General features: G+C 36.3%; 1 pseudogene; it reads left to right on the top strand.

Moving 5' to 3' along the window:
• The first annotated feature begins 50024 nt into the window (after nucleotides 1-50024).
• On the top strand, nucleotides 50025-50142 carry LOC145018908 (5S ribosomal RNA; annotated as a pseudogene).
• Nucleotides 50143-72089: the final 21947 nt, after the last annotated feature.

The following is a 72089-nucleotide window of genomic DNA, read 5'->3' as shown; positions in this document are numbered from 1 at the left end:
CGTTTACATCCGTTACATTGTCTCAAAATATTACATGCCCAAAAATAAATTGTTCATTGTTACTTAAACAACCGCAAAAAATCATAGAGTACAATCCGTTCCTCACTTTATCTGTTACCTGAGAATACAAGTATTTTGGAAAAACGTCAACATATGAAATGTTGGTGAGTTCATAAGAAACGTTTAAAATCCAATGTTTGTATTGTTTTGAAAACCACCAGAAAATCCGATATTTTCTGAAAATAGTATAGCGTAAAAATATATGAAGATCCGTGAGTATGCTTGTTTGTTTTCTATACATGTAAGCATACGAGTTGTGAAATTCGACATGTAGTTCATAAGTGTACTAGTTGAAAACCCTAGGAAAACCCGACGTTTTCCTATCACTTTGCTTGAATTAGTTTATGTGTTGTTGTTCCGTTACGTTTGAGGTATTCGTGGAGCTCCGGAGGCATTGAGTATACAGTGGGTGGTGAATTGTTGTAACGTACGTTAATGAAAACGTCCAGTTGACAACCGTACTAGCGATCCCTTAGGCGTCACTCGCACTTATTCACACAACTCAATCCTCCCGGACTTGTGTAGTCCCACGACCGAGGAGAAAAGGTGAAGGTACGAAACCCTCGGTATTTCCCTACGTCGTTCAAGAGCATTGCAATTTCGAAGGGCCCGAAGCCCATCCTGCAATCGTGAGTTCCCGAATTTACTAGCAGCACCGAAGGACCCTTGGGGTCCAACAGCACGTTTGCCATTAAAAGTCCTTTTACACGTGGTTAAGTCGTATTAGACCCCACTACATGTAAGCAAGTATCCTTTGGGCCTAAAGATCATGTCATTGGGCTAACTAGACTCAACAAGCATGATTTGCAACTTTTGGGCCTAAGGAGTGTACGTCGACGTATTGAGTAATTTCCGCGAGAGTATAGAGTTGCGAGAGTTCCATATGTGTATTGCACGTTGTAGTGTTAGTAGTTTTGGATTTTTTTTTTATTGATTCGAGACCGAATCAATTTGTTTGATAACGATTTTTGGTATTGTTGTGTATTGTGTCGGTAGTCGCGGTGTCAATATTTGATCAAGTTGCGTGTATTGAATTAGCCTTGAAAGTTTTCTGTTTTCAGCCCCTCATTGTTTGTAAAATTTACCTTTTCAACCCTCTAATTAAATAACTTTCCGGTTTGGTCCTTAAATCATTTTTCTTGACATTTTAACACCAAAAATTATTGAAATTAATATTTTTCAGCATATTTTTCATTGAAAACTGCTTAAGTCCCTGAAATTGCAGTTTTCTCGGTTATGACCCCTCTTTTTCGCAATTTTTACAATTTTGGCCCCAATTGGAAATTTTTTGCAACTTTGGTCCTTTTTAAATTTGAAAAGCATTTTAAACCTTTGAAAAGTACTTGTAACACTAATAGTCCATTGTTTTACAGAAAAATACAGTTTTGGCCCTCCAAAACAGAAAATTTCGCATAATGGGCCCTATTGGGCCGAAATTGTCATATTTAGCCCATTAAGCTTGAAATCTATATTTTTAATCCTCCAAAAGAGTATATTTTCAGAAAATACATTATGGAAACTATTTTGACTCATCTCACCCATCAGATTTCGAAACATTTCATTTTAGGCCCTTCAACTTTGTATTTTTAACATTTTATGTAAAAAAAAATGAGTTTTTAGCCCAAAGTATGTATTGTTAAGCCACCTAGCTATTTTTCTTGGTATACTTTGTATGTAATAGTATATCTTATGCTAGTATCATTTAACATAAAATATATCTCGGTTTTTAGTGATTCATGACTAGATGTAACATCATAATCATACAAAACACACATATAAGCATAGAAATCATACAAAGCATACACATAATGATAGATCTACACCTTTGCTTGTATTCTCCCCCACAAAAACTTATAAAAACCGAAAATAAGGGGTATGAAGCTCACCTTGATTTGTTGTTTCGGTTTTTAAAGAAGAAGTGGAAGAGATCTTTGGTCTTAGCATACCTTTGTTGTGGATCTCGAGTTTATGAAGCTTCAAAAATTGGAATGACTTGATGAAGATCCTTAAAACTCTAGCAAATTTTCGAGATCTTGAAGGAATTAGGAGAATGATACTTGAGAGTGATTGAAGAAGTGTTTGAAAGAGTGTATGTGAGGGTGTTTTTGGGTTCTTGGTCGAAATATGAAGAGGAGATGGGAGAAGGAGATGGTGAGGTGACATGCTTGGAAGTATGGGGGTCCTTGCATGGATGTATGTTGGACATTATGGAGGTGGCACCTCCTAAGTCAACTCTTATTACATTTCCCTTTTTTTTGTATTATTTGATCTTGGGCCGAGATTTTGGGCTAGGACGAAGGAGGGTGAATTAGTTTGGCCCAATTCTTTCTTTGGTTCGAAATTATGAAGCCCATAAAGAAAATTTTCGGCCCATTGGGCCTTTAAGGTAGTTCTCGGCCCAATAGGTCCATGAGAAAGGTGTGGGTGATTCTAGGCCCATTAAAGCCCAAAATACTATATCTTAATGAATGTGAGTTCAAATAAGGCCCAACTTAAGACTCTTAGCTTAAAAGAATTAAGTTAGGGTTTATTGGCCCATTAGGTCTAATAAGAGAATCATAGTCCATAATGAACTTGAGTCGGGATATCTAGGGTTTCCAACCCTTATTTGAACATGTGAGATATATTTGAATAGGAATGGAGCATAGTATTCACTTAGAGTACAAGTTATCACACTAGGTGAATGATTGCATGAGAGTAGAATTTCCTAGCAAAATGCTAGTTGTGACAGGGACATTGTTTCCTATGAGTAGTATGTCGTCGACATACAATACGAGGAAGTTTACTATACTCCCATTGGCTTTGACATACACACAAGATTCATCTTCGCTTCGCAGAAAGCCAAACTCTTTAACCTTCTCTTCAAAACAAAGATTCCATCTGCGCGACGCTTGTTTCAATCCATAAATGGATTTCTCAAGCTTGCATACTCTATTTGGATGCTTCGCATCGACAAAACCCTCTGGCTGATTCATGTAGACATCCTCATCCAACTTTCCATTAAGGAAAGCGGTTTTCACGTCCATTTTCCATATTTCATAATCATGAAATGCAGCTATGGCAAGCATTACCCTAATAGAATTTATCTTCGCAACTAGTGAGAAGGTCTCATCATAGTCAACTCCGGGAGTTTGAGTAAAGCCCTTCGCAACCAATTGTGCTTTATAAGTATGCACTTTCCCATCCATGTCCGTCTTCTTCTTGAAGATCCACTTGCACCCGACTGTCTTACGACCCGGTACATTATCATCCAAATTCCAAACTTGGTTGTCGTACATGGACTGAATCTCGTTGTCCATCGCCTCCTTCCATTTAGCAGACTCCGGGCCTGCCATGGCTTCCTTCTAGCTGTTAGGTTCATCCAAATTCACTAGTGTACTATCACTAATAAATGTATCCCCTTTAGTAGTGATATGAAAACCATACAACTGGGGTGGAACACTAGCCCTAGTGGAACGTCGAAGAGGTAAGGACTCGTCAATAGGTTCAACAGGAGTTTCCTCCTCAAGTTGAGTGCCAGTGTCAGAGGTTCCTTCATCATTTTGATCTTGAGTCTCTTCAAGTTCAATTTGCCTCCCACTGCCTTCTTGGCTTATCAATTCCCTTTCTCGGAAAACTCCTCTTCTAGTAAAGAAGAAAAAATTGTCACTCGGTCTATAGAAAAGGTAGCCAAAAGACTTATGTGGATAGCCGATGAAATAACACTTCTTACTGCGAGGTTCTAGCTTGTTGTGAGTCTCTCGTCTTACGAAAGCCTCGCAACCCCAAACCTTGATATGTGCCAACGAGGGAGCCTTCCTTGTCCATATCTCGTGAGGAGTCTTGGAAACCTTCTTGGTGGGAACTAAGTTAAGTATATGGGCGGCAGTCTCTAAGGCATACCCCCAGAAAGCTATTGGTAATGAAGTCTAACTCATCATAGAACGAACCATGTCCAACAAGGTCCAATTACGTCTCTCAGCTACACCATTCAATTGTGGCATCCTTGGAGGCGTCAATTGCGAAACGATTCCGCATTCTTTTAGATAGTCGTGAAACTCAAGACTTAGGTACTCCCCTCCTCGGTCTGACCGAAGCATCTTGATTTTCCTGCCCAGCTGATTCTCCACTTCATTCTTAAACTCTTTGAACTTTTCAAAGGTTTCCGACTTTTGCTTGATCAACTAGATATATCCATATCTGCTATAATCATCTATATAAGTCACGTAGAAGCGGCAATCATCCCTTGTGGTGGATCTAATAGGCCCGCATACATCGGTGTGTATGAGATCCAATAAACCCTCACCCCTTTCACAAGTGCCAGTAAAGGGTGACTTGGTTATCTTCCCAAGTAAACAAGATTCACACGTGTCATCGTCCTAAGGTCGAATGAATCCAACACTCCATCCTTTTGGAGTTGGGCTAAGCATTTCTTGTTGACATGGCCAAGGCGACAATGCCATAAGCATGCTTTGTCTAGACTAGTACACGAATCAATATTCAAAACATTATTTCCTAAATTATCAACAATCATCACAAATTCATAAATTCCATTACAAGGTAATGCATTGAAATAAAAGACACCATTCAATTAAATGTTAATAGAACCATTACTATTATCAAAAGAATATCTGAAACCTTGTCTAAACAACCCGTGAAAGGAAATAATGTTTCTTGCCATATCTGGCGAATAACAACAATTCTCTAAATCTATCCCTAACCCATTACTTAACACTAAAGAATAAACACCGACTTTGGTCACAGGCGACGATCTTCTGTTTCCCATAATCAGGTTCATCTTCCCATGTTCCATCTCCCTACTTCTTTTTAGGCCCTGCATATCAGAACAAATGTGGTAACCACACCCAGTATCAAGAACCCATGAAGTAGCAAATGATGAGTTTTTAGATTTAATAGAATACATACATGTAAAGGTGGGCTTGATCTTCCCATCTCTTATGTCCTGCAGATATTGTGGGCAGCTTCGCTTCCAGTGGCAATAGAAGCACTCTGCTTCTTTTGGATCGGAAGAGGGTTTAGCCGGGCCTGCTTTGGTCCCACTTGAGGATGAACCATCACGAGGTTTCCCCTTATGGTGGCTCTTACATGGAGCCTTCCTCTTTTTTCCCTTTCTTTGACCTATCGCCATCACAGGAGCGGCCACAGCAGGGGACGGTGCAACGGATTTGTCTTTGAGGTTGCTCTCAGCAGTCCTTAAGAGTCCTTGGAGCTTGCTCAAGGAGACCTCCTCTTTGTTCATATGGTAGGTCATCCTAAATTGATTGTAGCAGGAGGGAAAGGAGTGGAGGATTATGTCGATGGCCAAATCCTCATCAAACTTAACATTAAGTTTGAGAAGACGATCAACATACCTCTGCATTTTCTGCAAATGAGAGGTTGGGGATTCTCCACTCCCCATCTTAGTGGTGATCATGTTAGTAATGATCTCATAGCGCTCTTGCCTCGTGCTCTGGTGATACCTGTCCAGCAAATCCTGATGCATTTCATATGGATACATGTCCTCATAGGACTTTTGAAGTTCGAGGTTCATGGTGGCCAGCATGATGCAGCAAACTTTCGTGGCATCACGCTCATGGGCCTCAAAGGCAGCCAATTCTTCAGGAGTAGCAACATCTGGGATGATCTTCTCAAGCTTTTCATCGAGGACATATTCTTTGTCCTCGTAGCGTGTGATCATGCGAATATACCTCATCCACTCGTTGAAATTTGAACCATCAAATGTCACTTTCTGACACAAGTTAATCAACGAGAATGACCCAGAAGCGTTGTTGTTGTTGTTTGCAGACATCTGAAAAAGAAAGGAACAAAGTTTGATTAGAAATGAATCCCTAATTAAACACCCAAATGAGAAATTAGGGCTAAGATCCAACAACATTATTTACAACTTAGAAAGGGATGTCGTACTATAAAAGTAAATAATTTGAAGGCAAGTGAATGACGATTCACTAATTCTCACCATAAAAAACGAAAAAGCAATTTAGGTTTTAAATGTATTGAAAACTCCTAGATCTTTGAGATTCATTGAACTTTTCAATAGCATGTTTAAATCTCGATATGCATTTCAAATTTGCGATTGGGATGCCGAGGATCACAAACAAATTTGTGAATAACCATGCGAACCAACGTGGTGCACTCAATGTCTTTATCACCTAATCAATGTGCCGGTAAACCATACATGCTCCATTGATCTATGACAAACATCGAGTTACCCTTCGCTACCAATGTCATCCCCAAATTGATGTGCTGGTTAACCACACGCGCTCCATCAACGTTTGACAAGGGTACGAAGTGTAATTCCATGGATTAGCATCATTTTCACATTTTACCCTAAAGTAACTAGGAATGGGAATTTACAAAACATGTAGTTACTTTATATTTAACATTATACTTTTAATGAGGAGAGGGTTGCCCTATCCTACCCGTTCGGCTAACGACCCTCCACCAGTCAAGCAAGCGGTAGGTGTGAGTGTACACCCATTAAGCGCCATTTTATAGGCAGCAACCTTATACCCACCTTATAGACAAGCTTCGTGAATGAGGCCTACTAACGGTAAGACTAGCCTTTTAAGTTATATATATATATATATATATATATATATATATATATATATATATATATATATATATATATATATTAATTAAACTTGTAATAATATATAATAGTATAGGGTTGAATTTTAAACTTGTAAAATTCTAAGGGTTTGAAATTTAAATTACTCAAAATTAAACTTTTAATCATAAATTTAAATTTCAAGACTTGAGGGCAAGAATTGAACTTTTCAAAACACAAGGGATCAAATAACAAATAATTCAAATTAACCAGTTAATTTCATAATTATCTATATTTGACCTAATCTTAATTTTAGTTATTAGATAATTACCAAATAATTTTAAATAATCCATATTTGTCATATAAACAACTAATATTAAAAGATTTGAAATTATCTACTGTTTTGGCAAGGATAATCACTTAATTAAGATAAAATTCGGATTTTAACTTCATAAAACAATTTAAGCATCAAATCCAAGTCAAAACAGCAGCTAAAACCCGAAATACCCTCTACTTGATGCACCGACTCGCCGAGTCAGACCTAGACTCGAGTAGGGGCCAACTCGCCGAGTCCAGATACTGACTCGCCGAGTTGAGTCGGGAAAGGGCCAAAAACTCGAATTTTAGCAAATAAAGCAATTAAGCATCACATACAACTGAAACCAACTAGGCTCTGATACCACTGATGGGTTTTATGCATAAGAAACACTCCTATGTGCTCATACAAACCCTAATGCTTGGATCTAGGTTTCACTATTGAACATGCTTTGATTCTAAGACTTACAAACCCTAATCTAGCATATAAACAACAAAAATTACATATAGAATCAGATCTAGATGTTTACCTCTTCAATTGTTGGCTTAGATCTTCTCTTGAGCTTAGAGTCACAAATGCAACTCCTCTAATGGTTCACAAACCCCACAAGAAAGAAGGCAATATGAGAGATGGAGAGAAAGGCTAGAAATCGGCCTAGGGATCTCTTAGAATTAAGTGGTAGCCAAATTCAATGCCCTAGGGGTCATATTTATACTTACAGGTTACTAGGGTTTCAATCTAAACCCTAATGGACAGATTAGCCACCAAGCAGCCCATGGAACCTTCTGGAATAAGGCCTTGGACGAAAAATATGATGGATACCCATCATAATTTCGTTCCCCCTTAAGCCCATTAGGTTTCCTTAACCCAAAACTCAACTATCATACATTTGATAGTTTATACCCCTTTATTCAATTAATCTCTTTTGATCACCAAATTAATTCCTAATTAATTTATGACCAATACTAATTAAATAAATATGATTTTTCCTTTAATATATTATTCTTATAACATATTAATAAATCATAATACTCTCTCTTTCTCCTTAAATTACCTTGTCAAGTTGCTTTGGAGAAGGCAACCCAAAAGGACCATGCATAACCGGGCCTGTACATATCAAATATAGTTACGGGCTTAGACACTATTCCAACAGCTTGGGCCATCAGCAGTGCTATTCTTCGGCGTTGTGTGCCTGAGCGAGGGTATCCCATTTAACGGTGGTGTTATGAGTGTCATTTGTCGTTGCTTTTTTGTGGTGTGTATGGGTGGTGGTAAGAAGCTGTAACCGATGTTGTTTAATCCGCCAGTGTTGGGAAAAAATAGCGGTATAGGAGGTGAAATGGGACGATTGGGTCCACCATCGTTGGGGAATAACGGTGGGGTTACGCTATTTAGTGTGAGTATTGGTATGTGGGTTGTGACAGAAGGCACAACTGTTGCAACGGAAGGTAGCGAGCCACCGGATGGTGGTGCCTCAGAAGCCGCGCCGGTCGTGTGAGGTGGTGGTGTTATGGGGGTGTTCACCGTCTCTAATGAGACCATTGGGCGTATCGAGCTATGTGGTGTTTTTCGATGGCTTGCCGACGTCCTCGTCCGTCGTTTGTAGCTGGGTTAAAGAGGGAAAAATGGGTTTGCGTATCTGTTGTCACACAAGCCGATGGCACCAAATGATGCGACCCAGGCTCCGACCACCTTGAGGGTGAAAGTTGTGCTCATCGTAGGGAAACATGAAAGGTCACAAAGAGAGTAAGTCATCAGTTGTTCTCTGAGAAAAGGTCCCAACAAAACACTCCGACGGTCAAGTTAGTTGTGTATTGGAGAGAAGAGGCTGAGAATCGGGAGAGATAGCTTACCTCTCAAGGTGGAATGGTGGTCATTTTATACTGAGGATCCTCCGTAGTCCGTACGAGGAACACAGACTATGATCCCGACAAGATTTGCTCTCCTTATTGGTGAGTTGTATTCCTCGGTGTGTTAGGTCCAACGATTGGTCCGGGTGATAATGCTCTGGATTTGCTGCTTGTTGCATGGAGTCGTTATCCTTGGACTGTCGTGGCAGGCGGCCTTTGGTGGGAATGGGTCTTCCACACGGTCGTCTTGCTAGGACGCCTGGCAGCTGGGGGTTCTACTAGGGCGCCTAGCAGCTGGGACGGCCAAGCTAGGCCTGGCCGGGCCTCGCTGGGGATTCTCAGCTGGAGGTTCTTTTTGTGGGTTCTCTTGTTCTCGGCCAACTCTGAGGGGCGTGTCATCAAGTCCCCCAGTCCAGTAGTCATAGCGTTTGCTAGCTAGCTATGATGTTCTGAACTTAACTGTTGGTCTACTTGTCGCGCCCTTGTTTGGTCATCGCTTCATTTTCGGTGATGTGACTGTTCCACGTGTGTTGCGGTACGTCAGTCGTGTCAGGGATTTTCGAAAATCCCGCTCTTTCCCACCTATAACTTGCAGAAAAGGTTTCCCTGATCTTTTATCTCTTTCTTTTGTTTCTTCTTCCTTCTTTTCTTTTCCGATATCTCATTTATGGGTTCCTTAATAGGTTTGGTCCCCAGTTCTTCCGAGTTTTCCACTCTTCAGGAGGTTTACGACCTTACTCCGGTCGGCAAAGTAGAGTTCCCGATAGCTGGGGCTGTGATTACTTTGCTGCCAGAGTCCAGAAATGGGTCTATTAAGTTTTCACACTTTATTTGAATACTTGGATTATACAAAACCTTCTGATTGAGACATGTAAACCTCCACAGTTAGTTTCTAGTTAATGAAAGTGGTCTTTACATCCATTTGAAATATTTCATGGTCATGGTAAGCGGCTATTGCAAGTAGTATCCTAATAGATTTCATCATTGCCACTCGTGAGAAAGTTCTTCATACTCAATTCTTTGAGTCTGAGCAAAACCTTTCACAACCATTTGAGTTTTGAACGTGTGTACATTCCCATCCATGTCGGTCTTTTTCTTGAAGACCCATTTACTCCCAAGGTTTTTAGTTTCAGGAGTAGGATCAACCAAATTCCAAACTTGGTTTTATCATACATGGATTGAATCTCGCTTTTCATCACCTCTTTCCACTTTGTAGTCTCTGCGCTCACCATGGCTTCCTGATAATTGTGCAACTAATCATTACCTAACAAGTTGTCGTCTTCCTTTGTAATATGGAAACCATATAATGCGGGTTGATGATGCTCTTTATAGATCTTTGAGGTTGAGTTGGAATAATATTTTTAGATTCCTCAACAGGTTCTTCAACTTCTTGTTGAGGGCTAGTGCTAACTTCAGGTTCTTCATTGGTTGACTCTTGAATCTCATCAAGATTAATCTCGCTCCCACTAGCTCCTTAAGATATCAACTTACTCTCTCAGAAGACTACCTTACAAGCAATAATGACTTTTTTCTCATTAGGTTTGTGAAACAAGTATGTAAAGGAATCTTTGGGCATATCGATAAAGTAACACCTTTCAGATACGATTTCAAGTTTATAGAGCGCTTCTCGAAGAATGAAAGCATCACAATCGAGGCCTCGATTCGTGCAAGAGAGTGACGAGTACATTTCCACATCTTAAATGGTGTCTTAGGGACCTCTTTAGTTGGTACTAGGTTTAGAATGTAAGCGGCTTTTTCTACGGAATAACCCTAGAAGTATATTGGAAGTGTAGCATGAGTCATCATAGATCGAACCATGCCCAACAAGGGTTGATTTCTCCTTTTAGACACATTATGGTGTTGTGGTGTTCTTGGTGGAGTAAGTTGTGAAACTATTCTACAACTTCTAAGATGATCGTATAGTTTATCACTAAGATACTCTCTGTTTTTATCTGATCGGAGTATCTTGATTTTCTTTCCCATATGGTTTTCTAGTTCTTGTTGGAATGTCTTGAACACCTCGAAGTTTTCAGACTTATGTCTATTTAAATAGACATATCAATGTCTACTGAAATAGTAACTTCAACAAAGTATTTTTCACCTTGTCATGTGGCATATCTAAATGGTCCGCATACGTCTGTGTATGAGGTCCACAAATCTTTTCCTCTTTCATAGTCACCTATGAATGGTGTATTTGTCATCTTGCCAAGTAAGAAATATTTGCGTGCATCATCTAACTCCAAGTTAAATGATTCCAAGATCCCATCCTACTGGAGCTTGGTGATGCGCTTCTTTTTTATATGGCTATCTCAAAAATGTCATAGATACGATTTATCCAAAAAATCCTTGGATAAACCAACCTTTAATATTAAGCTATCATTTTTCTTTATCCATATAACAATTTCATAAATGTCATTGTTCATATTTTCTTTAAAGTAAAGAGCATCATTCTTGTAAACCAAAATGCAACTATTATTATATCAAACCCAAAAGTGAATCTGTCACGATACAATGCATGAAAGCAAATAATATTTCTTTCCATTAAAGGCGAATAACAATAATCTATTAAACTAATTAAAAAACCAGAAGACAAAACAAGCTTGTAATACCGAATCGTATTAATAACTACTTTGCTCTTGTTTCCCATGATCAAGTCGAGTTTGTCACGCCTGAGTTTTTCCTACTTTAATTTAGTCCTTGCACTTCAGAGAAAATCTGAACACCATATTATGTGTCAAGAATCCAAGAATTAGAAGTTGAAACTTGATTGATTTCGATTATATACATACCCGATGGCCCTGTAACGACCACCCGAATTCTCTAACATATAATCTAAGGGAAATATCAAAGTTTTATCTATAAGTGCAGAATTTTAAAATAGTTAAAACCTTTACTTCCCAAGTATAATCACAGGTTCACAATAAAAATCTACATACAAAATGAAACAACAAGGAAAATACATAAATAGCATTGTTGGGTATATATATGCCGCGTCATTGTGATTATTTATTTAGTCCATTTCTTAAATGGGTTGGGACTGTCCACCAGTCTTTTATTATTACGGTTATAGTATTTCAGGTGCATGTATGCACCGTATTTAAAAACTTTGGAAATAGTCTTGTAACCCTACACGCCTCTACAGTAGTAATTCTTCATCAAGTTCTTATGAGGTTGTGGCTTATAATTATTCAACATATTTTGATCTATTTGCCTTGTTCTTATTCTTTAATTGTTTGAATCTATTCGATATAATTAGGATTCAATCCTAACAATTGGTATCAGAGCCATCAGCGAGGGTTCAATTCTCCCTGGGAGCAATTTCTAGGGAGGGGGGAGGGATTGTTGGGGTCAGAAATGGCATTGACCAAGTCTTTTCACGATGGCTTGGAGTGTCACAATCGAATGCCTGATCCTGGAGGGCTGAATGCACTATATGGGTAAGGTTGTGCCCTTTCTAACACCAATTGGTTTTAGATCAACCGGTAGTGCTGATGCTTAACAAGTGGAATCTGAGTATGAGACTGTGTAATTTATACGCATCTCTTCTATTGAAAGAAGCTTTTACAGTTTCTGTTCTTATTGGATCTTGGTTCAGCCGTCATCATCATTTGTAAAACTGTTAACACTGATCTTGATCTTAATATTATCCTAATCTTGTTTACACATCTGGGTCATACAGGTTCTGTTCGATACACAAACATGTATTCAGAATCGATAAATCTCTCAAGCGGCATTAGATCCACAACCAGGATTCCGATCTTATTCCCCAACGAATATAAAAGTGTAGGCATTGCATTTTGAAGACTACGTCCTTGGGCTAGAAGATAATGGCTATCTGATCTGGGATGCCATCACTGTTAGGGAGTTTGTTCATACTGGAACAAGGTGAGTTATTAAAACTCAGGTTGACTATAACAAGCTTCTTCTTGAAGCGAAGGATGTTCCACAAGATGAGAAGGAAAAGTTAATCAACAACGTCAAGGCAATGAGTATTATTAGGTTTGCCCTACCACCAGATACCTTTCGTTTGGTTAGTTCATATGATACAACAAAAGGTATTTGGGATAGGCTTAAGGAAATGTACTCTACTGACGCTGATCTGGAGCATTCGACTCAAAATTTTTTGCTGTCAAAGTTTGGAGCTTTTGTGTAAAACCCTAAAGAAAGTTTAGATTATACCTTCAATCACTATAAACATCTCCTCAGCAGGATGATGAAACATAAGATTCGACGTGAACTTATTGAGAAAATTCATGTTCGTGAATGGTGTAAGGTCTGAATGGAAGGTTGTTGTGTCTACGGTTAAAGCACATGAGCAGTTTAAGAACTACAAGTTGGCTAAGCTTGTTGGTATCCTAAGGTCACATGAAGACGAAGTGATAAAAGAAGGGAAAATTGTTTCCGGAGTAGGCTCGCTGATAGTAGTAGCTAAGGGTAAGAAAGCTGCAGAAGATGATGATTCAGAGTTTGAGCTCTCCGATTGTGAACTTTCTAAATAAGAGTTCACAATGATGGTATCCAACCCAAAGAGGTTCGCAAAGAAGAACTTCAATAGGAACAAGAATTGAAACTGGTAGGGAAGCTACAACTTTGAGAAAGTAAAAGAGGAGAGTGAAAATAGTTCTCAGAAAGAAGAGGAAAAGAAGCGGAAGAAGTGTCACACCCCGCTAAAGCGGAAACGCAAGATATGACAGCGATAATGGTTTCATTGGAAAAGATAAAGATACATCACCATAGCAGTATTTAAAAGTTTACAACCCATAGTTTAAAAAGAAACAATGTACAAGTTTTCCAAAACAACATTGTTGAAAATATAACTTCATAATAGCTTCAACACGATGCAACATGCTCTATGATGATGAATCTTTATATCCACTTACAAGTTATTTCCTGAAAAAGCATGTAAAACGAGCGTCAACTATGAAAATAGTTGGTGAGTTCACAAGTTTATAAATCGAGCTTGAAATAAGGTTTTTCGTGAATACAAGTACATTGCTTTAATGAGAAACAAAGTTGATTGCTATTAATGAATACAAGTTTATTGCTATAACGAGAAACGAGTTTGTATGTGTATGAGCAAACAATGAGTCTCAACCAAACCTATGACTGAAGCCCTATCGAGATCTATGCTTATCATTCCATAGATGAATATGGTATCATGCACTCCAGCAATAGGGCTTGTGAGGAGTTGTCAATTCCTTATAGCGCTATCCATAATGACCATTGGCTCAAAGAGTTAATGGTTAGAGATAAGGGAAGGGCCTTAGTACGATAAGTTCTCATGTTCCGTGTTGCATAGACATACATAAAGAAACATAGCAATACAATAGCAATCATGTTTGATAATAATCAATTTAAATACAACATGCAAACAGTAGTTTCTATGGACATGCTTTTCCACCCCAAAACATAAAAACTGAAAATAGGGGAGTGCGTGAATACTCACAATGTTTCGTGTAGGCACAAGTGGTACTTCGGAATGCACCAACGTCTTACTACCGGGATCCTACGACATCAAACACACACTAGTGAGTTTCCATGTCGAAATCTAATGCTAATATACTAAACTCTACATATAGTGAAATACCAATTTATGTTTTAGTATTGGATTTTATATTAATTGGTTACACTTTTTCTGAAATAATGAAATTCTACAAGTCGTGCGATTAATTACAACTTAGAAATATTAATTTTCCAGATTTAGTAATATAAATTAAAGGTATTTCTACACATTTAAAAGTGTTTTATATTCCTAAAAATGTAAAATATTATCAAACAGTTTCCAAAGTTGTCAAACCTTGTATTTTCATTGTAAATACAATAGAGGTTTTCCAAAAAAATTTCCTTGAATTTTTAATATGGTTAACTATTTTTCAAAATTTGAAGTCTTCTTAACAACATAAATTCACGAAAAATAGCATTCAAAGGATAAAAATTCTCAAACTTTTTATTTAGCTGCTTTTACACAATACTAAGCTGGAAAAAAAATACAAAAATAGATTTCCAAGCTGTTTAATTATATTTTATGATTTTTGAGCATTTATTCCAATAAAAATTCAAATAAATAGAAAACAGTTTTCAAAATTACCCAAACTTTTTAATTAACTGTTATTATACATAGCTAGGCTGGGAAAAATATAAAAGATATTTTTCAGTAGGTATTTCTATTTTTCCTTGTTTTATTCCTTTAAATAATCATTAATTGAAGAATAAATATTAAACAGTTAAAATAAATTACCAAAAAATTTTGTAACATTATTTACAGTGTAATTAATCTGGGAAAAATACCAAAAGTGGTTTTCATATTGTATAATCCGGTTATGGGTATTTATGTGTATTTAAGTGTATTTAACTTTAGAAAATAAGAGAAAAATAGTTTACAGTAGATAAAAATCAACAAAGTTTTTATGTAACCTTCTACTGTAAAACACGATGTTCTAGTAAATACTCATGAATTTTGGATAATCAGAACTATTTTTCCTATTTTTAGGCCATTATAATTACCAAAAATCGGGAAAAATAGTAAGGCATGAAGAAAAATTCTGAAATTATTTTTCTGAGTTACACACGACAGGTAAGGGCTGCGAAAATTGTTAGATGTAACTTTCACACTCTCTAAAGTGGCTTTGTGATTTATTATACCCAAACGAAAAGAAAATCAGAAATCATACCAAACAGCAACAAAAATTGATGAAATTTAGTGAGGGATCATTATTCACCATAAGGGTCATCCATGAATTTATTCCGGATTTATAGACCTCTGGAAGTATTTTATGTGATTTATGCCCTTGGTTTCTAACAATAATTTTAATAAATCAAAGAAATAATAAAAGCTTTTGGTATTTTACAGATTATCACATGCATGTGAGGGCTTTCAAAAGGAAAAATGTTCAAATTTTATTCAGAAGGGAAATAGGGGTATTGAACCCAAACAAGTTAAGAAATGTTGCATGCAATGGTGCATGAGATGTAAATGTAGCTGAAGTTCATGAATTTGTGTAGTCCATTTAGTGGGGTTTTAAGCCACGAAATTTCAGCCATCATTCACTGGATATGTTAAGTTTCTAAAGTATTTTTCCCCAGATTTATGGTTGGGTTTAAGACCATTGATCATGCAAGGAAAAAATGGTGATCACAGAAAAAGAGCTGTTTGCGCAACCGTTTTGTAAAAATTGACAAAAATCGGATATTTAATATTTTACAGTGAGACCAGTTGGGTTTGAAAGTTAACTAGTGGAAATATCCAATACAAAAAGAATATTATGATTTGGTTAAGTAATGACCGAGTTATGGTCGTTCAAAGTTGAACAAAGTAATCTGGCAGATTGCATGTTTGCTTTGAGTGCATTCTTAGGATATTTTGACAAGAACATCATGCATGCCTTTGTTAAGTTCCGATTTCTAGCACATGAATGGAGTGAATGAGCACCGAAGATGTACTAGAAATGGTTTAAATTCTTTTGATCATGCAAGAACACAAAAGAAATGGAGAAGAAGATCTAATACTCGGTTTTGAAGTCACATGAACACATGTGAATCTTTTTCACTCCTTGCATGGGTTTGATCCCGGATTTTCACCATCTCAAACACATGCATTGTGTTATGGTGAGAATCTACTAACCACAAGGGAAAAAGTAAGGATTTCTAGCCATGGAAAGGCATAGAATCCGAAAAGAAGAGAAAACTATGAAGAAGAGGAAGTAAAATCATGAAACTATGATAGAGGATTGTGTTGTTTACCTTGGTTTTGATCTTGAGAGAAGCAAGAACACTTCAAGGTCTCCTAAATCTCGAAATTATGGCAGAGAAAGGGAGGATTTTCGTGGGTTAGAGAGATAGAGGAAGAGAGTTTGTGACTATGGATGGTTTGAATAATAACATGATTATTCTGGAAGTAAAAACATACAAAATTGAAACATAGTAAACAATCAACACTAGATAGTAACACCTTACTCATAAATAAATAACAACTTTTATTTATCATCAAATATCAATTACATTTTACAAGTTTCAGGAATTTAATTATTGAAACTAATATCATCCTTCAGCCCAATGCGCCTTGCATGCTGTAAATGGTTAACCCTGCTCAGTCCCTTTGTGAAGGAATCTGTCGGGTTCTCATCTGATGATACCCTCTTTGCCACGAGGAGTCCTTCTATTCTATGTCTGATGAAATGGTATTTTCTGTCAATGTGCCTAGATCTCCCATGATCTCTTGGTTCTTTAGTCAAAGCAACCGCACTTTCATTGTCACAGAAAATTTCCATTGGCTCCTTGATAGTTGGTACAACTCCAAGGTCTCCGATGAAGTTCTTTAACCATATCGCCTCTTTTGCTGCCTCACTTGCCGCTATGTACTATTATTCACAAGTTGAATCATCTACTGTCTCATGCTTGAAACTTTTCCAAGTAATTGCTCCTCCATTTAGGATAATGACCCAGCCTGACTGAGAGCGGAAATTATCCCTATCAGTTTGAAAGCTAGCATCACTATATCCTTCCACTCTCAAGTCATCACTGCCTCCGAGGGTAAGGACCCAGTCCTTAGTCCTCCGCAAATACCTGAGAATGTTCTATACCACTGTCCAGTGCGCCTTGCCAGGGTTCCCTTGATTTCTACTGACCATGCTCAAAGCAAAGGCCACATCAAGGCGAGTACAAGTCATAGCATACATGATCGAGCCCACAGCGGAAGCATATAGTATCTGACTCATTTAAGCTATCTCAACCTCTGTGCTCGGACTCTAAGTCTTACTTAGCTTGGCATTACTCTGGATTGGTAATTCTCCTTTCTTGGAATCTTGCATACTGAACCTCTTCAGTACCTTATCCACATAAGTACTTTAACTAAGTCCAATTAGTCTCTTACTCCTATCTCTCAATATCCTTATCCCTAGGATATAGGCAGCTTCCCCAAGGTCCTTCATAGCAAAACACTTCCCAAGCCAGGACTTAACCTCCTGCAAAGTTAGGATGCCGTTTCCTATGAGAAGTATGTCATCCACATACAACACCAAGAATCTGACTATGCTCCCACTAGCCCTGACATACACACAAGACTCATCCTCACTCCTAGAAAAGCCAAACTCTTTGACTTTCACATCAAAGCAAAGATTCCATCTGCGAGATGCTTGTTTCAATCCATAAATGGAATTTTCAAGCTTACACACTCTATTAGGGTATTTTGGATCGACAAGACCCTCTGGCTAAGCCATGTAAACATCCTTAGCCAACTTCCCAAAAAGGAAAGCAGTTTTGACATCCATTTGCCATATTTCATAATCATGAAATGCGGCTATGGCTAACAACACTCTAATAAACTTAATCTCAGTTACTGGTGAGAAGGTCTCATCATAGTCAACTCCCGGAGTTTGAGTAAAGCCCTTCACAACCAGTCACACTTTATAAGTGTGTACTTTCCCATCCATGTCGGTCTTCTTCTTGAAGATCCATTTGCACCCAACTGTCTTACAACCTGGTACATTGTCAACCAAGTTCCAAACTTGATTGTCATACATAGATTGAATCTTGCTGTCCATAGCCTCCTTCCATTTCGCAGACTCAGGGCCTACCATGGCTTCCTTATAATTATTAGGTTCATCCAAATCTATCAGTGTACTATCACTTATAAATGTATCACCTTCAGTGGTGATGTGATAACCATAATAAAAATCAGGTGTGTTCCTCACCGTAGTGGAACGTCTTGGAGGTACAGACTCATCTATCGGCTCAACAAGAGTTTCCTCCTCAGGTTGGCTGACAGCATTTTGTTGGGTTATGAGCATTCTAACACTCCTAAGTGTACATGCAACCCTAAATACCTTGGATCTATGTTTTCTCTATTATACATGCAAATATGAACATCCAAGGTATTATCCTAATCTAGCATACAAAACTATAAATATAACAAGATAGAATACATACCTCTTTGATGGTGCTTGTCTTCATGAAGCTTGAGTGCCTAGTGCCCCAAGTGTGACACCTCAAATGGTTCACACAACACCAAATACACTTGGAATAACTTGAGAGAAATTAGAACACTTCATGAAATCGTCTAGCCCTCATACACACACATAGTCACGATTTCTTGAGCCATGGGTTTCTTTTATATGGTGGCTATTAGGGTTACACCATGTAACTCATGACTTTACCCATTCCTTATGCTCCATGGATTTTAACCTCCATGGAGTATCCATGGGTCACCCCATGGACTTAGTCCAACATAAGGAATCTTGGATCACAAGCCCACATATATAAGAATGAGTGATTTACACAATCAACCCATATATTTAATTAGTCTTATTTTGATCACTTAATTAATCCTAGATTAATTCTTGATCAATACTAATTAAATAATCTTATTATTCTTATTATTAATATACTAGAACTTATAATATATTAATAATCATAAGTGTCTTATTTCTCTCATTATAGTCTATCCAAGTGCATGATGCCATGCAACCCAAATGGACCATACCGGGTCGGGTCAAGTCTTACCAATTATAGTTATGGACTTAGACATTAATCCAACAGTCTCCCACTTGGATAAGTCTAAAACTATTATTGCGTATGACTTCAGGAACCAACTGGCAATCGTAGCTCTCAAAAGCTTTTGTCGAACTCTGACCTTGTAGATGAACTCTGATCTTGTCAATGACTTGTCCATTAGATAAGGGATCATATATTCCTCCATTCTAGATATCATATAGACTGAGACATGAATTATAATCATTCTCTCTGTCCATTTGTTGTTTCCCGATTTCCGATTTATGACGACTGACTTATTGAACAAATCAAATCAGTCCTGGCCCGGCCGAGCACTTCCATTTGTCATCAACAAATCATCGAGGGGCCCACAGATATCGCTTTTATCCCGAAGGTAAAAGGAATGGATAAACTTCGACTGATATGGCTTGTTCTACTACTTATTGAATCATACACAAAGACACGTTTTATAACATCGAGTTACCAATGCGTTTCATGTAATCAATGTACTATCAACTCATAGTAACAACTCATATCTCTAGGTTTGAAGAATATAGGATATTATCATCTCATGATCACTCGTGATAAAACCCATGAAGTGATTCCAATGAGCGCGGGTTGAATCCAATACTCAGAACTTATGAGCACTCATGAGTGTTGTAGCCCTTTGTCCAACATCTTAGACCTCTACAAGCCAACCCATGACAATCTTAATTCATATCTACTTCCAACATATGACCGACTGTGGATGGTTTGAATAACGTAGTCATTCCGAAAGAATAACCTAGTTTATTCGGGAAGTCAAAACATGCAAAGTGAAACACAATAATAATTGAATCCAATATGGTCTCAGAACTTATGAATATAAATAAAACACCTTTTATTTATCACCATATGATTACACATTATTCATTGTATGTTGTTTCAGCTATCAACATTATTCTTGAATTATAAACAATAGTTGTCCCATGCTCCAAGCATGTACACTATGTTTTTCTAAACACTAGTCATGCCATACACCAAGTATGCATACTATGTTTGTCTATGATCTTTACTTTGTGAACTAGATCAATTGAACATAACTTCAATGATTCTCTTTTCACACTCCCAAATCCTTACTGCAAATGCAAGAATTCCAAATTCATGCCATTTACTGAAATCTGTTAGATTCTAAACTTATATGCATTGATCCTCTTGTAATGATTATGCACAAAGTCAGAAAGACTTGGAAACAATCATTACAGAGTATTCCAAAGGAGATCAGCTCCTTAGAAACATCCTTCTTGCATTAAGTTTCCTAATCTTACACAGATTGAAAAATTCTAACTTTGAAACATTTCCAGATTCATTTCGACTATCACTTCTGAACAAGAGTTGCCTCCTTACAGATTATGTCAACATGGTCCTTCCAGAATTATCACTATACTTCCAACTGTCCTTGAGCAACCAATCTTTGGTAAACCTTAGATTGTCCTCGACAATTGTTTAATCCTTTTAGTCATATCCAGTTCTAAACCTTTTCCCTTCTTAATGCCCTAGGCATTTGGAAATTTTAGAAAGGATGAATATAGCACATGTAATCGATCCTATATTCGAAGCATATGGGACATGATTCATGATGTCTCGCATAAAGACTGAACCAGTCTTTTGCTATAACATTTCCATTTCAATTTGCCAAGTTCTCATAATTCAGATTATGAAAAGGGATGCCGTAATCATAATCGAATTTTAGAACGCAAATAATGGAACCATATACAGAATTTCCTTATGTTGAGCCATTCCAACATGAAATTCATATATATCCTTGACTAAATGATTAAAACCTCACGATCTAAGCTTATAGATTTGAGATGAAGTATAATTTCCTCTCCCTTAATTATAGCAAAACAACTTTTTCCCAATGAAAACCTTTTGTTTTCTATAATTAACATTGCTAACTTGCAATCTTTATCATAATTATCATGCTCCCACTAACATGATGATTATTAGCATAACACTTATGCTCCCACTAGCTTTGACATGTACTCAGAAAGCTCGACTTCTAGAAATCAATACTTTATTGACTTTCTTACCAAAGTTCAAATTTCTGATACTGGATTGTTTTGATAAGACTTTATCAAAAACATACACCTTCCCTTAGATAGCACACTTGTGTGTCTAAACAATTATGAAGAGGGATGCCGTAATCATAATGGTTAGACCTCGTTTGCTACTTCTCACAAGTCCAGGTTAGTGTGCCGGTAAACCACACACGCTCCACTAACGACTTTGAGAATGCAAAATATCACATTTGCTATCTAGCTAAATTCTACTTAGTGAAAGTGTTTCCTCGCCATCATTTTTCATGAATCGGAGAGAAACTTTATGACACTTAGATTTAAGGGTGTATGTGTTCTTATCCATGTGAATTGTCAAAACCATGGTCACAAGACAAGGATAATGACAAATCCAAACTCATATGGACTGAACTCAATCTTAATTTCTTGCCACCTGGCAGCTCAAGGGCCTACCATTGCTTCCAAGTTGTTGTGCAACCAATTGAGAACTCTAAGAACTCATATGCAAAGCCAACTTTGAGTGGAATGGGCACAGAATATGTCAACACGATAGGTTATAAACCTCGAGTCGTGTGCTAGTGAAGAACTTTAGGTTTTATGCTTGATTAGTTCTTGATACTTTCAAGACCTTTAAGACTCCCACTGTCCTCTTGACCTATAAGACTCTCTTGTCAAATATTCAAGGGATAGTGCAGATTCTTTATCAAGACAAACGCTTCACACAATTGGCCTGAGTTGGTCTTTGTTTTATCCAAAACATCACAACTTACCAATTTCAAATGTACAAGAGTAGAAAACTTTTACTCTTACATTTGACAAGTGTTTTAAACCTTCTTTAAGACATTTCACTCATATTACAATCTTGGAGTATGACTCTAAGACTTGTATTGGAACGAAGTATGACTCATCTTCTTGATTTAACCATTTCAACAATTCAAGATCCCTTCTTCTTAGTCATAAGAATGCACTAAGACTTCCTTAGAGAACTAATTTTGATATGGTTTCTTAATCATTAAGATGATCACAAAACTGATACTAAAGTACTCTCCCATCTTTTCAGATTTGAGAAACTTTTATCCTTCTGCCTAATTTGATTCTTCTTATCCGCTCTGCTATGCATTGGAACCTTTTCCAATGTCTCAGAGTTACACTTAAGCTTGTAAGTATAATCATATTTATTGAACTCTAGTAAAATATGACGAATAGCCTTATATCTTTTGTGGTGGACTTAATCAGTGCACATGACTATGTACTCGATCCCTTAGTCCATTACTTGACTCACACTTCCATGTGAACAAGTAATTAGTCTTAATTTTTCCAATACTTGAAAGTTCTCATTCATCATGCTATACAACTTGCATGATTCCAAGTCCCGGTCCAATTGAGACTTTGGATGATGAGAATCTTTCCTTATTTGATAAATTTAGACATTACCACAAATGACAGAATCAATTTCATATTTCCACTCTTGCTATTAATGGAATCATATAAGCAACAATTTTTCCTCTAATGCCATTGTAAGGATATTTTTAAAATAAATAAAATCAAAATTTTCTTTTATTTTAAAACTATGCGGAAAAACTTATCCTTACAATCCATATGAAAACTTGTTGTTATCTATTCCTAAGCAATATCTCATAACTCCTAAGAAGTAGCTCAAGAATCCGATTTTTTCAAACTACGCGATAGAAATCCATCTATGCGATCAGATTCAGCATATTCTTTCTTTAAGGTCCTTTACTTTTCTTTGATTCTTAAAACATTACCATGTGACCCAGTCACATCATGTATCCAGAATCTCAGAATAGAAACTTAACATAGTTAGATTAGTGGACTTTACCTGAAGTAGAGTCAATCTTATTGACTTTAACATCCTTAGGTAAATTTGGCAGCTTCGCAAATAATGACCCTTACTTTGGCAATATAAACATATGGACCCTTTGATAATGGTACATGGGACTATCACAGACTTAGCTTTTCTCTTTACCATTTGTTCAACCGAGTTGACTATGACCGATCCCTTTCCATTAGGAAGAGAATGCTTTTCTGGATTTCCTGTGTCACCATTGTCAATGCCCATAAAGTTTCAGGAAGTTGATCTTAACAAATAGATAAGATCATTAAGGGTCTTGTCATAGTCTGTTTCATAGGTGTTCCAAAAGAACTCACTATGTGACTTAGAAAGTGATTGAACCACCAACTTTCTCAAAACTTTGACACCCAACTCTCCCGGCTTGTCAATATGTGACTACATCTCCAAGATGTGATCACACCTAGACCTTGCCTTGCCAATAGGGCTGGAGTGACTTTAAACTTTTAAAGAACTTGTGGGGTAGGGAGAATAATTTGGAGGAGGTGACAGAAGTATGATTTCCATGGGACATCATCTTCATTAGGAAAGCTTGTTTCAAGAGATTTGGGAAGATCATAAATGTCTAAACCAGACATGTTTTGGGAGATATTCAAAATAGTTGATTTAAAGTCCTTAATATGACACCCAATATGAAATATTAAGGCTAGGACCCAACAGACTATTTTATAACTTAGAAGAGGTATGCCGTAATCCAAGCTATAAAACAATTTGAAGGTAGGTGAATGACGATTCACCAATTTCCACCAAGATAAACGAAATGTATTATTAGGTTTTAATTGGTTTTGAAACTCCTAGATCTTTTGAGATTCATTGAACTGTTCAATGGCATGTTTCAATCTCCAGTGTGCCCTTCAGGTTTTGTGACTGGGATGCCGAGGATCACAAAACAAGGTGTGAAGTAACCATGCAAATTACTTGGTACCCTTAATAAATTACCCCTCATTCGATGTGCCGGTTAACCACACACGCTCCATCGATACTATGATAAACATTAAGTTACCCTTTGCCTACCTTGTTAAATACGAGTTAGTGTGCCGGTTAACCACACACGCTCCACTAACCGACTTAAACAAAGTGCAAAGTGTAATTTCATGGATTAGCACCTTATTCACATTTTCCTAAGTAACTAAGATCGGGAATTATTAAGAGTTTAGTTACTTAGTATTTATCATTAATACTTTTAATGAAGGGAGAATTATAGTCCTGTCAAACCCGTTCGGCTAACGACCCTCCACCAGTCAAGCAAGCGGTGGGTGAGAGTGGATACCCATTAAGTTTCCATTTTATAGGCAACAACCTTATACCCACCTTATAGACCAGATTCGTGAATGAGGCGTACTAGCGGTAAGACTGACTTTACTCTTATACATATATATATATATATATATAAATATATATATATATATATATATTATTATTATTATTATTATTATTAACTTATAATATTATAAAGTATAAGGGTTGAATTTTAACTTTTAAAATTCTAAGGGCTAACTTGGAATTAAAGTATTCATAAGAGAAAACTTTACAAATTCCAAAACTTGAGGGCAAGTTTTGAAACTATTCAAAACTAATTAATTCCCTAACTTATGTGTTTAAAGTAGTTTTAATCCAAAAACTCTTCAAGTTCCATAACTTGAGGACAAATTATGGAAGACTTTAAACTAATAAAGAATTAACTTTTTCTTTATTTTATAACTTATGAAATTAATTAAGGTTACATTATTTTTTTTATATTTATTTAATGAAGAGACTCTTGGTCCTCCATAACTTGAGGACAAATTATGGAGTCATAACTCCAATTAATTAAAACTAGACTCTTCATTTTTTGTAACCTTTGCCAATTTTATGAGTTTTATGAGTCTTTAATGTGACTCTTCATGTAACTTGAGGATAAGTTACACAAACACATTTTATACTCAACTCTTAGATTAAAATGGATTGAAAACAACTATTTCATTCAACTTTTCTATTAATCTAAGAAACTCATAAGAACAAGATAATTCAAATCAAACTTTTTCATGTAATTAGTCTAACCTTTAAACTAATACAAAACATGAATCTATTGACAATTATCTTTGAAAATGGATTAGCATGAACATTACCACATTAAAAACAAGTTTATAAGTTCAAAAACAACTTAGGGTAATGTTCCTAGTCCATTTCTAGCCAAAAACCTCGAAGATATGCTGTCTGGGGTCCAACTCGTCGAGTTCATGAACGCAACTCGGCGAGTTGGATGCATTTTGCCTTGGACTCGTCGAGTCCCTTCATGGACTCGGCGAGTCTGCTGGGTAGACAGCAACAAAACTCGATTTTTCAGCTTCTATTGCAAGTATAACAAGAAAACAAACCTGGCTCTGATACCACTGTTGGGTTATGAGCATTCTAACACTCCTAAGTGTACATGCAACCCTAAATACCTTGGATCTATGTTTTCTCTATTATACATGCAAATATGAACATCCAAGGTATTATCCTAATCTAGCATACGAAACTATAAATATAACAAGATAGAATACATACCTCTTTGATGGTGCTTGTCTTCATGAAGCTTGAGTGCCTAGTGCCCCAAGTGTGACACCTCAAATGGTTCACACAACACCAAATACACTTGGAATAACTTGAGAGAAATTAGAACACTTCATGAAATCGTCTAGCCCTCATACACACACATAGTCACGATTTCTTGAGCCATGGGTTTCTTTTATATGGTGGCTATTAGGGTTACACCATGTAACTCATGACTTTACCCATTCCTTATGCTCCATGGATTTTAACCTCCATGGAGTATCCATGGGTCACCCCATGGACTTAGTCCAACATAAGGAATCTTGGATCACAAGCCCACATATATAAGAATGAGTGATTTACACAATCAACCCATATATTTAATTAGTCTTCTTTTGATCACTTAATTAATCCTAGATTAATTCTTGATCAATACTAATTAAATAATCTTATTATTCTTATTATTAATATACTAGAACTTATAATATATTAATAACCATAAGTGTCTTATTTCTCTCATTATAGTCTATCCAAGTGCATGATGCCATGCAACCCAAATGGACCATGCCGGGTCGGGTCAAGTCTTACCAATTATAGTTATGGACTTAGACATTAATCCAACACATTTGAGGTTCCTTCACCACTTGAATCTTGAATCTCTTCAAAGTCAATTTGCCTCCCACTTTCCCCTTGGCTTATGATTTCTCTCTCACGAAAGACTCCTCTTCTTGCTATAAAGACCACATTATCACTAGGTCTGTACAAGAGGTAACCAAAGGATCTTTATGGGTAGCCTATTAAAATACACCTCTCGCTTCAGGGTTCAAGCTTGTCATGAGTCTCACGCCTCACAAAAGCTTCACAACCCCAAATCTTGATGTGGTCCAAATTGGGCACTTTCCCAGTCCACATCTCGTGAGGTGTTTTGGCAACCTTTTTAGTAGGGACTAGATTTAGGATATGGGCGGCAGTCTCTAAGGCATACCTCCAGAAAGAGATTGGTAACGAAGCTCGACTCATCATGGAACGAACCATGCCCAACAAGGTTCGATTGTGCCTCTCAGTCACACCATTCAACTATGGTGTCCTGGGAGGTGTCAATTGTGAGACAATCCCTCATTCCTTTAGATAGTCAAGGAACTTAATGCTAAGATACTCTCCTCCCCGGTCGGATCAGAGCATCTTGATGTTCCTGCCCAATTAATTCTCAACTTCCTACTTAAACTCTTTGAACTTTTCAAAGGTTTCTGACTTATGCTTGATTAAGTAAATATATCCATATCTACTGTAATGATCAGTAAAAGTCACATAATAGCGATTCGCATCCCTTGTAGCAACTCTGAAGGGCCCACACACATCCGTGTGTACAAGGTCCAACAAACCTTCACCCCTATCACAAGTACCTGTGAAGGGTGACTTTGTCATTTTTCCAAGTAAACAAGACTTGCAACTATCATCTGACTTGAGGTCAAATGATTCCAAGACTCCAGCCTTTTGGAGTTGGCCTATGCGCTTCTTGTTAACATGTCCAAGACGACAATGCCACAAGGATGCTTTATCCAAGCTTTCAGAAGAATCAATATGCAACATATTATTTCCTAAATTGTCTACAACATTCACAGATTCATATACACCATCACAAGGTATTGCTTTAAAGTAAAATAGATCATTGTAATAAACATTAATAGCATCATTTTTATTATCAAATGAAAATGAAAAACCTTATTTGTACAAGCCATGAAAAGAAATAATATTTCTCGCCATTTCGGGCGAGTAACAACACTTATTCAAATCTAACATTAACCCATTATTAAGAAATAAAGAATAAACTCCTATCTTGATAAAGGTGATGCTTTCCTATTGCCCATGACTAAGTTTATCTTCCCGTGCTCCACTTGCTCACTTCTTCTTAGTGCCTATAAATCAGTACAAATGTGAATACCACAACCTGTATCAAGCACCCAAGAATTAGCATTAGATGAGTTGTTAGACAATATTGTGTAAATACCTACATGGGTGGGTTTAACCTTCCCATCCTTTACATCTTGCAGATATTTGGCGCAGCTTCGCTTGAAGCGTCCCTTATCCTGGAAATAGAAGCACTGTGCTTCCTTTGGGTTTGAAGAAGGAGTAATGGGACCTTTCTTTGTCCCTCTTGAAGAGGAACCATCAAGAGTCTTACCCTTGGTACCCTTTGAAGGGTTTTTCCTCTTCTTACCCTTCCCTTGCCCAATTGCAAGAACATGGGCTAGTAGAAGTAGCAACTGCTTTACCCTTATGGCTATTTTCAGCTGTCCTTAAGAGTCCTTGAAGTTTGCTAAGTGTGACTTCCTCCTTGTTCATATGATAAGTCATACGAAACTGGTCATACGAAACTGAGCTTTAGCAACCGGTCAACGAACCTCTACATCTTTTGCAAGTGACCGGTGATGGGTTCACCATCCTTCATCCTTGCGGTTATCATGGAGGAAATGATTTCATACCTCTCTTGACGTGCACTCTGATGGTACCTTTCCATCAGATCCAGGTGCATCTCATAGGGGTAGAAATCTTATTAAGATTTTTGGAGTTCCAGAGTCATTGTGGCCATCATGATGCAGGACACCTTGGTGGCATCCTTCTCATGTGCAATGAACTGCACAAGCTCTTCTGGAGTAGCAGTGGATTCATTAACAACCTCAAGCTCCCTATCAAGGACATATTCTTTGTCCTCATAGTGGGTAATCATCCTGATGTTTCTGATCTACTCATTAAAGTTGGATCCATCAAAGATGACCTTACCACACAAGTTCATTAGGGAAAAGGAGCCTGTATGATTTGAGCCTGCAGAGTCTCCTGGAGGGAGAGCGTGAGTTTGTGTATAGATCTATACGGGAGTGACAATCTTGCACCTGAACTGCTAGCTACATTTAGGTAAGCATGCCTGGGGTGACAAACGTCATTTTCACGATGTTCGAGTATGTCACAATGTTGATCGTCCATAGTATGGTTATAAGAATCCACAAGTCAAACAACGACTCGTTCACGTAATAATATACCTAACAAACAGTCAACACGGTTAGTAACTATGTGATTACTTAGTATGTATATTAGGGTAGTATAAAATTAACATCCGACTTGCAGTGGGATGTGTGATTTCCGCCTTATTTCATGTTCCTTCTTTGGCTGTGGGCTTAGGGTAGAATCACCCATTGAACTTTTTGTTCGATCTAGAATTCTATAACTCGTATGTACTAAGTGATCACAAGAGGGTATTAACAACACTTTCAGGATATAGAACAACACATTATCATCTTGTTTTATTTATGTAATAAGACTACTATACAAAAGTTTTCATACAAAGGTTTCCAAACAACACAATGCTTAAACAACATAAGTATGTTAGATACTTGCATGCCACGATTTGGAACAGATAGTTCAAAAACATACACTTAGGGAAAATATAGGATTTTCCCGGGGTAAACATCGGTACTTTACAAATAGTTGGTACATTATTGAACTAATAAACATTCATTATTAATTCCATGACTCCTAGCTTATGCATCCCCATTATGTATGAAGAATACCTGATAGACTGTGGAATGTGTGGTTTCCGCCTCATTCCCTGTTCCTTGTTTGGTTGTGGGTTTAGGGCAGATCCACCCAATTAACTGTCTATCCGATAATGGTTTATACATAACTAGTATCAACTAGTACGTCATAAAAGGAATGGGTTAATCATACTTTACATAAGAAAATATTGGATTTTCTTGAGGAACAATAGCAATAGATATCAAAGGATCAATACAGCTAACTTTGTAAGTACCTAGTGAATACTTCAGGATTATGTACATGAGAATCTGACAACAAGTGGAATGTGTGGTCTCCACCTCATTCCATGTTCCTTGTTTGGTTGTGGGCTTGGGGCAGAACTGTCACAATTAGAAATTTTGTTCATTGTAACTTCAACACTTAAGTAAGAATTATGAATCTTGGACATGAAAACATGCATGATGCTTACTCTATAACAACAAATTTTCAATCAAACACTTCATACAAGCACTACAAATAGTCAACAAGCAATTGGAAACCTTAGAAGCTCTTTTTTAGCTCCATTTTGGACTAGGACTTCCTTATTGGGCCCAATGGACCAATAAACTTCCAATTTGACTATCTTGGGCTTAGAACCCTTAAATGGGCTCTAATTGGACCCACTTCCAACTATTTCACTATTTTGGGCCATATTGGGCCTAGAGTGAAATAAATTTATGAACCATTTTGGGCCATATTTAACCTAATGTAGCCCTAATAGGTCATAAGAATCATATCTATGGTTATTTGGACCAAACACCACTTAACATAAACATGAAAAAGGCTTAAGCATGCAAGGCCCAAATTCTTTTCTCTTCCTCTCCAATTCTCGGCCCAAGCCCATGTAAAAAGCAAGAGTTGACTTTTGTAGCCACCACATTTTTACATGTTGGTTTTCCATGCATCTTATCTCATATTTCCATGCACATATCACTTCAAGATCTATTTCTTTCTCCCTCTTTTTCCTTCGTCCGAGAGCAAGAAATGAACACACACACCTCACAAAACTCTCTCTAAATTACTCAAGAATCATCCACTCTCTCCATCCAAAATCTCGAAAATTTGGCTTGAAGTCTAAGGATCTTCATAAAGTAACTCATCACCTAAGGTAAGTTAATGGCTAACTTATAATCTATCTCCCTTCAATTCATCAAAATCTCTTCTAAATTCATTCAATCTTGTGATCTTGCACCTTAGAAGCTCCTTAAATTCGAGATCTTCCAAGGAAAGGTTGCTAGGGCCGAAATAGCAACAAACTCTTCTCTTTTCTTCTTCAAATCGAAACCACATGAAAAGGTGAGCTTCATACCCCCTATTTCTTCGGTTTTTATAGGTTTTGTGTGGGGGGGGGGGGGGGGATACAAGAAAATGTGTAGATCTATGAGTATATGTATGCTTTGTGTGATTTATACATAACTAGTATCAACTAGTATGTCATAAAAGGAATGGGTTAATCATACTTTACATAAGAAAATATTGGATTTTCTTGAGGAAAAATAGCAATAGATATCAAAGGATCAATACAGCTAAATTTGTAAGTACCTAGTGAATACTTCAGGATTATGTACATGAGAATCTGACAACAAGTGGAATGTGTGGTCTCCGCCTCATTCCATGTTCCTTGTTTGGTTGTGGGCTTGGGGCAGAACTGTCACAATTAGAAATTTTGTTCATTGTAACTTCAACACTTAAGTAAGAATTATGAATCTTGGACATGAAAACATGCATGATGCTTACTCTATAACAACAAATTTTCAATCAAACACTTCATACAAGCACTACAAATAGTCAACAAGCAATTGGAAACCTTAGAAGCTCTTTTTTAGCTCCATTTTGGACTAGGACTTCCTTATTGGGCCCAATGGACCAATAAACTTCCAATTTGACTATCTTGGGCTTAGAACCCTTAAATGGGCTCTAATTGGACCCACTTCCAACTATTTCACTATTTTGGGCCATATTGGGCCTAGAGTGAAATAAATCAAATATTATGAACCATTTTGGGCCATATTTAACCTAATGTAGCCCTAATAGGTCATAAGAATCATATCTATGGTTATTTGGACCAAACACCACTTAACATAAACATGAAAAAGGCTTAAGCATGCAAGGCCCAAATTCTTTTCTCTTCCTCTCCAATTCTCGGCCCAAGCCCATGTAAAAAGCGAGAGTTGACTTTTGTAGCCACCACATTTTTACATGTTGGTTTTCCATGCATCTTATCTCATATTTCCATGCACATATCACTTCAAGATCTATTTCTTTCTCCCTCTTTTTCCTTCGTCCGAGAGCAAGAAATGAACACACACACCTCACAAAACTCTCTCTAAATTACTCAATATCATCCACTCTCTCCATCCAAAATCTCGAAAATTTGGCTTGAAGTCTAAGGATCTTCATAAAGTAACTCATCACCTAAGGTAAGTTAATGGCTAACTTATGATCTATCTCCCTTCAATTCATCAAAATCTCTTCTAAATTCATTCAATCTTGTGATCTTGCACCTTAGAAGCTCCTTAAATTCGAGATCTTCCAAGGAAAGGTTGCTAGGGCCGAAATAGCAACAAACTCTTCTCTTTTCTTCTTCAAATCGAAACCACATGAAAAGGTGAGATTCATACCCCCTATTTTTCGGTTTTTATAGGTTTTGTGTGTGTGTGGGGGGGGGGGGATACAAGAAAATGTGTAGATCTATGAGTATATGTATGCTTTGTGTGATTTCTATGCTTATATGTATGTTCTATGAGTTTAGAAACCGATATCTACAATATGTTGAATGAAATAAGTACAACTTATATTAGTTCATACAAATCAGTTATAGAAAAATAACCAAGTTGATTAATATGAACCTCATTGGGCTTAAAACCCATTTTTGGGCTCAAAATGCTAAAAATATAAAACTAAAGGGCCCAAAATGACAAAATACAAATTCTAAGGGTTGAGATGAGTCAAAAAAGATTCAAAAATGTATTTTCTGAAAATTTACTCTTTTGATGGATTAAAATGTGAATTTTTAAACTTAATGGGCCAAAAATGAACTTTCGGCCCAAGAAAGCCCAAATTGCGAGATTTTTAATTTAGAGGGGCTGAAACTGCACTTTTCTGTAAAACAGGGGACTATTAGTGTACCAAGTCCATTTCAAGAGTTCAAAATGCTTTTCACATATAAAAAGGACCAAAGATGCAAAATTTTCTATTGTGGGCCAAAAGTGTAAAAATTGCGAAAAATTGAGGTTTCAGCCGAGAAAACTTCATTTTGAGGGACTAAAACTGTTTTTCAAATAAATTTGAGCTGAAAAATGTCTTTTCTACAAGTTTTGATACTATAGTGTCAAGAAAAATGGTTTAAGGACTAAAATGGAAAATTCTATCATACAAAGGGCCAAAAATTGTAAGTTATCCAAAAGAAAGGGGTTACAAAGAGAAAATTTTAGTGTTTTGAAATAATAAATCTGTTATGATAAAATACCAGTACCACGACTACTGGCGAAATATAATAAACCTTCAACACCAAAATCGTTACCAAACGAATTGATTCGGTCTCGAATCGACAACGAACCCAACAATAACAATACGACAATACGTCAATACACACGCGGAAATTTCGGGAATTCAATTCACATATGGGAATACACCAGACGTCGATACACCATCTTTGGGCCTGAAAGTTTCAAATCGTGCTTGTTGGGCCTAGCTAGCCCAATGACATGATCTTTAGGATCGAAGGGAACTCGCTTACATGTTGTTGGGTCTTATATGACCTAATTCCGTGTAAAAGGACTTTCAATGGATTTTGTGCCGTTGGGCCCCAAGGGTCCTTTGGTACCGCTAGTAAAGTCGAGAATTCACAAATGCAGGTCGGGCCAAGGGCCCTTCGCATTCACGATAGGCTTGAACGACTTATGGAAATATCAGGGTTTCGTACCCTCTTTCCTCCTCGGTCGTGGGGCTATGAGAAGTCGGGGTGATTGGATTAAGTGAATAATACGGACGACGCCTAAGGAATCGTTTGTATAGTTGTAAACTAGTCGTTTTCATTAATGCGTGCTTATAACAATTCACAATCCATACTTAATCCAATGTCACCTGGAATCATCAAATACACACGTCGCAACGGTACAACAAACTATAAAACGTGTAATTCACAGTGTTAGGAAAACATCGGGTTTTCCTCAGGTTTTCAATTCATACACCTACGAGATGCATACCAAGTATAACAATTTTTATTACATTTATAGCAACAAACAAGCATACTTACGGATCTTCACACTTTTTATACAATATTTTTTTTTTTACAGAAAATATCGGATTTTTTGATGGTTTTCAAAACAATACAAAACATTATATCTCAAACATTACTTATGAACTCACCAACATTCCATATGTTGGCGTTTTTCAAAATTCTTGTATTCTCAGGTAAAAGGTAAATCGAAGGGAAAAATGTACTCAGTGATATCTTGATGTTTGTTTAACTAGTATCGAACAATCTACTTTTTGGGAATGTAATGGTGTGAAACAAAGTACTAAATGTAAACACTACCAGTTGTACTATTCCAATGCATGGTGATGAATGATTTTATGTTTCATGTATATTCACTGTGATGGTATTCAATTGAGTCACTACAGCCCTCAGACGTTTCTGCTGTCTGGTTCGGGGGTGTGACAAGAACCACACAATCGATTGTTTGTTTTGGATTGTATATGATTTGTATACACTAAGTACTCGCGAGAAGAACCAGGAGAAATCATTTTTATTTAACATTTACTATATCAGAAAATGTAAGGTTTTCTGGAGGAACATAACGTACTTTTCGAAAGAACAAAGAACAGTTTTTCCAAAACAAAATGCTTATGAATTCACCAGCTTTATGTTGATACTCTTTCAAAACCTACTTGTATTATCAGGACACTAGTAGATAGGTTCACGCACCGGGTTCAAGAAGATGGAGCATATTAGCTTCGGGTCTTTAATTATTATTTACTTTTGGTGACAATTATGTATGATTCAAATGCAATGTAAACATACTGCTATTAATTCAACAGTTGTTGTTGCTTTGATTACTATTATTCAATTGTTACGATACTACACATGACGTCCTCCGCCCTCGAACGTTTTCGTTGTTTCGGTTTAGGGGTGTGACATATTCCACCGCTTATCTCGTCCGTGTTCACCCCACTACATCACTCATAGACATCTGTATCTCACCACCGCTTCCTTCTTTTATCTCTTCACTTTCTATTGGGTCTCCTTTGTTTGCGTCGTTTCCCAACTTTCCAACCATCGTCTCTATTACATTTTAACGTTTGTTTCATCACTAAAGTTGGTTTTTTTATGTAATCAAAAGGATGCAACGGAGGACGCAGAACGACACCAAATAAAATTGCATATGTCTGTGAGCGAAGCGGTCTTTAAAGATTACATCTGTCGGAAAGAGGAAGTCGGCTCTAGCATCACACCTGTTCTCTCCATCACTTTTCAGGTGAGGTTGATTTAACACATGTATCCCACCGCTTCCCCCATCCGTCATGTTTGTATCCCAATGCTTCCCTCTTCTAAAAAACCCACCGATGGAATCTAGGAATCGATGTCGATATTCCCATTTACTTCATCTCTCACTTGCAAATTCGTCCTCTTTTTTTCTATCTTACTTCCAGCGAAGCCTGTCCCTTTGACTATGCCCATACCACCATCGCCCTCTCTCTCTCTCTCTCTCAAATGATCAAATTCAGCACATTGGCTTTCACTTTTGGATCAAAACACATTTGTTGTGGAAGCTATCCTTGAGTTTGAGATTGAAAACGAAGCATCAAAAACGCATTGTTTTTATTTTACGCTTTTTTTTTTCTTATAACGATTTCCGGTTGATTAGTTTATTAACGTTCGTTTGTGCATGTTGTTATTTAGAAAATTAGGTTTTTTTGTTCTTGGCTACTAAGTACAAGTATTGACTTGGTTTACTCTATTTTTAACTAGGTGTTGTTTGTTTTTCTAAAGCAAAATTTGAAAAAGTCTGCGGACCACCTCAGCAAACCTCTGGAGTAGAAGAGGTAGACCAAACGGCTGCAGACTGTAATAAGAATCGTGTTTGTTTTTGTTAACATTTGCACATTGCTGCAAACATTAAAAATTTAAAATGAACTAATTTAATAAACCGAAAATGGTTTTCAAACACAAAAAAAATTAATAATTATAGTCTTAAAACATTGAAATAAATTTCATACAACCAAAATAGTCTTGCAATAACATTTTGCAATAAAGTTCATACAACCAAACTTAAATTGATGACATTCGACAACAATGTATCATGAATAAAAAAACATATAAGCAAAGATTTTAGCATGTTCATCAGTTGTTTTAGCATATTCAGCAAACATTTAAGCAAAATTTATGTTATTTCAACATATATTTGTGACCATTCAACATTAAACTATCACTATTATAGTTGAAAAACAAACAATTCAACAAAGATTTTAGCGTATTCAACAAACATTTAAGCAAAATTTATGATATTTCACCACATAATAGGTGACCTTACAGCAACAATGACAATTCAACAATAAACTTGCATAAAAAAAAACAAAATCAACAAGAATTTCTTACTCCACAACATCATCTTCAACAAAGAAAAAAAAACAAGAAAACAATTTTTGATTCAACAACATATATGAAGACAAAAAGAAAATCAACACCAATTTATGATTAAAAACGAATCTAATTGCCAATTTCAGGTGGAAATGATAGAAAACAGAAAAAACGTACCTGTGAGGAATTCGGTGGACTGCTGGAGGAAGAAGGAAGAAGGAGCTGAAATTTATGGATGATTCAGCAACATATATGCAGAAATAAAGGAAATCAGCACTAATTTATGATTTCAAAGGAATCCAAATGCCAATTTCAGAGGAATCGATAGAAAAAAATGTGTACATGTTTGTTCGACTGCCGGGCGAAGAAGGAGAAGGAGGCGTCGGCGAGCTGTGGCGACTGCAAGGTGGGGCGACGACGAAGTGGAGATTGATGGGTAGAGACGATCCGCGATGGGTTTCAATTTCTGGAAGCGGTCGTATGTTTTTTTTGGGGTTGAATGTTTTTAGGTTTTTGAAGGGGTGGGAAGAGGTGAGAAGAGGTACAACAAGTGCTTCCCCAAGAAGCACACGGGCAGAGGTTTTAAGTCCCGAAGACTTCCGAAAAACAAACTGCTATGGCACTGAAAGTGATGCACGTGTGTTGCGCCCCGCAACAGTAAGAGCTTTGAAGAGGTTTTTATAGAAAAAAAAACAAGACCTTAGTGTTTCTTAGATCATATTCATTTTGTTTTATTTACATTTCCACAAAATTGAAGTTTCAAGGATTTTACTAATTTGGTAGATTACCAACCATAATAGTATTTTAGTATTTGGATGCTAACTGAGGATTCTATGAATTGGTATTCACTTGATATAGTTTTTTTTAATGGAAGGGGATTGAAAGAACCAGGCTGAAAAGAGGTTTGAAGAGGCAATCTTTGTCATAGTAGTCAGAGATAAAAGGTGTGGCTTTTATGGGCCACTTTTAAATTAGTTCAAAGAAAGGCTAAACATAGGCTATTAATCACAACTGATCTTACTAGCTGTAATTCAGTGGTGGATGCTGGTCGAGGCCGACATTACGTTCACTTCTTTTGGGTATCGTAAAACACACTAATCCTAAAAATGTGACTATCTTGGATCAATCACCTCACCAACTTACAAATGTAGGGAAATGGTGCCATTGAAGGAGTGCAAGATTATTGAGGGAGATGCCAAAGATCTTCCTTTGAAAACTGGTTATGACGATAGATATGTTTATTCACGAAGGTATATCCTCTATCAATTAGATGTCAAGGGCACCTTTTAGTTTTTAGTAATTGTTTAATTTATATATATATATATATATATATATATATATATATATATATATATATATATATATATATATATATAACATACATACTTATAAAGCTAACATTTTTTCATGAATCTCATGCATTTGAAACCCCATTTTTTAACTTCCTTTCACCACATTCATTTGAAATTCCCATGACTTTTCAACTTCTTTACAATAATATTATAAATAAGTTAAATAATGTTCAATAAAAAGAAAGGGTGTTTTATTACAATGTCTTCATCCCACATCGATAGTAAGAGTAAACAAGAGTGTTTCCTCTTCTATAAATAGGAAAGGTTGTGAAATGTTTCAAAGGGACCAAACCATGAGAACTTCCTCATGCCTACCTTTGTAGGATTTTTAAGGTATTATTTAGTAAGATTGTCTATATTGGCAAGTGTCCTGTTAACTTTTAGAATTCCAAAAATGGTTTTGAACCGAATTTTTTCAGGTTTAAACCATGTTTTTGTTAGAAAAAGAATTATGTAGTTAGGTATATTCAATTGAACCGGAGCTGGATCAATTTGGACCGATAAATGAATCATTTTCCTTCCACAACAAACATTTGAAACTCCCATGATTTTTCAAATTATTTCTAATAATATTATAAATAAGTTATATAATTTTATATAAATATAAAAAAGCATAAACCTAAAATTATAACTGTTTGAAAAATCACTTTGATTCAAAAGCACGAAATATATACAAACCGGGTTTCACTAGAAAAAAAAATATGTAGTTTGGTATATTTAGTTGAATCGGTCCGAGTTTGATCAATTTTGACCATAAAAGAAGCATTTTTCTTTCACTACATACATTTGAAACTCCCATGATTTTTCAAATTGTTTCCAATGATATTTTAAAAAAAGTTACATAATGTTATATAAATATAAAAAACATCTACCAAAACATAAAATTATAATTGTTTGAAAATTCGATTTAATCAAAAGCACGAAATATATACGCAGATTATATTTTATAAATGACTTCTTTTTATACTGAACTTTTGAATCATGAAAATACATATAAACAAACTTCCTATATTAAGTACCTAACTGAATTTATGATTTTAGAATTGAACAAAAAGTTATTCAATAAAAACTTAATTTTTTGGATAACAACTTACGAGATTATAGAAAAATGGAACTATTGAACAATAAAGAAAGGGTAAACAAGAGAAAGGGTGTTTTACTAAATAAGTTGAATAATGTTTTATTAACAAGAAAGCGTGTTTTATTACAATGTCTTCATCCCACATCGATGGTGAGAGTAAACAAGAGAATGTTTCCTCTTCTATAAATAGGAAAGGTTGTGAAATGTTTCAGAGAGACCAAACCATGAGAACTTACTTATGCATTCCATTTTAGGATGTTGAGGATATTCTTTGGTGAAATTGTCTTTATTGGCAACTATCCATTTAAGTTTTAGAATCCCGAAAATGGCTTTGAACAAGATTTTTTTAGGTTCAAACAGAGTTTCAGTTGAAAAACCGTTATGTAGTTTGGTATATTGAGTTGAATCGGCCTGAGTTTGATCAATTTGGATCGATAAAGGAAACATTTTCCTTTCAACACATACATTTGAAACTCCTATGATTTTTCAAATTGTTTCTAATAATATTATAAATAAGTTACCTAAACATAAAATTATAATTGTTTGAAAAATAAATTTGATTCAAAAACACAAAATATACAAACCGGGTTTCAATAGAAAAAACGTTATGTAGGTTGGTATATTAAGTTGAATCGGTCTGAGTTTAATCATTTTGGACCAATAAATGAAACATTTTCCTTTCACCACATACATTTGAAACTCTTTTGATTATTCAAATTGTTTATAATAATATGATAAGTTACATAAAGTTATATAATTATAAAAAAAAAATCTACCTAAACATAAAATTATAATTCTTTGAAAAATCACTTTGATTCAAAAGCACAAAATATATACTCGACTATATTTTATAAATGAATTCATTTTATAATGACATTTAGAATCATGAAAATACATATAAACAAACTTTCTATATTAAGTACTTTACTAAATTTATGATTTTAGAATTTAACGAAAAGTTATTCAATAAAAACTTAATTTTTTATAGCAACTTACAAGATTACTGAAAAACGGAACTATTGAACAATAAATTTTCTAGATAACATTTTTTTATTATTATTTAATATTTTATTTAACAAAACAAAATTATTGGAAAATAAAGAAATGAGTTCAATTAAAATGTCTTCATCCCACATTGATTGTGAGAGTAAACAAGAGAATGTATTCTCCTCTATAAACAGGAAAGGTTGTGAAATATTTCAAAGGGACTAAGCCATGAAATCTTCCTTGCATCTAACTTTGTAGGACGTTGAGTGTATTCTTTGGTGAGATTGTCTTTGTCGACAAGTGACCAATTAAATTTCAGAATTTCAAAAATGATTTTGGACCGTATGTTTTAGATTTGGATCGAGTTTAATAAAGATCTGAGTGTCTTATGGCTAATTTAGGCAAACTCACTTCCATTGGAGGCCGAGTTTAAGTAACATGTTGAGTATTTGGTTGTGTTAGCCAAGTTTTACAATCCTGTATGTAATACAATTTAAAGTTTTAATCTTATAAAAGACGTCACTATTATCATATGTTCTACATAATTATGGTAATATTTATGATACACAACAATTTTTTTACTATTTAAGATAAAAAGTTGTCTCTATTATCATATGCTGTGCAGAATGATAAAATTTAAGATAGATAAAAAGATGTCTCTATTATCGTATTTTCTACATACTGATAATATTTAATATATATATTTTAATTTAATATGAAATTATTATTTAATAGATAACAATAACGATTTATTTATTTTTAATTTTTTTTCTATTTTAATCATATAACTTTGTATATGCAAAACAATTTCAAGTTCCAACCTTATCTCTTAATATATAGTTCAACATAATACCAATACTAAAAATCATTTTTTATATTTTTTATGAAATTATTATTTAATTGTTAATAACAGTGATTTAGTTATTTTTTTAATATAAAATAATTTTTTATATCCCGCGCAATGCGCGGGTATTCGCCTAGTGTATATATATATATATATATATATATATATATATATATATATATATATATATATATATGATGGGGGTATTTGCATGCACATCTTGGAAAGTGGTTATTGCATCTTAAGTAGTCATTAGATAATCATATAATTAGTTAATCGGGGAGGTGTTTTGTGTGCCTTTAAATTGATTATAGGGACAGTTGGTGATTATGAATTTTAAATATTTATGGTTAAACCAACAAGATTTCAATGGTCAAATAAAGAGCTGCCACAAGAAATTTTCTTAGTGACATAAATGTCATATGATATAAAACTATCCATGAATATTATATTTTTTTGGCTTCCTTGTGATCCGTATGAAGCTTCTCTTTTCACGACCCTCACTCCCACTCCCCACCGATTTATCATTTTCTTCTTCTCTACAATACTTTAAGTTTTAGTGATGATCTTTATTAACAGTGGTAAAAATCATAAAGTTTTCTGTAGGGTGTCAAGAACAGTTCACTCCAAGCTCACCTATATGGCCACCTTTTCAAAGAGTGAAAGCAATGGATTGCTAATTGGTCATAAATATATGTATTGTTTTTTTCCTCGTTAGTTCTTTCATCACCTTCCATACTAAAGATTCTTATAATTTGCGAATGATTAAGAACTCAATGTACAATTTTTAAAAAATCTTTATGTTTTTTTAAAGCAAGAATGCTTATCAAACATTATTAATAATTCAATTTTATTATAAAATATCAAGGAAATTATTTACAACATAATTTTTGTGTTAAGTTTTGTCGTTTTTAAAGGTGCAATAATGTATTGATTAACTTGCTCAAGTAGGAATCATGATTTGGGTTTCTTACAGGTGACAAGATGGAAAGGACTATCAACATCGGTAAGCTTGTCTTCTTTTATGGCACAAATGCAAGAAATAACACTATATTTAAATTCATTTTTTTTGAGACATTGTACTTTGAGAAATAGTTGTAGTATCATACATTTAAAAATTTCTTTTTAGGGCATTATACTTTAGAAAATCTATGAAATTATAGAAGTGTACTTTTGTTTTTGGCAATGTACTTTCATTTTTATCATATCTCAACCCTACTACTAGTGTACTTTCATTAGATTTTGCTGTTTATAGCAATGCACTTTCATTGTTGTTTCATGCTCCAAATACAAGAAATGGATTTTCCAAATGCATTGACGTTTCATGCATATAATTGAAAGTTCGTTGCTGTTTTTTTGCATATAGTAGATAGTCCATTGTCTTTTCTTGCATATAAATGAATAGTCATAGTTATTTGTTCCATCTGTATTTAGCTAGATTTCAAAGTGAAGTGCTTATTTCATTTAATACAATTTGAATAAAATCTCTAAAAGTATAACATAATTATCTTCATCCTTTGACAGCTTACCAGTTGCATCATCATGGTGGCCCATGGTCATTTCAAATTTACTACAAAGGAAAACATTGCACAAGCTATTGTTGTTTTAGCAATCATTATTATAAATAACGAAAGAGATAACTAGATATTTTGTATATTTGGCACACAGTCAAAAGTTGCAAATTTTCATTAGATGGAAGTACTATTGAGAGTTCTTATAATTTGTTGGCCGCTTTTTATAGAGAAACTAAAAAAATGTCTATATACTTATGTGGGAAGCCCAAGAAGTCATTTCTATTAGTGGATCATCTTCTTCCAACTGTGTCAAATTTGAAATTACAATGTTATAGCCGGATAAATGGAAGTACAATATTGTTTCATGTCACTATCCTTTGTTTATCTCCCCAAGTTCGTCTCCATATTTTGTCACGTCTTTCTAGGTTTCAATCCAAATGACTCGTGACCTAAGAAAGTAGGTTAAGTGAGAGACTTACATTGCTATTCGCCTTTTCACATTCTTTTTTTGTAAGAATTCCTAATATCCACTTGTTAGAATCTTTATGAGAAAATTACTATTTTGACCTCACAAATGCAAAATTTTGCTATTCTACATAACACATCAGAACTTTAAGAATTGATACATAATATCACTTATTATAGGATCGTTGGACCTAATATCTTGTTTTAAGATTGATTTCAGGACGGCACTTATTTTTTAAATGCCCAAATTACCCTCTATAGGCCATGCTTAGCACGTGCCTCAAAGCATACCTAGTGTATATATATATATATATATATATATATATATATATATATATATATATATATATATATATATATATATATATGCAGTACATAGTCCTTAACCAAGGAGGCTTTTTCCACAATTAACATGCTATCAAGCTAGGGTTTCACCCATCCTATGCTACGTAATATCGACTGCCTCTCTATATCACCAAAAAGTTTTTTCCTGGGAAATCACAAAGCATTCTCATGTTGCGTATTGCTCTACACCTGCGATCGGGGTCTTCCTCCTTGCTTCTTGTCACAACTTTCTTCATTCTCTCAAGAACCTATTCTCACTGAAGCTACATCTGGGGACCGACTCTCACTCGTGTCCTCCTTATCAAGGTATAGTTTCTCTGCCGACTCCTGATGTGGATTCTCGGTTCTCAAGGCACTACCTCCATGTATATTTTGAGTTCATCATCTACCCCATCTCCTTCTAGGCTATGTCTTGTGTGCTCTCTTACAAATGCATATAATTAATTTAGCTTCAAACCTAATGTTGATGGATCTCGTTACAAACTTTGGCATCAAATATTTTTCAATATGTGTCATGGTACTTTGAGTTATGGTAATTTATCTAGAAAATTAGTTCCTAAAGATGAAGATGATGAAGAATGGTATTCTGTTGATGTCTGTACCAAATCCTGGTTTTATATTACATGTGATCCTAGTGTGTATCTCCTTCTCCATATCAATAGGTCTCTCATCCGAATCTACTAACCTCACAACCTTCGGGTCTTCAGTATGTACCTTCCCAACAACATCCAATCCTCATGCAACCTTCACATGCCTTCTATTTAATTCTACCTTAGCACTATCAGCTACATGCACAATCTCTCAAAACAAATAAACAAAACTTTGGAATTCATGCTCAAACTTCTCAGCAATAACCTACAATCTTAGCTTCCATTTTTTAAGCCATGTCGGTTTAGCTACGTCCCGACAAAAATTACTACATGGAGTTCGGCACTAGCTCGCACATATCTTTTAACTCAGGTAACATGATCTATCTTACACTGTGTAAGTATAAATCTATTATATTGGGTAATGGTGTTGTTCTTCTTGTCTCTCATATTGGTAATACATTATTTTTTACTCTCAAAATCGATTAGCTTTAAATATGAGATTAGATACATATAATTACATGTGAGTGTGTGTGTGTATATATATATATATATATATATATATATATATATATATATATATATATAATCACATATTATTTATGTGGACAATAATTATTTTCATGTTTTTGATTCAATAGTTGGTCTCGTGTATTTAGTCACATGAGATCATATGTATTTAATCACATGTGATTTATGCCACAAATATTTGTTTTCGCATTCTTGATTCAATAGTTCTCATTTATGTAATCACGTGTGATTATATGTATATAATCACATGTGATTATATGTATCTAATCACACATGATTATGTGATTATATGTTTTAATCACATATGATTTAAGTGGACAATATTCATTTTGCATTTTCAGTCATTAGTTGGTCTCGTGTATTTAATCACATGTGATTATATCTATTTAATCACATATGGTATATGTGGAACATATTTTTTTTCTCATTTTTGATTCAATAGTTGTTCTCGTGTATATAATCACATATGATTATATGTATGATGCATCTAATCACATATGATTTATATGGATAATATTCATTTTTGCGTTTTCTATTTAATAATTTTTTTAAATACACAAGAAAAATGAAAATGAATCTTGCCCACAAAAATCATATGTAATTAAATATACAAGAACAATGAAAATGAATATTGTCCATATAAATCATATGTGATTAGATTCGTATAATCACATGTTACTAAATACATGAGAATAACAAAAATGAATATTGTCTATGTAATCTTATATGATTGGATACATCTAATCACATCTGCTTCTATGTTTTAATCACATGTGATTTATGTGAGCAATATTCATTTCACATTTTCGATTTATTAGCTAGTCCTATGTATTTAATCATATCTGATCATATATATTTGATCATATATGATTTATATGAAAATGTTTTATTTTTTCATTCTCGATGTCATATTTGTTCTCGTGTATTTAATTAGATGTGATTAGATATATTTAATCACATATGATTTATGTGGACAAAATTCGTTTTTGCGTTATTGATTAAATAGTTGTTCTTGTGTGTTTAATCATGTTTGATTATATGTATCTAATCATATATTATTTATGTAGACAATATTATTTTTCACGTTCTAGATTCCATAGTTGGTCTCGAGAATTTAATCACATGTGATTTATATGTGTTTAATCACGTATGATTTATCAGATTTTTAAAATATCATGGAATATTCACATGTGACTATATCATGAAACATTCACATATGTATCTATTCACATATAAATCGTATGTGATTAGATATATATAATCACATGTCATTATATGTATTTAATTAGATATCGTTAAAGTGGAGAAAGAACAAGTATTGAATCGAGAACATGATAATGAATCTTGTGCACATAAATCATATGTGGTTAAATAGTTTTTCTCGCATTTTCATGTTGTTGATTCAATAGTTTGGGCTGGGTGGTCGGTGGTAGTAGTGGTTAGTGTTGGGTAGTGGCGGTAGGTGGTGGGTTTAATCACATATGATTATTTGTATTTAATCATATATGATTTATGTGGACAAGATTTTTTTTCGGATTCTTGATTCAATTGTGATTATGTGTATCTAAATATAATTTTCATACATATTCACAATCCAATGTAAATAAATTTTTATTTTAAAATATTATTACATATAATAAGTTTTTATTACTTTTAAATTATAAAAAATTAGCATATTTTTATCTTTGCATTTGACAAAAAAAAAAAAAAAAAAAAAAACCTAACAGACTACCCTATAACCGCCTACAATCTATCTTGAAGTTACCCTATTGTTCAGGTGTTTTAGACTTAGTTTGTCTACTTTTTATAAAAATCAATCAATTTTGTAATAGGTTGAAATAAAACATATCTTATTTTTTGTGAGAACAATTAATCATTCCTAGTCAAACGTTTAAAAAAATATTCAAAATCGAAGGATAAAGATGTTGTATTTATTAAATAAACTCCAATTAAGAAAAATAAAAACTCAAAATTCTTTTTTTTCTGTTTATTGGGTTATATTTTCAAGGGACCCTATTTTCAAATGAGACCGCCTTTCTGTATTTCGAGAGTCCTATATAGTATTAATCAAAACATTTTAGTTACCTTGTTATATGCTAACTTCCTAATACGAAGGAAACATACCAAATACGATAAATTTAGCCAACCCAATGGAACAAGTAGGAATACAGTTGGCCAAGCATACCGCGAAGTGATGGTTATAATGCTAATCATTGTTATTAACATAGAAAGAGTTAGATTCATCATAAACAGAAGGAGCACATGGATGTTTGTTTGATCACATGATGCCTGAAAAGATCATCCAAATATGTATAAGAGTAGTTTGTGTACATGTTAACAGTTAGTCCAACAGAAAGTTACCCACAATGGAATGTAATTAAGAAAATTTACCCTACTAAGAATCCTTCCTAAAGATTTAGTATCAAAAAAAGACATTGGAGCATGAAGGATGCTTTGAAGTATCTGTTTAACGAAACTATGGGAGGTTTTTAGCGTGAGGATTGTTGATGTATATGGGTGACACTAATGATGTGAGTCACAAAAGTTTTCAAGATTCGCGAATTTGGTTCTCGCAACACACATATTTTTGTTCTCTGTGACGGTTCTTTTCTCTTTTCCACGTGTTCTTCCCTGGTGTCATCATGTCCTTTAATAAGATTGATATGCTTTTCACAGCCTTACTCTTTCCAATTCCATTATTCCATTACCTTTATAGAGAAACACAATTTTCGTTTTCTATTTTGATCGGTAAGGTAAAGAAACACCAGAGTAAACCACTCCCCTGCATATCACCGCTCCCCCAATTTTAGTCGACTCCTTTTGTTAGTGGGTTGTTGACATTGAGACTGCTTCAAGGTAGGTCGGTTGATGGAGTAGAGCATTTGCTGTTTTTTTTTCGATTTGGGGGTATTTCGGAGATGGCGAACCATGATGGTACTTTTCTATTCCCTCGAAGTTTCTATTGGTAGAAGGTGAATACACAATGTCTCTCAGTATAAGCAATTATATTGATTCCATGTTTGTTCTTATCATCTTTCAATTTCACTCTTTGGGATTATTAGGTTTTGGAAGGAAGCTCTTACAAGTTTATGTGGGTTGAAGATGAACAATCCTTATTAGAAGAGCTACTTACCAGGTATGTTATCCTTTATTGTATTAATCATTTCTTTTACCTTATTGTTCCTATATATGGAACTGATCATTGAAGCTCTGAATTTTAGGGACACTTCGATTAACAAACGAAAAGAAATTGGTCGGTGATAGAGGGGAATCACTATAACACCTGCATATTCAGGCTAGTCAATTTAGAGACAATAAACATCAAAAATTGACTTTTTATAGAATATTATTTAGAATAAATAATCTTATCTAAGTTATAGTATATGTCACATGGGTTTCGTACATAAAAAGAACGCTGCAATCCGAGTTATAACAAAGAAGTTATTACTTGTTGAAGTTTCACGACAAAACCGACACGACGTTCTTTGATGTAAAAAGTAAGTTTGCGATAGATTACTTTTTAGCCTTAGGGATCTAAATGAAAGTCGCAGTATATGTTAAACTGAGAGCGTGCATAAAAAGAACATCCAAATCTGACTTCGTATGAGGAAGTTATAATTTTTCTAAGATTTGGCATAAAAGTGCACATCCCGGAAATCAAATTTTAGATCAATCGATTGTTAGCCATAACAACCTAAATGAGAATTGAAGATCTCATTAATTGGAGCTCAATGATATAAAGACAGACAAAAACGGACATCAGATGAAAAAGTTATGAATTTTAACAAATTTTACATGTCTATGTCTGTTATAATATTTAACTTTAGAAACAAATTTAACATTAGCCGATAGAGTAGAAAAGAAAGTTGTAGATCTTGTCGTTACCTACGTGTGGATATAAAGAACATCAAAACGGAGCTTGTATGCAAAAGTTATGGATTTTAGAAGATAATTAGTTTTTGGAGTAACCAGCGAGCGACACATGGCACGATATGAGCCACTGCTTCCTCACCATGGCTTGCCATAAGATGGTGACACGTGGCATGGGAACGCCCAATGTTCAGGAAGGGAATGCTCAGTGTTCGCACCAAACTCAGCCTATAAATAGAAGCAAAAATCACCCCAAAATCTCACACCTTTCCCATTCTTTCTCTCTCAACACTCCCAATCTCTCAATCCCAATACATAGAGCACCATAAGGCTCTGAGAAGAAGAGCTTTCGGCTCGGAAGTTTTTCCGTCGTAGAGCCCGGTTCTAAGCCAAACCTCCTAGTAAGTGAGTTATGCTTACCCTACTTTAAGTATAGCTTATGTTTAAGTTCAATATTGTTATTATGAACTTATAAACAATATATATTTTAAAATATAATATACAAAATGTTATTATAATATCTTTTAACTACTCACAATATAGGGAATCTGGGTTGAAGGGCCGCATAGGGTTGTTGGATTTCAGTAATGCTATAATGCCAAAATGGTCATGCCCTCCAGTGTTTCATGTCTGGCCTTGTCTGTATATATTAGTAGTGGAAAAGTATTGTATAACACTTATAAAACAATGTCGCTCATAGACCTTGATTTAATTAGTCATAATAAATATTAGACTAAAACCTAGCAATAATAATGCTAGGTTTCGTCGAAGTAAAAGACAATTATTATAAGTGAAGAGTTGTCCGAATTTCGAGTCATCACTTTAACAAGTGAGTGCATAGTTACTTTTATCTTACACATAGATATGAAGTATTTAATATAAATTATGTGCTATGTGTGCATATTATTTGTGTTCTTGATATCTATGTTGGATGAACAAATTATACATGTTTTATTCGATTTAAACAATATACGTATTTTATATCTATAATTATGATGGGTAGATGAAAGATGAGATGAGAGATGAAAGATGATATAAAAATGATGATAGATGAAAGATGATATAGATGATGAGAGGTGAAATATGATGAGAAGCCATGACCCACACTGAAGACCTCACAGATGATGACAACTCCGAACCCGAAGTTGAGAACCTACCCCAGGTAGCTCCCATTCCAAATTCTAACCCTCGTTTGGATTTTCATGGCCCGACTTCTCCTTGGGTAGAATGCTTGGAAACATGGAGCTAAGGACAGGATCAGCCCATGCCATTTAATGGAGACCGAAGCTTTTATGACACGAGTAATAGGGGCTCAGCAGACAGAATCTTGCAAATCCTGGTCCGCAGAGTGGCCCGAAATGAGATTCAAGGCATGACAGCCCTACATCAAATCACAGAAGTTGTCGCCAATACAAGAATGCATACCCTTCGCACCATTCGTATGGAAGATGCTCGTAAGAGATCTGAAAGAGACGATAAAACCCTGCTTCAAGCACTGGCTGAATCACGAGCCGAAGTCATAGAACTCCAAGTATGCTAGAGGGTGTACGAAAGACACCTGCTTGATATGGAACATCATATGGCTAAGATAAGAGTTCACCAGAGGGATGATCGTCACCAGTAGGAGATACTTTACTTTCCTTCTTGTTTTAAAGAACCGTGTTCCTATCTATGTCCTATGTGGCATTTTCTATGAAACTGCCTTGTACTGTAGGTACTTTTAGTTAGGCCTTTATGTGGCCAAAACTTTTGCTACTTCGGATATGATGTAAGACCTTCTTCGAGGTCAAATTTCCCTGAACTTATTACATCTTACACATCGATGATGTTGACAGTCGGTTAACTTCCGTGTCACGTTTTTGTTCAAATACTCTCATCATACTTTCATTGGAGTCTATCTGAAACATGCTTTAGTCAAGTCATTGGACTATAGTAATTTAACTCCAAAGACATTTCCAAGTCTCTTTCAGTGGTTGGATCATAAAATCCACCAACCTATAGTACCTCGGCGCGAACGACAAACGTCTTGAGACTAGTCTACGAACTTACTTCTACTCCTTACTAGGACTGCATCATAGGGATGTAGGTCAAACCTTCGTGAACCTACTTCCATTCCGTACTAGGACTGCATCATAGGGATGTAGGTCAAACCTTCGAGAACATACTCTTACGCTTTCACTGAACGATCGACGTACATCCAGGGTTAATTGTAGCCTTTATTAGGAAATCTTAGTTCATCGAAAAAGACTCCTAAAAAGATTATTGGCATGATTTTCCTCGCTTATACATTCCTAAGTTATATATAACGAAGACCTGGTAGACAATAGAATGTGAGATTTCTAACGTAGTTTCTTTTCCTTGTTGGGATGTGGGACTAGAGTAGAATCACACATTTTATTATCCGCCCCGTCTTGATTATATCATAACGTGTATGAGCTAAGTTTTCATGTATAATAGCTCCTCTTTTGGCCTGAATCAAAATGATAGAAGAACCGTCCGAACAGTTTAACGACTACTCAGCAACAGAATGAAAAGACCAAGCTTCTCACCTTTAGGAGCTCTGGTCTTATTCTTCAAGAAGACAGAATCCAGAGGGTGCGATCATACCAGCACTAATGCACCGGATTCCATCAGAACTCTGCAGTTAAGCGTGCTTAGGCGAGAGTAGTACTAGTATGGGTGACATTTGGGAAGTCCTCGTGGTGCAGACCTCAACAGGACTTCCATTAGAAATCACCACTCTCTGCCTCGCATAGATGAATCAGTTGACCAATCGCAAGGAATGACGTACCTTTCAAAAATGAACCTAAGATCCGAATATCACCAGTTACGAGTATTAGTGAAGGGTGTCCCGAGGACAATCTTCCAAACTCGACACGGACACTACGAGTCCATAGTGATACCCCTCGGATAGGACCAATACGCCCGTAGTATTCATGAACTTAATGAATAGGGTACGCCATTCTTACTTGGATCAGTTCGTCATTGCCTTTATAAATTACTTACTTATCTACTCTCGTAGTAAGAAGGAAATCATAAAGAGCATCTACAACAAACCATGGAAACATTATGATCAGGGAAGCTTTACGCGAAGTTCTTTAAATGCGAGTTTTAGATTTGAAGAGTCGTATTCCTAAGACACGTTAACAGTAATGTGGGAATTCTTGAGGACCCTGCCAAAAATCAAAACCACTGAGAAATTGTTAGCACTAAGGATGCCGACAGGAATTCGCCAAATTCTAGGTCTCGCTGACCTACTATCGAGAGTTCATTCAGTCTCCTCATGGATTACGAAACGTCTTATGACTTTGACTCAGAAGGGAGTGGCCCTTGACTGGGAAGACAAGCAAGAGGAAGAAAACCTTGGAATTTCAAGTGAGAGGCTAAATCCTTTTGGAAATCTCACTCTGGGAAGGCTTGATATGCTTCGGAAAGCATGATAAGCCAAAATTGAGAATAGTTAGGACCTCCGAGATTCTTGCTAGAATCGGTCCTGTAACTCACAAACCCAACCTACACCGCGGGCTTAGTAACGTACATTTTACCTTTCACTTCTCAAACTTGAAAACGTACCTTTTTCGTCAGGAATCTAGTAATCCCACTCGATGAGATCGAGATCAACAAGATCCTCGCCTTCGTGGAAGAACCGTAGTGACCATCGATTGAGAGGTCAAGCGGACGAAGCAACGCCGCCTCCCATTAGTGAAGGTTCATTGGGATACCAACTGAGGACCCAAATTCACTTATTAGCACGAGAACTAATCGATTAGGAAGTTTCCCCACCTCCTTGATTGATTTCTCATACCTACTCCTTTACCTAAATTCTAATTTCGGGACGAAATACCCTTTAACGGGGGGGTGATGTGACAACCCGAAATTTTTGTTTGGTCAAACCCTAAAGTCAATCACTTCAAATTATAATTCAAGTTCATTTTTATTTGTTGTTAGCAAATTGAAAGTTCGTTTGATTATTTTAATAATTATTCTTCAAACGAACGGGTGAAAGGAAGTGCAGTCTCGAGTCTTGAAATTCCAAAACTGCAAGTACCACGTAGTTAGGAAATTCATGGCCAAACTTTTATGTTTGGTCCATAAATCCTTCCAAAACTGTAAACTCATGCCTTAAGCATGAGTTTACTCCCCAAAACACCTCACTTCTTACTTGCAATCTCAAGAGCAAACTCCAAACACTCTCAACTACCATCTCGTCTTTCACCCGATTTCCCGAAAACGTAAGTACTTCTTGGCTTGATTTGTTGTTATATCATAACAACTAGTGATTATACATCATTTCATCCATTCAATTGTTGATTTTCATTAGATCTTCAAAACACCAAGAACACACACTAGTGTTCTTGGACCTTAAACACCCAATCAAGCTCTGATCTTGTATGTTCACTTGCTATAGCTTCTTGTATGCTTATTATGGCCCTTATAACACTTGAAAATCATCAAGAAACCATAGAACAAAGGATTTTATGGCCAAGGATGAACTTGGGCCGTAAACCCCTTTCAAGGTGGTAAATTGGACCTTAGCTCCTTCCTAAACCTTGGATGCCAACCTTGAACCTTCCTAGAACTGTTTAAGACCTTAAACAACAATCAAAACATGTACCTAAGAGAGTTTACAACCGTGAACACATAAGAACATGGTCATTTGGCCGTAAACTCCACAAGGTGGTCTTTTTATGCCCCTTATGTTTTCCTAAGGCTTGGACTTGATCATTTGATGCCCAATCATGACTTGTAAGACCTCAAAACACAATTTGGAACATTTTACCATGATATTACGGCCCTAAACTCATGGGGAAATGGTCATGGGCCGTAAACTCCATTAACGGGTGGTTCATGGGCCATAAACTCCAATGTGATGTCATACAAACCTTAGGTGCAACCCTTTCGTACCTGTAGCATTTGAATCAAAGTGTTTCTATGATCTAGGGTGTCTTAAATTGATTAATTAGTTATTAATTAACTAATTAGATACATATATGTTTGATTATATGTTAACTAGGACCATTGTGTTTGTTCAAGTCCTCACTTGACACCTAGCACCTTGTCCGACACTTCCATCCGATCCGCTCACTACAAGTGAGTTCATACCCCTTGAATTAACCTTTTAAATGTTTATAAATGCTTTATGGGGGGGGGGGGGTGGGAATAAGAGTTAAATCATGATTAGTTATTATATCAATCATATGTGATTAATAACTAGCATGCAAATGGATTTACTATACGTTCGCTGTTTTACCAAACAGATTTCTTCAAATGACTTTCTTAAACGTTTTTATATGTTTAAAACTCTTTATCAAACTAATTTATACAATGTATGTTTCTTTTCAAACTCTGTTACAAATGTATTTCAAACAAAGGTTTCCTTTATACTTAAACTGTTTATTCAAACAAAATACTTTCAAACCGTTTTATAAACTGACATTAAGTCTAACTTTTCTTAGATATTAATCTTTTTCAAAGGTTTTACAAAACTCCTTTTATGCTTTTATATTATCAAATGTATGCCCATATATGTATGGTTAGATAATTAATGTTTAAAGGACTTAGGAAGGCTAAACCGCTTTATTTCCTTTTACCCATTGGGATATGGTCTGGTAGGGTATCAGTTATCCGTCCGAATGTCATCTAAATATTAGTTATATATCATGTATACATATGTAGACATAAAATTTCCCTCAGTCAGTTCAGTTGCTTTGGGTAGCAAAGGTATACGTTCATATATCCCTAGTAAACTATTATACGTGTAGTTTAGGATTATATATGATTTAGTAATTAATATGGATTTCGACAGAGCGATTCGTTGTGGAAGTCACCTTTAGTTCCAAATGTAGAATAGGGACTACCAATCATATTATTACTTACTTACAACAGGTCTCGTGAGAAGACTACTTACTTACTAGATGGGACTAACCATTCCGACACCCAACTGTTAGCAACAGAGGTAATGAACATCTACGGATGCTTACGGTTAATACTTATACTAGGGTACCTTTTACGGTACTAACCATTCCTACAACATGCTGTTAGCTACAGAGGACAATGATCATCTACGGACGTTCAAGGTTAATACTATTTCGACAGTCGCGATGTCGGGTTGATCCTAATACAAAAGGATAACACTTACATGGCTATATTTTCCGATTACTTTTATTTTGTGATACATTCACATAAACGACGAGGTATACTATATATATTGTTAATAGTAGTCATACAAGGGAAAAACTAACTTTGTTACTTTCAAAACAGTCTAGTCTTGGTAGAAGACTACTCTTTATACTAATAGAAATCATAGGGATTTGCTAGGGTATTCAAACGCTTTCAATTACTTTCAAACAGTTCATAATTATACAATCTTTTTCCAGATGTTTACAAGTCTTTACTTTACAGTTTTACAAATCATAGACACATTAATACTTATGAATTCACAAGCTTTATTGCTGATACTCGCTTTCAAAATACTTGTATTCTCAGGTCACAAATAGACAGGTACAATGACCAGGCTTTGTGAAGACGGAGAAATCAAGACTCCTATTTTATTTTGATTGTTCATTATGTTGTCTTATACTATGAAAGAACACTTGTAACTAAAATTATACTATTAATGCAATGGATGATGTTGTTGCTTGTTTACTACTTTGCATTGTTGTGATACATTACATGACGTCCTCCGCCCCAGAACGTTTTCGCCGTTCCGGTTTAGGGGTGTGACATTGGTGCTTGTTTTAACCCATAAACTGCCTTATCTAAAATATAACAATGATCAGGAAATTCTTCATTTACAAAACCTAAAGGTTGTTTAACATACACAATCTCTTCAAGTTCTCCATTCAAAAATGTACACTTCACATCCATTTGATAAACATGAAAATCTTTATGAGCTGCATAAGCCAAAAATATTCGAACTGCCTCGAGTCTTGCGACAGGGGCGAAAATTTCTTCATAGTCTATTATTTCTTGTTGTGAATAACCTTTTACAAAAAGCCTAGCTTTATTTCAAAAAATATTTCAATCCTTTGCGGTTTTATTTTTGAAAATCCATTTTAATCCGACAATCGAAACATCTTTTGGCTTCGGAATTAACCTCCAAACCTTGTTTCTTTCGAACATAGCCAATTCAGATTGCATTGCAACAACCTAATCTGAGTTTTTCATTACAACCTTAATTGTTTTTTGTTCATTTTTCGAAATGAACACATTAAACATACAAAACTCTTTATCTTCTTTTAGTACCCCATTCTTTGCACGAATCTGATCTCTTGTGAATACACCTTCTTGTGGATTTCCAACGACTTGTTCTTTTGGATGATCTCTTGTCCATTTTTCCAGTGGTGGATATGATGGATCAAAATCCAATGGTGCATCTTCAAACAATTTGTCATTTTATGATCCTTCAATAGAACATTCGTCATTAATATCGTGAAAACTTTCAATATAACCAGAATTCAATTCTATTGGATCATTTTGCTCCCTTTCGATATTCACTCCACTTGGATGCTCCCCCTTAACATCGCCATTCATTCTCCCATTCTCCCCCTCAAAAGGATGCTCCCCCTCATCCGTAGTATTCAAATCTAAGTGCTCCCCCTCCACTGGATGATTATGCATAATTTCTCTAACACCTGGAGAATTCAATGTTGAATTCATATCCAAAACATTTTGAGTGAATGTCGAGTCATCAATACGCTTTGTAGATTCAGGAAGATGATTATCATTTGCATTAACTTCAGCATCAGCAACATGATCTGCAACACCAAAAATAAAATCATAATCAACATCCATCGAATTTGAAATATCATATTCCTCATTTGACTCATTAAGAATAGGATGATTTTCAAAATGCTTTTCAACTTGTTTAACATAATGATCATCAAACTTAAGATTAAACATTTCTTCCACTTTTCATGTTCGTTTGTTCAACACTCGATTGGCAACTGAATTATGTGAATATCCCAAGAAAATTCCTTCATCTGCTTTAGTTTGAACTTTTGAAAGATTGTCCTTGAGATTCATAATAAAGCACCTACATCCAAAAACATGAAAGAATTAGACATTAGGTTTACAATTGTTTATTATTTCATAAGGAGTTATGTTGAAACGACAGTGAATAAATGATCCGTTCTAAGTAAAGCATGTTGTGGAAACTGCTTCTGCCCAAAGATATTGTAGAAGATTCGCATATGCCAACATGCTTTGTGCTGCTTCACAAAGTGAACGATTTCTTCTTTCAACCACACCATTTTGTTGAGGAGTATATGGTGAAGAGAAATTATGCGAAATTCCTTTGTCCACCAAAAACGAATCAAGAACATTGTTCTTAAATTCAGACCCATGATCACTTTTGATTTTTCAAAAAATCTTCTTTAAGCTTGTTTCCATCTTTTTGATCAAGTCAATCATGATTTGAGCAACTTCCTATTTCAGCCTTAGAAAATACACCCACGTAAATCTAGAAAAATCATCAACAATACCAAGAATGTACCGTTTTTTGTTAAGAGTTGCAACTGTCGACGGGCCACACAAGTCAATGTAAAGTAAGTACAAAGGTTTGACAATTTTCGAGTCTATAGTTATCGGGTGACCTTGTTTATATTGCTTCCCTTTTTCACAAGCTGCACATAAAGTATCATTATCAACCTTTAAAATAGGTAACCCTTTTACCAAATCTTGAACAACTAGTTTGTTAAAATTTTGAAAATTCGGATGTGAAAGCCTTCGATGCCAGAGCTAACTGATGTCTGAGGAAGCTTTCGAAAGTAAGCACACGGACGGTTTACCAATAATAGGATTGATATCCAAGTCAACATGTCTCCTTTCCTTTTGGAGTGGAGCAAGACTTCCTTGGTATAGACATTCAAAATTATGCTTCCCTCTTCGTTAAAAACAACTTGATTGTCAGCGCCCACAACAAGTTGCGAAACACTTATCAAGTTATGTTGAAGTCCTTCGATATACACCACTCTTTGTACAGTAAACTTGCCATTCATTATTTTACCATAACCTTTTACCTGACACTTGTGATTGTTACCGAACTTAACAACTCCTGCATTCTTTAAACTTCGATAGTCATGTAAATTCTCCTTCCTCCCAGTCATGTGACGAGACCAACCACTATCAATATACCATTTATCATCATATTGCTCGTCACACAAAACCTACAATTAGTGAAAGAATTTAGGTACCCAAGGCTGTTTGGGTCCTTAGACATTAGTGTGAAACATAGAATAAAATGAATAACCTTTAACCCAACCACAAACTTTTGATTTGAAACTATCAATTAAGTCCACATCATGATTTAAAGAAATCGAAACATAAGTTTTCGATGGTTTAGGATTGTCACTGACACATGCCTTCGTCTTCTCAGTTTGTGTTTGTGTTTTCTTTTCTCGTGAAACAGGTTTCCAAGATTTTATCAAAACATTTGATTCTTTTGATAATGAACTTTCATTTGATAAAGTATTCACATACTTCTCATAAGCTTCTCAAATTTGATGTTGAGAAAAGTTTCGTGACTGATACATTTTGCCTTTTCCTTCAAGCCAATGGTCTATGTTTTTCTCAGAAGATAATCCCTTAGTATATGAAACTTTCAAATTCTGTTTCCCAGAAGGATTTGGAAAATTCGGTATTTGTGGAATGAAATCAACTTTTGATTTAGGACGAAAGTGATCATCATGTCGACTTTTAACCTTTGTTTCGACATTTGTGTTTTGAAAACTTCTTTTGTAATTTTTTTTGAATTATTTTAGAAAGAAGTGGGTTTGTAGTTTTGATTTTGAGAGAATATTTGTTTTGAATTAAAAGAAAATCTATTTGTGGAACTTTGATTTTGAAATTTCTTTATTGAATTTTTTACATTTGTAGAAAATGATGTATTTTTAGTTGTTGAAATATTTGTTTTTGGATGTGATTCAGACCTTGATTTATTTCTTTGAGTGGGATTTTTCTTAATGTATAAATATGATGAGTACATGGTTTTAACAAATTTGTTCTTCATGTTTTCAGAAGTTTTTGTTGTTAAATCGTTGGGTTTCTTTCGAGACTCAACAGTTTGCCAGAAAATTTTCTTTCGAGCTTGTCTTTTTGAAATTCCATTTTCTTTCGAAAATTTGGCAATTTGATCTTTGAATTCTTGTGAATTTAATTTGACAACTTTTTTAGTTTCTACAACAACTGGTTTTGAAACTTCTTTTACAACATTTAGTTTTTCAACCCATTTTCGTTTAGGTTTTTGTATTTGAAATGTATATGTATTCTTAATGAGATTGCTTTCGATAGTGCTTTGATTTGAGAAAATTCCTTCATGTGTTGTTTGTTTATTTTCGTCTTCAATCAATTTGTTAATCTGTGGTTTGATGTTTTCGACATTTCCTGTAGTCACAAACACTGGGTTTGGAAAAACAACATCATCTATGCATTTGAAATTAGGACACACCACTAAATTCATTTCGAGATAATGAGCACCCTTTCTAGTCATCACTTTGTCGATTTTTTCTGTATCACCATACACTTGATCGACAACAATTCGAGGAAATTTTGTTTCTTTTGAACCTTTGTTTGATGAAATTGGTTTTTGTAAAACTTCGTCATCATTTTCATCATCAATGCTATCAGTCTGACTATCTCTTACATCCACATGATCAAAATCACAAACTTTTGAAGTTGAGGGTTTGTTAGTGTCAATCTTAACCAACGAATCCTTACATTTTTCTTGTCCTTTAGAGTTTGATGCAACATCAACAATAGACAATTGAGAACAATCAACATCCTCAAGATCACTAATTTCGCTAATATTATTAGAATTATCTCCGATATCAGCAAAATTAGATTGTGAATCATATGTCAAATTCTCAGTCTTTTTCAAAATTTTGATTTGATCATTCTTGGTTAAAGTATCATTCATAGTATCAACTAATTCATTCGTATCCAGATATTCATCAATTTTCACTACCTCATAAGCATATTTATCATCTAGAATTTTATCGAACTCTGCTATTGTTTTCTCACAATCATATGAAACATTATCAACCTTCTCTCTTTCATATGTTAGAAAAGGTAATAACTTCTTATGTTGTTCCTTACTAATATCAGATGAATGATGTAAAGTAGTAAGTTTAGTATACAGACGTTTGGCAAAATTACAATATATGTTCCTTTGGGCTAATAACATTTTGACATCACTACTCAGATTATCCCTATCACACATTATATTTGTAATATGCAATTCTAAACACTCAATTCTTATTTTCTTGGCATCTAATTGCTTCCTTCTGTGCTTCTATCAACTGACAAGTTGATTTCCTAGCCTCATTGCTAGCAGAGAAAACCAAAGTATCGACATAAGCAACAATATCAGGAAAAGCAATTAATTCAGAATCATATGCACTCAAAGGAATATCAAAAGATTGAAGAATAGAATGTACCTTAGTAGTCATTGGTGATTTGTCAGAACTTTTAGTCATGAAGCAATGACTTGTCGCCGCTTCGTCAAATTCATCCTCAAGCTTCGTAAACATGGTTCCATGAGTAGGATTACACATTTCTTCATCATCCGATCCTGAAGACCATATCTGATAAGTTCCTTCATTCTCATCATCAACCTCTCCTTTTGCCACCAGTGAAATTCCTTTCGCCTTTGCCCGCACTTCTTCCAACCTCTCAACATAATAGGCTTCGTCCTTCACCTTGTTCTTCTTCTCCTCCATTTTACGAAGCTGACAATCACTTTCCGTATGATTGGCTCCGTGGCAATAGTGACAATCAATTCCTGAATCACATTTAATCTTTTTCTCAACTTTCGTCTCTTCTTTCTCTACTTCCTTTTTCTCAATCTTCTTCTTCTCTTCCCCTCCAACCTTTGACATAAATCTTCCCTCACATAAACATTTTTCGACTTCGAATTGAATGGTTTCTTGAAAAACTTCTTCACTTTATTATTCGAATAAAATACAACAACTTCATCATCCGAATTAACAATGAACCCTTCTTCATCAGAATCCTCTTCTTCAACCTGCTCCTTTTCTGAAACTTTCAAAACTAAACCTAATGGTCCACCTAATCTTAATTTCGATTCCTCAGCCATCTCATTCACCTCTCCTTCGTGAGTCTTCAATAGATTATACAAATCACTCATTGTTGATGTGTCGAAACTCTGTTGAGTTTTCACCATCAAAGTAACATTCCTCCATTCTTTTCGTAGACCCATGATGAACGTCAAATTGAATTTCATGGTCGTCCTTGTAATGCCATGATGCTGACATTTGTAGATCAATTCATTCAACCTATCATAATAACATTCAATTGACCCATCATCCTTTTGCTTTAAATCTTTCAATTCAATCAAACAGTGCTTAACTGAATTAATTTTTATCTTCTCACTTTCTTGAAACTTTTCTTTAAGATTTTTCCAGATTTCTTTTGCAGTAGTACAACTTCTGACATAGTTATACACAACTCGAGGCAATGCACCAGGTAACTCTCTCATACATCGTTTCTCAAGTTTCTTCAATCGATCAGTTTGATCACCCACACTCGAAGTATCAAACGAAGATCCAATTGGTTGAACATTCATCGGAGGAGTAACATTCCTAGAGATACATGACCAAAGCTCTTCATCGAGTCCATTCAAGTAGTCTGACATACGATCAGCCCATTGATCATAGTATTCCAGAATGAGCATAGGAATCTTAGTTGAAGAACCTAGCAGATGAGAGTATGAAGTCATTGAGTTTATGTTGAAGTTCACCATTGATGTACAGATGAAATTTTTCTGAGAAACCAAAGAGAATTTGAAAACAAATTGTTGAATTTAACAGAGATATCAAGTAGAACACTTGATTCAACAAATCAGTTGCAGAATCGAATCACAACTGAAGATAAAGAGCGCTTTTCACTTCAAAAGGTGTGGAAACTTTTTGAACAGGAGTTTGATTCAAAAACCTTTTGAATCAGAGTGAAAATCATATCGCAAATAATGATTCCTACTCTGATACCAATTGATGATGTGATGAATCGATAACATATATCAGAGTAATTGAGTAAAGGAACACAGGGTGTAAATATAATCTGGTTTCAGCTCGTATTATGCTTTCAGTTCTTCCAAAGAGAAGATAGAAAAGTTGTATCCGAATACTTATCTAACTCTAAGTAAATTCCCTATTTATAGGTGTAGTAGTGTTGTCTATGATGGCATGTGCGGAATACGAAAGATCTAGTGAATCATCATGTAAAATCAAGAACACAAGGAGTAAATAAATCTTTGTAAGCTCTTATTAGATCTAGAAAGAATATACAAATGGGTTTGTACAAATTTTCTCTGTCTAGTCTAACATTCCAAATGGATTCACATACATAATGGGAGTCACTCACTTCCTATTTATAGGAAAGACTCAACCCATTTACACATACAAGAGGGTAAGCCTAAAACACTACATACAAGAGTGACTTTGCGCCCTAACATTCTCCCCATCAAAGTGAGGATTGGATGTCTGGCTTCAATCTCTAACAAGATAGCGCGATCAAGACCAAACTCCCCCTCGAAGTAACACCGGTCCCTAAATCCGCAAATGAATATTCGACAAACCCAAGAAGCTTCGAATACCCATCATTCTCCCCCTTTTTATAATTAAAAAATGATTATAAAATCCATTAAGGGTGAGAAGCGCCCGAGGAATAGTCTTCACGATACTCCCCCTTGATGTGTACCAAAAATGAAACACCAAATATCATGCACAGAAAAACAATCACGAAAAAGCCACAAAAAATTTCCAATTTATGAAATTTTTTTGACTTTTTGGGTGAAAGTTGCAAGATTTTTCAAAAACCGGGTAGAAATTGTCACTTTCTAAAACTTGCAGGGACCCGTTGCACCAAAAACAGCCAAATATGCGAAACTCTAGCCCATTTGCGAAACCGGGCATAAAGCATAAATTCGCACAAACTGCAGGGACCAGAACTAAAAATTCTGCAATTTCTCAGCTTTTATTACCCATATGCGAAGTTGGGTATTTTTTGCCAAAAATCCGAAACTGCATGGACCCATTTGGAAAATTCTGCATTCTTCACAAACTTATTACACCAATTCGATTTTGTACCATTTATGTCATTTCTTGAAAAGATCAGGGACCCAATTCGAAAATATTTGTTTTCTTCTTCAATGAACGAATTATAACAGGGAACACTTCGCACGTTGTCAAATTCTTCGCATGTCCATATACAATTCTTCGCATACTAATCTTCGCACATCGGCTTCAAAAAACAGATGCAGAACATTCTTGACCTTTAAATGCGAACTGTTTTTGACCTCAAAATTGACCAAATCACATTCTCAGATGTGAACCCCATTTTGATCTCTAAATTGATTAACCAAATGCGAACCCTTGTCAATCTCTAACCGAAGTGATGCCTGTTTGATGTGAACGTTTCCAAGAAAACAATTCTGCATTCATCATAAACAACAAACGATTTTGGCTTCAAAACAAGCAAACCCATAACAAAATCAAAACTTAACCCAGTTCGTTCCTAAGCTTTGATTCTCAACTCCAAAATCATCAATCAAAATCACAACTATCGACCATCAACCTGTAAGGATTCGAAATCGAACCATCAACCACAATCAAACCCATTCAGTTTCCATTAGCGAATCCACTACAGCAAGATGCGAACAAACAATCTCAGCAACATGCAATTACGACCTCGACTCCAAAATCCAAATTAATCATTATTCTTCCCAAATCAAAATTATCGATCATCACATTAAAGACTCCGATCAATCGACTCCAACATTAACTTTACTTTTCATTCAAAAACTCAATTCAATCCTTTTGGGTAGACCTTTGATAGTTCGTTTCAAAACTATACATTTCGACTGTGGAAACCAATTAAACTCAACAATCGACTCCAAACATTCAAAATTAAACCCATATCGATTTCACTCCTTTGATTCTCCAAGCATTGATCATTCAGCATCCAAGAACACGAATGTTGACTTTTTGAGTTTAACTCTTCGATTTCAACTGCCAACAAACACCAAACATAATTTTCTCAACTCAATTTACAGATCAAACACTGAATATGAAACAGTTTTCATTTGTTCTTCAGTTGTTTTTGAGTGTTCTTCACAACAATTTCAAATTTCTTGATCAATTTTTTCAAAATCAATGAATCATTTACCGATTTCTGATTCTAAAACCGATATCATCATAAAATGAATCATATAAAATCGTTTTCCAACAATTGAGAAGAAGAATAATGCAATCAAGAAGAAGGAAAATTTTACGATATGAAACAAAAGATCAAGAACAATAATGCAAACGATGAATCTGCTTGGAATATCAGATGTACAACCCTTATATGTGTGGAATGAAAATTGAATGATTTGATCTTGGGCTGCTGACTTGAGTAATGAGCACTAATAGAACAAATTGTATGGATTGGGCTGAATTAATCACGAACAGTAATGGACTTCGAATTTTTGATAAATGATTTCAATCTTGTTGGGCTAGATGAATAGTAAGTTTTAAAAAAAATGAGAATAAGATTTTGATTTTGAATTGAGCTAAACAAAAGATAATTGGATCAACAATGGGGTTGAAACAGATTAGATCCAATGAGGCAAATCGATCAAAAATGAAAAACGAAAAAATACGAATTGAACTCATGGACGTTTTGGAATCCATTTGAGAATTTGAGATACCTTTTTGACGAATCAAGATCCATTTTCAAAGAACGAATCAAATTTGGAAGATCTTGGTTCTTTTTTCGGAATGAGAAAATCTCCAAATCGAACATTGTACCACCCACCATGCGAGATGTACAACTTGTTCTTCATGTTCTTCGTGTTGTTCAACGATCCAAGAACATCTTCAAAAGAACCACCAACACATTTGGGTTTTGACTTCAAATTCAATGCAACACTTGGAGATTGTTGCTTTGGAACCCAAATTTGCTTCACGGATTTCGATTTCACAACAACATTTGATGATTTTTGTGAATAAACCCGCTTGTTTTTGTGATTGATCTTCTTCTTCATTTTCTTTCTCATCTTTTTGCATCTTGATGACTTGATTTCATGAACAAAATGACTTTCCAAAACATTAACTTTGTGAGTTTGAATAAAATCTTTTGGAGTTTGACACTTGTGATTTTCATGTATCACCGGCTTCCGATAAGGAATCATTCCTTCAAACGAATCACAAGAACACAAAATATCATCGGTTTGAACTCCAATCAAGCAAAAAACTTTTTCATCATGAACATCAACTTGAACTCCTTTTTCTTGAGCATTAAGAACATTACATTAAACTCCGTTATCAAGAACTTCAAGAAACTTAAGAGCACGAAGATCATTTGGGTTTTCAATTAGAGAAATGTATTTCTTACTGAACAAATCTCTTTCTTCTCCTTCCTTTTGATTCCTACTACGAACTAATATGGACAAGGCTATTTTATTCAACCATGCAATCTTACAAATTGGTTGAAATACCAAGCATCCATGATCATCCTTCAAACCTCCATAAGAAACCATATTACCCCATGAAATCAATTTGCTTAACACCAACCCATAAAATTGATCTTCATTTACTTTGTATTTCACATCTTTAATGATCACAATCCAAGAATCATATGGCAAACCCACCATGATCACAAGAACTTGAAATTTTCTAGAGAGAGAAAGTGATTTTGAATGGGTTTTCTAGAGAAAAAAAGTAAAAATCACTTGAATTATAGTGAAGAAAATAGAATTATGAATAGAATCAAAGATGAATTCGATTTCTAGAATCCAAAAACTCTCTAAACCACGAAGATCCAAGATCATAAAATGAATCACCAAATCAAGAAAGCCATCATGGATCAATTCTTGATCAAATCAAGAATACACGCTCTGATACCAATTGTAGTAGTGTTGTTTATGATGGCATGTGCGGAATATCAAAGATCTAGTGAATCATCATGTAAAATCAAGAACACAATGAGTAAATAAATCTTTTTAAGATCTTATCAGATCTAGAAAGAATATACAAATAGGTTTGTACAAATTTTCTCTCTCTTATCTAACACTCTAAATGGATTCACTTACATAATGGGAGTCACTCACTTCCTATTTATAGGAAAGACTAAACCCATTTACACATACAAGAGGGTAAGCCTAAAACACTACATCGAAGAGTGACTTTCCACCTTAACAATAGGAGATGTGAAATCATACAAAAAGTTACAAGGACTAAAACACTAAGCTTCGATATAAAATGTGTCGTAAAATAATATACTAGACTTCGACATATTACAACAAAACCAAGACCCTTACACTGTTGGTTTCCATGATCAGGTAATACCAAATGGCAACACACTTTCCTTTTGATTATTTGTTATAGCTATACACTTTCATTTCTTCTTATTATAATATAAATATTTCACTCAATTATAAGTATAATGTTGTAATAGATTGATTTAGAAGTGAGATGCTATAATAAGCAAATATGAAGCTATATATATATATATATATATATATATATATATATATATATATATACATATATAAAATAGAAAATGGTGGTAAAATAAAGTGAATAAGGGGAAACTTGTTAAAAGTTAGTACTTGATAAGGATAGTTAAATTCACATGTTTTGTAAAAACGTTATTCATCTAGCAACTACCTATTGTTTGCTAAATAGGAGTAAAAACGTTATTCATCCGGCAATTCACATGTTTTTTTAAGGATAGTTAAATTCACATGTTTTGAATCATTTAGACTATATGTTTCTCTCTTACATTATTCTTGTTTCATTACTCTATAGGGTGGAGATGATGTTCTTGACCAAGCTACAAAGAAAGGGGGAGATAGAGATACATTAACTATTGTTGCGCCTATTGTTAAAAAAGAAAAGAGAAATAACGTAACGTCCCCATTTCTGGTATGTTATTTAAATGTTTATTTTTCTAAGTATTCAAGAGGGACTCGACGAGTTTGTTACCCGACTCGTTGAGTAGAGAAGGGATTTTCGAGCACGTGAAATTGGGCGACTCGACAAGTCCATATCCTGGACTCGACGAGTCCGCCAGTCTAGAAGAAACCCTATATCCACGGGTTTTTCACCCTATATAATCCCCCTTATGAGCCCAATCTAGTCTCCCTCACCCTCAGAACGTTTCACAACAACACCTTAACCTATCTTGAGTGTTTTATGGGCATTTTTGTGTAAAGAGTGAAGATTGGAAGAAAAGAGGAAGGCTAGATCCAAAGGAGAAGAAGGGAAACAAGATCTTGGATCCATTTCAGAGTCATTTGAGGTATTAATCGGACTCTTTCTGTTCCTTGGTTGTTTCTCTTTAGAAATCTCATTTAGGTTACCTTTTTGCCCATTTATGAGCTTAATCTAGTAAGGGAGCTTGTGTAGTGGTATAACTTTCAGATCTAACCATATTTTTGTCCAAAAACCCAGATCTAATACCTTTATTGAACCTTGTTGCATATAATCCATAGATCTAACATTATTCATGCATTTTAAGCCTATAAACCTCTTTAGGAGTCTATGTGCACGTAAAGATGGAATCTTTACATGCAAACCAGGCCTTGGGAGCCCAGATCTATCAGTTGGATGTGTTGGTTTTGAGCAGAATCGTCTGAATAGTAATTGCGTGCATGCGACTCGGCGAGTCATTCTTCGGACTCAGTGAGTCGAGTCGCCAGACCAAGACAATCTACATACCTCTAGATCAGACTCGATGAGTTGATCATACAACTCAGCGAGTCACAGCCAGAGTGTTCATGCGTTGAAGGAGGACTCGACGAGTAGTTCATACAACTCGGCGAGTCGGATGCAGATTGACTGAGTGATAGCATTGAAGAGGAACTCGTCGAGTCTATGCCAAACTCGACGAGTAATAGTGATCAGAAGCAAGGAAGGAGGGTGACGAGTCGACGAGTTGGTGACCCAACTCGACGAGTCAGGTCAACTGTATGTTGAGCTTGACCAATAGGATTGACTTTGACCGAGGGTAAAATAGTCATTTTACCGTTAGTATAATTATCAGTATTTGATTCAGTGTGTTAAGGATTGTAGCCGGGGAGATACCGGAGCAACAGCAGACAGTTTCTAGAGCAGTTCATTTACCAGCCAGTTTACAAGGCGAGTTTCCTTCCAGTAGGAACGGGTCTAAGGCCACAATATCGGCTCGTTGAGGTAGTAGTAGTTTCCGGACTTCGGTCCGATGCAGTTTTTAGGACGTTTGATGCCTTCGTGGCTCAGACAGGATTTATGTGTTATGTGTTTCGGGATGCTGCCCGATGCAGTATGCAGTTTATGTGTTCGTGCAAGTTGATATGTTTATGCCATGCTATGTTATGCTCAGTCAGTCTCCGGACTTCGGTCCGATGCAGTTAGTTCCGGAATTCGGTCCGATGCAAGAGACAAGGTCCCGTTCGGTTCCGGACTTCGGTCCGATGCAGTTTCTGTACTTCTGTCCGATGTAGAGGGAAAGGCCCTGGTTAGTTCTGGACTTCAGTCCGATGCAGTTTCTAGACTTCGGTTCGATACAGTAGGCAAGGCCCAATATGTGTTTATATCTTATTGTATCGTATGTGGTAGTTTCGGGGAGCTCACTAAGCTTTATGCTTACAGTTTTAGTTTTGGTTTCAGGTACTTCCGTAAGTAATGGGAAGAGCTTGGGATGATGGCATCGCACACACCACAACTTCATCTTTATTCCTGGGAGTTTTGTTTAGATACTTAGATATGATTTGATGCAGTTTTTGATATCACACTTTTATTATGGCTTTTGAGATACCCCACGTATAGGTTTATTACATGACATTCAGTGTTATGACTTTTATTATTACTTAAAAACAAAACTTTTGGGTCGTATTTTTGGGATGTTTCAAGTTGATATCAAAGCCTTGGTTTGAGGGATTCGGGCACGCTTCCAGGTGTGTCTGAACTCAAACTAAGGAAGTGGTAAAATGTTTTTCGAAAGAAAAAGAGTTTTAGAAAAGTGAAAAGAATTTTAGAAATAAAAGAACTTTGGAAAGAGAAAAGGGTGTGGTTCATGCAATCAGCCGAGCTCAAGTAAGTACTCCCAAATTATCCATACAACAATATGTATCAGTTAATGTTGAGTTTCAGTTTCAGTTTCAGTAGAACAGCATGCTAGTATAGGACTAAGGATCTAGGAGGATGCCTTATATGTCTGCTTTATGTGTTTCAGCTGTATAAGAATTGTATGCTAGCATTGAGTAGTCAGCAGAACGATAGCTTGTTTAGGTTATGCCTGATAGTATGAGCTTAGCATTGTATGCAAGTACAGTTTCATGTTAAGAGGATAGAATTTCTTGAGTAGTCTCCCGTGTCTGAATGTTGCTTGCTTTGTGCTTTATGGGACTCTGAGTGATGGGAGTTAGCCATTAGGTGAATGCATCATGTCACATGTGAACAGGGTTGAATAATCTCAGAGTGCTAGATTTGGCCCTATTGCGCAGCTCTTGTTTGAGTCTCACCATTGTAGGGAAGAGTCTTTTACTTGAAGGATTATCTGAGCCTCACCGCATGTGACGGTATTTAGGTGATGGCTAATTGGCATCACAAGGAGGCTTTCAGCAGCTGAGGACTAGATTGGGTATAGTCAGAGATTTCCCTAGGGCAAGCCTAGGATGGGAGTAGCAGAGATTATTAGCAGTAATAGTCACTTGGTGGAGTCAAGGCAGTACTTGAGGAAAGTACGAATAGATGTGGAAGGTAGTATGGGCCCGTACTACTGAAAGCAGAGGATCCGTACTCGAATCAAGGAAAGCTGAGATGAGACCAGGAAACTTGTGGTAGTAGTGATTCCTCGAGATATATCAGTGTTCCTGACGTTTATTATATTGTGTTTCAGAATGGTGGTATTACGCCCTAGACCAGCAGTCGGCAGTTCAGGTGCCAGAGGGGGATCAGGATCAGGCCCAGAGGCCGGGCAGTTGGATGAGTAGACTAGGGAGTTTCTCTCTTTAGAGATTACTCACACCATACTTGAGCAGACTCCTGTGATCTTCGGTTCGATCAAGGAGGATATCTTAGAGTTGATGGATGAGAGGTTGAGCACCTTCCGTGCTGAGGTGGCGGCCATGATGGGGTCGTGCACGCTTACTTTTAGGGAGTTCCGGGCATGCGGAGCTCTGGATTACATGGGGGCACGGGACCCCATAGCGAGCACCAAATGGTTGGCAGACGTGGCCAACGCTTTCCGCACTAGCAGATGTCTCGAGGGGGACAAGGTCAGATTGGCGTCCTGTCTTTTGAAGGACAGGGCACGAGATTGGTGGGAGTAGATTGGTCATGCCATCAGAAATGATGCAGCTTTGGATGCCATAACCTGGGCAGACTTTACTACCAGGTTTAGAGCCGATTTCGCACCGGTTATTGAGGTGCAGAAGTTAGCATGCGAGTTTCAGGATCTTACCCAGACTACAGAGATAGTGGCGGAGATTACCGCCAAGTTCAGGGAAAGGGCTCTTCTTGTTCCTCAGTACGCGGATGATGAGGAAATGAAGAAGGCTCATTATCATGAGATGCTGCGGAGTGATATCTGCCAGTTTGTGAGCTGGTCCAGCTGTAAAACGCTGGATGACATGATTGCTAGGGCTCGAGAGAGAGAGAAAGAGAGATTGACCTTGAGACGGAGAGAAAGAGGAAGCCAGAGGTGGCTCCAGGTACAGGGAGTGCGGGCAAAAATCCCAAGGGTTCAGTAGAGCCATGCTCGGTGTGGCAAGTGTGGGAGATTGCATGATGGGGCGTGCAAGACAGGGAGTGTCGGCTGCTACAAGTGCGGTCAGAGTGGGCATATGAGTAGAGATTGTACAACCACTACTACCACCGTTGCAACATCAAATCTGATTTGCTTCCATTGCAATCAGAGGGGACATAAAAAGTCCCAGTGTCCGAGTTTAGCTGCTACAGGAAAGCTGTCAGCACCTGCTCCTGCTACTTTGAGGATTACAGATGGCCGTCAGGGCCGAGCTGAGATGCTAGTGGCAAAGAGTAGGGCTTTTCAGCTGACAGCAGAGGAGGCGCGAGCGACTCCTGAAGTGGTGACGGGTATGTATTTTTCCCTTATCTCTGCGTTTATTATTGATTTTTCCTTATGGTTATATGTTTTGTATAGGGTCGTTCTCAGTGAACGACATTTCAGCAACATTATTGTTTCATTCGGGGGCTACCCGATCATTTGTCTCTCTTGCGCTTAGCAAGAGGTTTAGCAGAGCTCCTGGGGAGCTAGATTGTCCACTTGAGTTTGAGATAGCAGCTGATAGGACCGTTAGGGTTGCAAGGGTACACATAGGATGTTCTCTACAGTTATTCAATGATCGGTTTTCGGTGGACTTGATCCCTATTCCCCTACGAGGGAATAAGGTTATAGTAGGCATGGATTGGCTGAGCCCAATGGGGCGGTGATAGATTGTGAGCTGTAGTTAGTGAGGGTTCGCACTCCCAGTGGGGGAGAGTTAGTGACTCAGGGCGAGAGGCCATAACGCGGACCAGTTCTATGTTCAGCGGCGAGAGCGAGGCGTTATTTTCAGCAGGGTTGCGTCGGTTATGTTGCCTATGTTTTAGATGCCCGGGAAAAGGGCAAGACGATAGTTGATGATGTTCCAGTGGTACGAGACTACCTGAATATATTTCCCGAGGATTTGCCAGGAATACCTCCTGAGAGGTAGGTCGAGTTCGAGATTGACCTAATCGCTGGTGCGGCTCTGATAGCCAAGGCACCATATCGGTTGGCTCCCCCTAAGATGCAGGAGTTATCTACACAGCTGCAAGAGCTGCTAGACAATGGTTTTATCAGGCCGAGCAGTTCGCCCTGGGGTACATCGATTTTGTTTGTAAAGAAAAAGGATGGGTCGCACCGTATGTGTATAGATTACTGGGAGCTGAATAAGGTAACAGTGAAGAACCGTTACCCACTTCTGAGGATAGATGATTTGTTTGATTAGCTGTAGGGAGTGTCTTGGTTTTCCAAGATCGATTTATGCTCCGAGTATCATTAGATGCGAGTCAGAGACGAGGATGTGCAGAAGACTGCTGTCAGGACCAGGTATGGTCATTATGAGTTTGTGGTGATGCCGTTTGGGCTCACCAACGCTCCATCCGTGTTCATGGATCTCATGAACTGCGTGTGCATGCCGATGCTGGATCAGTCTGTAATAGTATTCACAGATGATATCTTGGTGTATTCCAAGACTCAGGAGCAGAACGAGTAGCACCTGAGAAAGGTGCTAGAGATTTTGAGGAGGGAGAGACTTTTCGAAAAGTTCTCCAAGTGCAAGTTCTGGTTGCACGAGGTGCAATTCCTTGGACATCTCGTCAACCAGAAGGGTATTTTGGTAGGTTCGGCCAAGATAGAGGCCGTGATGCAGTGGGAAGTCCCGAGATCTCCATCTGAGATTCGAAGCTTCCTAGGTTTGGCAAGATATTACAGGAGATTTATCCAATGTTTCTCCAAGATAGCAGTACCGCTCACCCGACTGACCAAGAAGTCGGTGGTGTTTCGTTGGGGGCCTGAGCAGGAGGTAGCGTTTGAGACCCTCAGGAAGAGATTGTGCGAGGCACCGATTTTTACCTTGCCAGAAGGAGTAGAGGGTTTCGTAGTATACTGTGATGCCTTGATCATAGGTATGGGAGCAGTGTTGATGCAGCGAGGTCGTGTGATAGCCTACGCCTCGACATAGTTGAAGCCTCATGAGGCTAACTATCCTACGCATGATTTGGAGTTGGGGGTAGTGGTGTGTGCCCTCAAGATTTGGAGACATTACCTCTATGGGTTCCGGTGTACCATTTACACGGATCACAAGAGCTTGAGGTACCTCATGGACCAGCCGAATTTGAACATGAGGCAGAGGCGATGGTTAGATGTGTTGAAGGATTTTGATCGTGAGATCCCTTATCACCCAGGGATGGCCAACGTGGTGGCCGACGCCCTGAGACGCAAGGCAGTAGCAGCCCTAATCAGAGACATTTGTTTGAGGATGACGGTGAGTACTCCATTATTGGAGCAAATCAAAGAGGCGCAGGCCGAGGGCCTTAAGGAGGAGAGGCAGAAGTGTGAGAGGATTGTGGGCCGTGTAGCTTCTTTTGACTACGATAGTTGAGGATTGTTGACCCTTCATGGGAGAGTATGGGTACCGTACTGGGGCGAAGTGTGGCACGTGTTGATGGACGAGGCCCATAAGTCTCGATTTTCCATCCATCCAGGGGCAACGAAGATTTATAGGGATCTTCGACCCCACTATTAGTGGCCCTGCATGAAGCGGGATGTCGCCTGGTATGTGGAAAGATGCCTGACCTGCAGGAAGGTTAAGGCGGAGCACTAGAGGCCTCACGGAAAGATGAAACCGTTGGACATTCCAGTGTGGAAATGGGAGGATATCACTATGGATTTTATCACTAAGCTTCCCAGGACCACACGTGGAGTGGATTCGATTTGGGTTATAGTGGATCGGTTGACGAAGAGTTCTCATTTTATACCGATCTAGGAGAGCATATCGGCTGAGAAGCTAGCCGATATATATGTGCAAAAGGTGGTGGCATGGCATGGTGTGCCTGTTTCAGTGGTGTCAGACTGAGATGTCCGTTTTACTTCTAGATTCTGGAAGCGGTTTCACAACGAGATGGGTACT

The sequence above is a fragment of the Lactuca saligna genome, chromosome 9, assembly GCF_052625555.1.
Source record: "Lactuca saligna cultivar CGN05327 chromosome 9, ASM5262555v1, whole genome shotgun sequence".
NCBI lineage: Eukaryota > Viridiplantae > Streptophyta > Magnoliopsida > Asterales > Asteraceae > Lactuca > Lactuca saligna.
The sequence above is the reverse complement of the archived record's forward strand: the minus strand, read 5'-3'. Positions and strand labels throughout refer to the sequence as shown.